General features: G+C 47.8%; 2 protein-coding genes across 2 annotated transcripts in view; both read left to right on the top strand.

The window, feature by feature from the left end:
* Positions 1 to 8,813: 8,813 nt before the first annotated feature.
* LOC119821679 (poliovirus receptor-like) lies at positions 8,814 to 38,238 on the top strand. The gene is made up of 9 exons (XM_038340824.1): positions 8,814 to 8,907; positions 22,501 to 22,674; positions 24,276 to 24,629; positions 26,685 to 26,990; positions 28,851 to 28,968; positions 32,493 to 32,647; positions 34,048 to 34,140; positions 36,364 to 36,410; positions 37,339 to 38,238. The coding sequence occupies exons 2-9, from the start codon at positions 22,581 to 22,583 to the stop codon at positions 37,420 to 37,422; spliced, it is 1,251 nt and encodes a 416-aa protein (XP_038196752.1). The 5' UTR covers positions 8,814 to 8,907; positions 22,501 to 22,580; the 3' UTR covers positions 37,423 to 38,238.
* Positions 38,239 to 47,769: 9,531 nt separating this feature from the next.
* The window catches only part of Ceacam19 (CEA cell adhesion molecule 19), a 7,595-nt gene continuing 3,592 nt past the window's right edge, over positions 47,770 to 51,772 (top strand). Inside the window, exons 1-2 of the mRNA XM_038341084.1 lie at positions 47,770 to 47,824; positions 48,598 to 48,966. Of these exons, the coding sequence (XP_038197012.1) occupies positions 47,770 to 47,824; positions 48,598 to 48,966 (424 nt within the window). The remainder of the gene's footprint in view (positions 47,825 to 48,597; positions 48,967 to 51,772) is intronic.

Raw genomic sequence — 51,772 nt, 5'->3', positions numbered from 1 at the left:
ATTCCTTTTTATAACTGTCTATATTCTTTTTCTTCTCTCTCCCAAGCCTACATACGCTTTTTAAACACACTATGACCTGTTCAGAGATTTATTTTTGTCAGAATCTGTCTTTATTGCATAGCTGTAATCATTTTCTGACCAGGAGCACCTTTTTTTTTTTTAATGCTAAGTGGGCATGGCTAGGACTAACTCTGGAGACCCTGCTTGTTTGCTCTGCCCCATCCAACATGGTGAAAATATGTTCATCTCCCTTTTGAAGCAAGCTCACCGCCCCATCTCCAGGGATGCAGTGGGTCTGTGTCGCCATTAAGCAACTAGTACCACATTGCTCAAAAACCCCATCTAAGTCAGGACCTCCCAAAAGGGCCAGAGTCAGTCCTGCCAGCAGAACCAAGAAGCTACTTCTTAAAGAAGTCATGCAGTTTTTGCTGAGTCAGGAAAGCTTCTCTTAAAGGAGCTGCACCTCTACTCACCCCCAACAAAAGAGCCTCTCTGAAAAAATGCGGCTACCAAGAAGCTGCACTTGGCTTCAGATTTTGTGGGTCTAGAAGCCCTCTCTTTTTTTTTTAAGTTTTTTTAGGTTGTATGTGGATCTATGCCCCAGACATGGGCACCATTATGCAAATGGAGATTGCACGTTCATTTTGCAGCCACCCAGACCTAAATAATCACACAGAAACTATATTAATTACAATCTTGCAGCACTGACCCACAGAGATGAGGAACATGCAGCCGACGGACTGCTGACCTGTAATCTCCTAAATCCCAGGAAAGGATTCTCAGGACAGGATGGGAACATCTTGGGGACAAATGACCAACAAAGCAGGAGGGAGGAGGGCCCACAGGGAGGGGAAGAGGTGTTTAATGTTAATTAGTGTAGCCTTTAAAGAGGGGCGACTTTAGTACTCTGATAGTTGGACCTTGATAGTCTGCTGTGGAACAATGGTTTGTACCCTGTCAATCGTATTTTAATAAAATGCTGATTGGCCAGTAGCCAGACAGGAAGTATAGGCAGGGCCACCAGGCAGGAAGTAGAGGTGAAGCAACAAGAATTCTAGGAAGAGGGAATTTTTATTTTGCAGTCGCAGAGGAAGCAAGATGTGACTGCTTTGCCAAATAAGGTACCAAGCCACATGGCTAACATAGACAAGAATAATGGGCTAATATAAGTTATAAGAGTTAATAAGAAGCCTGAGCTAATGGGCCAATCAGTTTTATAATTAATGTAGATCTCTGTGTTTCTTTGGGACTGAATGACAGCAAAGGCGGGGTGGGACAGAAACCTCAGTCAACAATAGTCAGCCTCAGGAGGAGGAAGTGACCAAACAAGGGAATGTTCATCTAGGCAAACCTCAACAGGTTGCAAGCCCTCCAGTGGCCCAAGTTCAGAACTAGAACATAACCATTTGCCATTCTTTTGGTAGGAGCAAGTCATGTGACCATTTCGGTTCAAGAGGTGGTGGATTTGGTTCTGCTTTCTCCCAGGTAAGGAGGTACCTGTTATCAATTTCACAATATGAGACCTCCCAAAGCCGGGCAGAGGTGGCACTCTGGAGACAGAGACAAATGAATCTCTGTGACTTCCCTGGAAGTTGAACAACTCAGCCAGCTGACTGACTTTCTTGCAATATGTGACATCTCTGGTTTCCTGCTGGGATGGACACAGGGATGCAGGATGCTGAGGTCCAGGGACTGCAGAAAATGTATTGCTTTGCCTTGTAAGCTGGGCAGAAGACAAAATATGTCTTATGTACAGCTAATTTTTGTTTATTTTCCAAATAATAAAAAAGATTGCCCTTGCATCCAGACAAGGGGAGGTCATGGTGGACCCCAGAAATCAGAGAGGTCTTGTGGATGACACCAGTCATCTTGTACGTGGGGCTCTTTAGGTTTGGCTGGTTTGGGTTTCTGAGACACGGTCTCACCTTGTAGCCCAAGCTGGTGTCTAATTCATAACCAGTATGCCTGGACTATGTGAGACCCAGGCTTAGGAGGAGGAGGAAGGAGAAGGAAGAAGAGAAGGAAAAGAGAAGAAGGAGAAGGAGGAGGAGAAGGAAGAGAAGGAGGAGGAGGAGGAGGAGGAGAAGAGGAAGAAGAAGAAGAAGAAGAAGAAGAAGAAGAAGAAGAAGAAGAAGAAGAAGAAGAAGAAGAAGAAGAAGAAATAATTTTTAAAAATTGAGGATATAGAAATGGCTCAGCCGTTAAGATCACTTTCTGTTCTTTTTTTTTCTTTTTTAGGTTTTTTTTTTTTTGAGACAGGGTTTCTCTGCAGCTTTTTTTAGAGCCCGTCCTGGAACTAGCTCTTGTAGACCAGGCTGGCCTCGAACTCACAGAGATCTGCCTGCCTCTGCCTCCCGAGTGCTGGGATTAAAAGTGTGCGCCACCACTGCCTGGCACTTTCTGTTCTTGAAAACGACCAGAGTTCAGTTCCCACCACTCACATCTGGCAACTCAGACCCTGTAACTGCCATGCCAGGGGACTCCACTCCCTCTGCTCAGATCTGTTGCAGGATATTTGATGACATCATGACACCCCAATAATGAGAAAACCACTTTCAGCCGACAACCTTTAAGAGGCTGGACCAGTTTGGGGCATGATTCATGATTTTTTGGGTACCCAGAGAAAACCACCGGCCCACCCAGCTCTCTCTCTCTCTCTCTCTCTCTCTCTCTCTCTCTCTCTCTCTCTCTCTCTCTCTCTCTCTCTCTGTCTCTCTCGTTCCTACATTACACACCTTGAAGTTGGACTTCTCATTTCTGTTCCATGAGTTTTCCCCTTACAATAAAAAATAATAACTAAAATCTTTTGGAATTAGCATCCTCACCCCTTTTACATGTTCAGCTACACCCTGAGACTGTTAATAAAGTTAACCTTGAATCAGGACCAGAATCAGCAACTAGCTGACTGGAAATAGTCATAGAGATTTTGGAGGACCCAGGAAAAATAGAAGGCACAGGAAGGAGGAGATAGGGGCTTAGAAAAATTCTCAGTCTTTTCAATCTGGGAAGCGTGGAGAGAGTCTTAGGTAGTCTTACCTCCACTGTTTTCTTGATCTATCAGGTTTTTAGCCCAATATCTGGCTCCCAGGTTTTTACTGATAATAGAACAATTTAGATAAACGCATCACAGGTTTGGTCTTTGAGAACAGCCACACATGTGGCATATACTCACACAGACAAGTGCTCATACATGTAAGTAAAACATAGAAAAATAAAAACAAACCTCTGAGTAAATCCCAACACACACACACACACACACACACACACACACGCCAATCAAACAATTCAAAAGTAACTTGCAGAAAAAAATAGTTGCAGCTAGTTTCTCCCTCCTTATAGCTCAGTAAGTTCTGAGTAGCCACTGCTCCAGAAGAGGGCAGTGACATACTGAGCTCCAGACTACCCAGGGCTACCTAGTGAGATGTTGTCTCAAAAATAAATTAATAAATAAACAAATACAGCCAGGCGGTGGTGGCACACACCTTTAATCTCAGCACTCGGGAGGCAGAGGCAGGTGGATCTCTGTGAGTTCAAAGGCCAGCCTGGTCTACAGAGTGAGTTCCAGGAGAGCTGGAGCTACATAGAGAAACTCTGTCCCAAATATAAATAATAAATAAATAAAGTAATTTTTTTCGTATTCCAGCACAACCGGCATTTCCTTGGTCTGCCGTCCTCATTTTCACCCACCCAGAGACCCCCTCCTCAATATCTGTCAAAAGCCCCATTCTTTGAGTGACATCTCCATGATGTCCATCCTGTCTGGTAGGGTCTAAGCTCCCAGGACAGAAGCAGGGTCAGGAGGGAGGCCTCTCAGGGCAAAGGGAAGTGAAACAATAGGATGTTCTAAGGGAGATGACACCCTCCATCCTGTGGGAAACCCAGCTGGACAAGCTTTAGGAAGTCCCCGAAACTGACAAATACCGGAGGCCCCTCCTCCCCAGGCGTATATAGTCAGTAAAGACCTGAGAGTCATTCTCAGACCAGCTGGGCCTGGGAAAGACACTCCCCACCCTGCTGAGCTGCCTCCAGGCTATAGTGTGCTCCAGATTCCCAGCTCAGTGAGCTGTCACTCATGCAGGGGTGGGCTTTAGTGATGAGCTGTCTTTGAGTCATTTCTGCTCCTCACCAATACTCCTGTAAATAACCCCCAATAAAACTCATTGGTTCACCAAGTTGGACTTCAGTGGTGTGGTAGTTTGAATGCAATTGGCCCCCCTAGTCTCATAGGGAGTGGTACTATAAATGACTTTGTTGGGGTGGGTGTGGCCTTGTTGGAGGAAATGTGTCACTCTAAGGGAGGGCTTTGAGGTTTTCTATGCTCAAGATATCACCCAGTGTCTCAGTTGACTCCCTGTTGCCTGCAAGATGTAGCACTCTCAGCTCCAGCATCACCCAGCTCCAGTACCACGGCTGCCTGCATGCCGCCATGCTCCCTCTCATGATCATAGTGGACTGAACCTCTGAAACTGTAATCAGGCCACCCCAATCAAGCGTTTCTGCCTAAGAGTCGCCATGGTCATAGTGTCTCCTCACAGCAATGAAAGCTGTAACTAAGACAGGTGATGTGGGATTCCACTCTGTATGCTGTGAATGTTTCATTATCATTTTTGGTTAATAACAAAGCTGCCTTGGGCCAATGGCAGCACAGAGTAGGGCAAGGTGGAAACTCCAAGCAGGCATAGAGGAAAAAGAAGACAGAGTGAGGGAGACACCATGTAGCCACCAAAGGAGAAAGACGCCCAACTGCCGGAACCTTACCAGTAAACCACGAGCCTCGTAGTAAAATATAAAATAATAGAAATGGGTTAATTTAAGATGTAAGAGTTAGTTTATAAAAAGCCTAAGCTATTGGCCAAGCAATGTTGTAATTAATATAGTTTCTGTGTGATTATTTCAAGTCTGGGCAGTAGGGAAACGAACAAGCTACTTCTGTTTCCAGACAGCTGGTATCCTTACTTTTTAGTCTGTCTTTGGATTCCTAACCAGGGTGAGTGGACATTGAAGGGTCCAAGAATAAGAAAATAAAAATGTAGATTCCAGAAATAGGAATATAGTAAAATAAAATAAAGAAATATAAAGTTGTAAGCCTAGGAGAATGAGAACAGATGTCAGCAGCTTTCTCGGTAGCGTAAGGATTAACTACTAACAGCGGGTTACTCCGCTTTACAACCCATAGCTCTATTCACAAGGCCAAAGCATCTCTCTGCACACTGAGAGCTGGCCTACGTATGAGCTGAGTCAACATTTAGGAAATAGATATATGACCTCTGGGTTACGCATTATCCCTGCTATGTGAAACTGGAAGCATCAAGGGGGAGAGCACAGGGCTTCAGTAAACACCACCTGGAAGTACCAAGGAAAACAATAGATTAAGTCACTAGTTCAACTGAAAGACTTTGTTAATGGAGATTGTAAAGTAAGGCAATTTGTATCTGAGTTTAACCTTGAGATTGTAAAAATTCCTTTGTTCAGACCTAATGCTTGGTGCCTCTATATAAAAAGGTGGGTTCAGAAACCAGCCTTTGCCACAGCCTTACAGAATCCATCTCTGGCTATGGTCTCAGCTAGCTGATGAGCTTTTTGTGCCCCGTGGAGATTTTTATTTTATTTTTATTTTTTTCCTGGATTCTGGTTTCTGGAATAAAGTTTGCTTCTGGTTTATTAGACTTTAGTGATCTATCCTCATCTTTGCACGACCCCACTGGACCCAACAGACATTTATTCATGTCTCCTCAGGAAACAGAGGTCTAAGGGAAGCTGAGGGAATAAAAGAGCCAAGTCTGCCAGGCCTGTCCTGCTGTAACTCCAGCCCACAATCTCTCTCTTCAATCTTATTTTTCACACCTGCTTTGTGCTAGCGGAGACATATTTCTTCTTGGCTACCTTTTCAAAAAGATATTTTATTTTTAATTGTGTGTGTGTATGTGTGTGGTGTGTGTATGTGTGTGGTGTGTGTATGTGTGTGTGGTGTGTATGTGTGTGTGGTATGTGTGTATGTATGTGTATGTGTATGTGTGTATGTGTGTGTGGTGTGTATGTGTGTGGTATGTGTGTGTGGTGTGTGTATGTGTGTGTATGTGTGTGGTATGTGTGTATGTTTGTGTGTATGTGTGTGTGGGGTGTGTGTGTGTGTACACCATGTTCATGCATGTGTCAGAGACATGTTGGATCAATGCTGCTCGAGTTACCGGTTGTGAGCCATCTGATGGGGAACTGGTAACCAAAATTGGGTCCTCTGCAAAAGCAACACAAGCTCTCAACCCCTAAGCTGCCTCCAACACCCGCTACTGTTTCTAGTAGACCAGTGCTCACTGTTTATTAAGATCTCTGGGAACTTATCTGTGCTCCCTGGGGTCTGCCTCTGTGAGGCCCTGACTTTGCAAACTCCATTTTAAAGCAGGGATTCATCTTAAGCCATATAATGGGGCGGGGGGGGGGGGATTCTCAGTTCCAGAGATGCACTGCTATAGCGGAATTTGAACAAATACCCTAAAATGGTCAATTAAGGAGATAGGGAACAGGGCCATAAAATTTAATAAAATCCAAATGTTCTTAGGAGGCATTCTGTCCTTGAAGATACCATGTCTGTTATTAATGGGTCTTTGATATGGTTTTCTCACCCAAAAACTGACCAATGGTTTCAGAAACTTCCTTACCCTCTGCTCTCCTTACCCAATCCCAAATCAACAGGACATGACCTCCCTTGATTAAGGCATTTCAAAGTCCTACCCTTCCCTGGGCTGGGGCTGCACGTCCCTCACCCTCTGCATTGGCGTGTTGGAGGTGTGGTCCAAACTCGAATATTAAGAACCCTCTAGTGCTTTCCATCGGAATCCAGTTCCATGGAGTTCTTTCTAGGGATAACACTTCCTATGCTGGCATCAGGTGGAGTGATATCTGCCACTGTGAATGCCAAAAAAAGCAGTGTTTGCATTGATCATTGATTAGTGATGTCTGCCACTGTGACCACCAAAGAGAGCGCTTGTATTGATTAATGATGTCTTCTGGAAGCGTAAACTAGAAGGCAGGGGCTCTATAATTCTGCTTTTGTTTCCTAATCTGCAGCCACGTGCCATCATTCTCATGTCCCCACAGGGAGATCAGAACTCTCTGGCAAGTTCGGGGCCTGCTCATGATCTGCTGCTGCGGTGACGCTGAAGGATTTCCCAATCTGGATTCATTCCAATAGTGACTCGCCGGGTGCCTAGGTTTCCAGATCCACGCTCCACACCTGTGGCTGTGTGGAGTTTGCACACAGGACTCTCAGAGCCCAGCCCTACCCTGTCTCTCGGTTCTCCCAGCCCCTGCTCTGTCTACGTCCTCAGCCTCTTTCTCACCATCCAATCTCTCTTCTCAAGTCTCTCTCTCTCTCTCTCCCTCCCTCCCCCTCTCCCTCTTCCTCTCCCTCTCTTCCTCCCTCTCTCCCTCCCTCTTTCTCTCTTTCCTCTCTCTCTCTCCCCCTCCCTCACTCCCTCTCTTCATCATGAGAAATTTTTCTTTAAGTTTTAGTCTTCTAAAAAATATGTTAAATCCTATTTTAAATTGTGTGTGTGGGGGGGGGGGGTGGGGGTGTGTGCACTTGAGTGCCTTGCCTCGAAAAGCCAGACATGGGTATCATAGCCTCCTGAAGTTGGAGTTATAGGGGACTTGACTTGGGTGCTGGGAACTGAACTTGTGACCTTTTTTCCTAAGTCAAATTCTTGGGTACCCCCAACCAGCCTTGGACTTGCTACAGAGCCAAGAGTGACCTTGAACTCCTGATGCTCTTGCCTCCACCTTGCAAGTGCTAGGATTGTGAGCAGGATTCACCATCTCTGGGGTGTGTGTGGGGGTGCAGGCTAGGCAAGCACTACAGCAGAGCCACATCCGCAGCCTCTGCATGGAACTACCTTGTTCTCTACTGCTCCAAAGATGCCTTAGATGGAATTACAGTTTGTTAAGGTAAACACAGAGTCACCAAAACCTTTTCCCTGTACATGGAGTTTCTGGAGAGATCCTGAGAATTTCACAGGTTTCCTTGGACTGGCAAACTTCGCCTGCCTTTCCAGCCTGCCTCAGGAAGAGTTAGAATAGGGAGGCTGTTGAAACCCACCAGGGGTCTTGGAAGGCTTCCCAAAGGAAGGGCTCTGACCACTACAAGCAACCACTAACAGAGGTGGAGATTCCCGTGGCCACAGAGGAACACCAGGGAAGGGCAGGCGTGGGCATCACCCATGCCTCAGTATCTAGGGAGGAAACAACGCAACAGCTGGCTGCTGAAAGGCCCTGGTTAGTCATCAAGGGCGTAGTACTTAAAGAGAGTGTTTCATTTCCTCCTCTGGGTTTTCAAAAGAAGGGAAGTGGGGGAACTGTTACTGTCACTGGGAAGGAATGTGGAGGGAGGGAGTGGGTTCTTTGGAGCTGGCTGCCTTTGGGGAGGATGGCCAACAGAGCTGTTCATCTCGCTCTGAATTCTAGAACTTTCCTGCTCAGCTGCAGAAAAGAAGACAAAAGCTTTGTCCTGAATCTGCCACCCCGTTCTCCACCCATCCTCCCGACAGTGTTGAGGAGAGGGACAGGGGATTGTCACAGCTGTGTCCACACTGGAAAAAATGAGAGTTGGCAGCAAGAAGGTCCCTTGCATTGAGTGACTCTCTCCTTCCTTCCTTCCTTCCATTGTTCTATTCTGGGGCTGGTTCTTAAGTAGACAAGGCTAAGGATAGCCTTGAACTCCTGATCCTCCTGCCTCCACTTCCCAAGTGCTGGATTTCCTCACCAAGAGCATGAGGTGCTGCGGATGATATCCAGGGCGTTGTGCACCCTTGGCAAGCACTCTAGGACTGAGCCGCGACCCCAGCCTCCGTGGGACTCTCTGTAGAGCCTACAGAAGCAGATCCTAAAGAGGAATGTCCAGCAAGGTGACCCAGGGTGAGTGACAGTGGGAGCAGGACATGGGTTTTACCCTACCACGCAACCCAGCCCGAGGAATTCCACTAAGGAGAAGCCAGGAGTTTCCTTTCTTTTGTGTGTGTGTGTGTGTGTGTGTGTGTGTGTGTGTGTGTGTGTGTTTTGAGACAGGTCTCACGTAGTCCAGGGTAGTCTTGAACTCTCTTTGTAGCCTATACTACCACACCCAAGTGAAGTAATAAAACTAGATTTTTATTTATTTATTTTAATTGATTGATTGATTGACTTTTTGAGATGGGGTTTCTCTCTGTGTAGCCCTGGCTGTCCTGGAACTCACGCTGTATAGATCAGGCTGGCCTTGAACTCAGAGATTCCTGTGTCTGCCTCCTGAGTGCTTTGCATGTGTACGTTCATATGTATATACATGTTTGCATGTGCATGCACAAATGTACCTGTGCATGTTCCTGGCATGCATGTGGAAGCTCATCATTGACGCTGGAGTCTCCCTTGTTCCCTCCCCACCTTCGTTTTCAAAGCAAGGTCTCTCTTTTAACTCTGAACTCAGCAGCCCTACTAGACTCCGTAGCCAGCTTGCTCTGGGGATCTGCCTTCTGAATGCTGGGATTACAGGTCCTCCCCCACCGGTAGGTTCTGGGGGTCCAAAGTCCAATCCCTGTACCATCTTGCTGGCTCTAGAAAAGATTTCTAACATATTTAACATGGGCATTAAGAGAGAGAGAACCACTCAGGAAAAAGATCATACATGCCCAAGGTAGAGGAGCAGGCACAAGAGAAAGGGTTGAGTGAGGGGCTCAACATTTGTATGACGTCTAAAACACTTTTATTATTTACTATATGTTTGTGCACATGTGTGCAGGTGCCTTGCAGTGGCCAGAGGGGTCAGGTCCTCTGGAGCTGGAGTTATAGGCTGTTGTGGGTCATCTGACGTGGGTGTTAGGAGCCCAGTTGTGGGGTCCTCTGGAAGAGCAGGAGGTTCTTAACTGTAGGGCCACGGCGCCAACCCCCATATATATATATGTGTGTGTGTGTGTGTGTGTGTGTGTGTGTGTGTGTGTGTGTGATATATGTGTGTGTATGTATATATATGTATGTGTGTGTGTATATATATATGTATATATATATATATATATATATATATATATATATATACATGGTTAAGGTGGCTTCTGAAATTACATGGTTTAAAAGGCATTTTGGTTTGGGTTAGGTTTAGGTTTTTAAATTACAATTGTGTGTGTGTGTGTGTGTATGTGTGTGTGTGTGTGTGTGCATGCATGCATGTGCTTGTGTGTGCGCGCACGCTTGCCTGCCTGCTGCCTGTGGATGTAAAGCCCTCAGCTCCTGCTCCAGTCCCTTGCCTGTCTGCTCCCACCATGATGACCGTGAGCTCACCCTCTAAAGCTGCAAGCGAGCCCCGTATTAAATGCTTTCTCTTGTACCAGCTGCCTTGTGCCTCGTCATGGTGTCTCTGCTCAGACTAAGACACACACCTTGAATCCCTCCCCATCCTGAGTGCCAGGGTCATAAACCTCCACTGCCAGCCTCCAAACTTGGAGGTTGCTTTTTGGTCTTTTTGTTTTGTTTTATTTTTGGTGTGTGAGATCACAGGATTGTTCTGTGTAGAGCGGGTTAGGAAGGATGACTCATGAGAAACAACCCTGAGTCATAATGGTCAAAATAATGGTTCCCAACCTAGGCTGTGGTTTCCTGACTTATCAGTTGCTGATAAGCTCTTATCTGGTTTGTGAGATTCTGGGGATCTTACAGTTTCAAGGAGCAAAGATGGAGAGACAGTTCAGCTCAGAGGTCAGGAGCAGGTCCTGGGCCTGCACACACCTTGGGCTTGGTTCCCAGCACTCACACTGGGTGGCTCATTGTCACCTGTACTCCAGCTACAGGGGGTCAGATAGCTTCTTTTGGCCTTTTTGGGCCACTGAACACAAATGCATGCACACACACACGCACACGCACACACACACACACACGCATGCACACACACACATATTTGAATAAGTAAACTTTTGAAAAAAATTAAAACAAGGGTCTTACATACTTGCGTGTTGTGGAATATTATCTTAAAATGTGTTACATTTGTTTATGGTGTAGAATATTTGATGATGCAAAGATGTGGTCCATTCTTTTATGTGACATCTGTTCAACTCTGTGAAGTTGTCTTACTTTGCCTGTCTAAAACACCTGGTGGTTGTTATGCCCAAATCCGTGGGGTCCCCACAAAAGCCAACAAAGGAGACCAAGTCCCATATGTAAAAGCAAAGAGCCTTTATTTTAATCAAGTTTGCAAACTCAGTCCCTCCTTATGTCTAACATATTGGAATAACTGGAGAGCCCCAAGCTCAATTAGAATTGGGTTTTTATAGTAGTAAAGGTGGGGGTGAGGGGTCTCTGAGGTTCAGGACCCCAGATTGGCTGACATTTGTCTAAGGGTGCCCTGATGAAGTGCTGGCAGAAATCTCCTTTGAATGGTCTGCTCTTGGGTGGTGGTCGGGTAATCTCAGCCTTCCAGGCATTGTCTCAGGGTAAACTATTGAGACTCTAGACTCCATTTAAATTTATCGATGGCCAGAGTCCCAGGTGATAATGCTTGGAGGAAGTAAAGAACTTCCTTTCTGCCCAGACTTAGATTATCATGGCTGGCCCTCACAATGGTCTGATAACAGCAAGGCAGGAGAAAGAATAGGTGGGACTGGCAGGCAGAGAGAATAAATAGGAGGAAAAATCTGGGAAGAGGGGAATCAAGGAATGAGAAAAGAAGGAGAGAGAATGCCACGGGCCAGCCACTCAGTTACACAGCAAGTCACAAGTAAGAAGTAAAGAAAGGTACATATAATATAGAATAGATAAAGATAAAAGTCCAGAGGCAAAAAGTAGACAGGGTAATTTAAGAAAAGCAGGCTAGAAGCAAGCCAAGCTAAGGCCAGGCATTATAAAAACAAACCTAGATGTGATTTATTTGAGAACGGGGTGGCGGGCCACTCAAAGAGCTAAGTGCAAAGAACCGAAGAGTAAAACAACCAACACTTTGGTTTTCAAGCACTGCCCTCTATTTCCATGTAGGGCCTGAGAAAATGGCGGGGGGGGGGGGCGGTGAGAAAGGTCAAGGCTCCTTTAAGAGGCTCTGCTGTTCAGCCAGCAGCCTGTGGCAGCTCAGATACTGGCATTCCATAGCTGGATAGGTTATGTGCAGTTCCTGGTCATGCTCCTCAGAGCTTTAGGCTTGGCAATGACAGCCCAAGAAGCAGGCAGAGCCAGCACCAGAGCCTCAAGGAAGACCCAGCTGAAGCGTGACAGTTTAAAGTTTGCTCACATGGTCAAAAAGGCTAAAATAAGCACAATAAAAGAGGGCCAGACAGAAAAAACTCTAAGTGGATTTCAGTGTGTTTTACAATGTGCATAGGCCTAAGGAAAGAATACATGTATACAGTCATAGAAGAAAATAACAAAAAATAATCAAGTCTTTAAAGAGACAGTAAAAGTAATATAAAAGACAAAAGCCATGTAAGATGGGAAATACACAGGGAGTCCGGATCCTAGGTTTACTGTGTTGATTTTTGATCTTTTTAGTTTGCTGGTAAGCAAACAACAGCTGCTAAGAAGACCCAGAACTGAGAGAGGGACTGAGGAAATAAAGCAGCCTAGAGACTTAACTTTCAAATAGATGTGCTACTTTTGTCCCAATCACCTGGTCACAAATAAACACACAGAAGCTTACATTAATAACAAAAGTTCAGCTGGTAGCTCAGGCTTATTATTAACTAGCTCTTACATTCAAATTAATCCACTTTTGTTAATCTATATGTTATCGTGTGGCTTCCCCCGACAGCTGGCTGTCATCATCTCTCCCAACTCCGCCCTTCTTCATTTTGATTGTCCCGTCTAACTGTATCCTGTTCAGCAATGGTCCAAATAGCTTTTTTATTAACCAATGAGAGCAATACAAATTCAGAGCGTACAAAAGGATCATCTCATAGTAACATGTTGCATACTTTTATGTTGCATTTGCTTAACTCTGTGAAGCTGTTACTTGTCTGCCTGAAACATCTGATTAGCCTACTAAAGATCTGAATGGACAATAGCAAAGCTGGTGTGGGAAGCCCTTCTGTCTATGTGTTGCGTTTATTGGTTAATGAATAAAGAAACTGTCTTGGGCCTGCGCAGGGAATAGAGGTAGGCGGGGAAAACTAAACTGAATGCTGAGAGAAAGAGGGGCAGTGTCAGAGAGAAGTGATGTAGCCCCTCCATGCCCCCCCCTGCCAGAGACAGACGCCAAAACTTTAGCCAGTAAGCCACAGCCACGTGGCGATACACAGATTACTAGAAATGGGTTAAATTAATATGTAAGAGTTAGCCAATAAGAAGCTAGAGTTAATGGGACAAGCAGTGATTTAATTAATACAGTTTCTGTGCAGTTATTTAGGAGCTGAGCAGCCGGGAACCAACAAGCAACCTTCTCCAACACAAGGCAAGAGAAAGGGTAGGCGGGGCTGGCAGGCAGAGAGAATAAACTGGAGGAGAAATCTGGGAAGAGGAGTATGAGGAGCAAGAACAGGAGAGAGGACTCCAGGGGCCAGTCACCCAGCTACCCAGCCAGCCTTGGAGTAAGAAGAAAGGTATTTAGAATAGAGAAAGATAAAAGCCCAGAGGCAAAAGGTAGATGGGATAATTTAAGATAAGGAAAGCAGGCGAGAAACAAGCCAATATAAGGCCCGGCTTTTTATTTATTTATTTGGCGGGTCCCTCTAAAGAGCTAAGAGCAAAGAGCCAAAGAGAACAACCAACAACACTTGGGTCTTAAGCAGGCTTTATTGTTGTTTTATTTTATTTCTCTTCCCTTTTAAAATTCACTTCTTGTAGTTTCTGAGGCAGGGTCTCCTGTAACTCAGGCTGGGCTCACACTTGCTGTGCACACTAAGGGTGACCTTGAACTCTTGACCCTCTGCCTTCAGCTTCCATAGAGCTGAGCTGAGTCAGGACTCTGGGTTACCATACCCTTTCCTTGTTACACTGTGTAGCCCTGGCTGTCTTGGAACTTACTCTGTAGACCAGGCTGGCCTCCGACTCACAGAGATGCACTTGTCTGTCTCCTGAGTGCAGGGATTAAATATGTGTGCCACCACCCAGCTCTTAGCTTGCTATTTTACATTCTTGTTTGGAATGTGGGCAAGTCCTGTCTCTATGTAGGCATTCTGCAGCATTTCTTGTTTTAGTTTAGTCAAACATTTCCACTCTCAGGTGTCCAGACTTCAACCACACTCTGGGGTGAGGGCTTCTTTCCAGTCACAGCCCTTCAGCTCTTCCCTGCCCCAAGACTCCGTGAGTATCCAGTATTACCGCCTGATAAGCAGCTATGTAAGGGAAATTTTTTTTACACTTTAAAGTGTGTGTGTCTGTATGTGTATATGTGTATTGTGTGTGTGTGTGTGAGAGAGAGAGAGAGAGAGAGAGCACGTGTGTAGATCAGAAAATAGCCTTTGCTGTCCTTGCCTCCCTCCTGGTTTTGAGGCAGTCTCCTGTTTCCATTTCCTCTCTGTGCCAGCCTTGCTGACTCATCTGTCTCCACTTTCATCTGATCTCGGTAGTGCTGGGATCACAGACATGCTCCCTGTCCAGTAAATACTGAACCCATTGAGTCACCGCGCCACCCTGCTTTTGCTAAATAACCTCAACACTGGGCATTACCACCCCCTAGTTTATGGATGGAGGGGTGTGGCTGGTTTGATTTCAGAGTTTTAGAACCTAGCTTTCATCTTTTCTGACTGCTACCTTTTGTCTCTGGTACCTTCTGTTTGAAGTATGTAAATCTGATCTGAGTGTTTCCTAAAGGTTCAAAGCCTATGCAGAACCTGGTTACAGGAGGACTCAGCAAACTGAAACGTCCTGTGATTTGGGGAATTTGCATTGGCACTGTCCTGAATAAGAAGTGTGGGAAGACGGAAATTGACTTGCTAAAAGTGTGAACTGCGTAACAATTTGAAAAAGCCCTTTGCAAAGCAGCGACGAGTAGGTTCAACGGAGGCTGACCCCCTGCAGCTGGAAAGGCTACAAATTCTTCCAAGAGAGCCCCTGTCTTCTTCCAATGGACTGGGATGAATCCAGACCCGATACAACAGGGGTGGGCAGCAAGAAAACTGATCCCAGTTGCCCAGCACCATCAGCTATTGAAGGGTAGAGGCAGAATTTGACAGAGAGAAGTACACCGTATTTCTTCTGCTCTCTCTCTCTCTCTCTCTCTCTCTCTCTCTCTCTCTCTCTCTCTCTCTCTCTCTCCCTCCCTCCCTCCCTCCCTCCCTTCCTCTCCCTCCCTCCCTCCCTCCCTCTTTCCTTCCCTCCCTCCCTCCCTCTTTCCTTCCCTCCCTCCCTCCCTCCTTCCCTCCCTCCCTCCCTTCCTCCCTCCTTCCCTCTTTCCTTCCCTCTTGCCACCCTGCAATCGAGGAATGTCAGTGTTGTGTTCCAGGCTCAGAGACAGGTGGGGTCCAACCTCAGTGAACTCAAACAGCTGTGCAAAGCTTATTTATTTATGGTCGCACAAAAGCTGCTTTTGGGAACAAGTTCCTCATACCAAAGCCTTGATCTAATCTGTTTCCTGAAGGAAAATGTCACGCACACCCCCACCCCACAACCTCAGTCCTCAGGGGCATTGTTTGCAGTACCCAATAATGCAAGAGTTCCTGGTGTGCCAGGACCATCTGGTGACTAAAACCATGCCACGGCTGTGCAGCGCCTTCAGGAAAACAGCTCCATAAATCACAGAACAATCGCCATTTTCTGCCATGCTCTTTAAGGTCTAACTACTTCTAGAAAAACACTTATTTTATTCTGATGTTTACCCGAGATACGACTCTTCAGAATTCCACTACACAGGACACTCCTGGCTCAGCCCCAAGTGCTAGGATCCAAGCAGTGAGTTCCCACTCAGAGCCAACTCACTGGCCCACGTGTCTGAACTTTTTAAGAAAAGCCTTTCATGCCAGCTTTGAGCACCTGACTTTGCCAGCACAGGCTGCTCCTGTCAGCAACTCGGCAACATCTTCTAAAGCCACAAACTCGCACGCCCTTTCACCCATTCAGGAAGCCACAGGGCGGATAGCGGCACATCTGTAGGAAGTAGGTGTATTGTCTCCCGGGCCAGCACATTTTACCACTTTTCTTGGTTTTATCTGGGTGTTGGGGTGCAAACCCAGGCTGTCATGTTTGCATACAGAGCAAGCACTTTTCCAGCTGAATCGTCTCCCTAGCCCTGAACACAGGCTTGAGAGAGGCACACAGAAGCGAGCACACATACTGTATGGGTCAGCATTAAGGGACTATAACAAAATACCTAGGTCACTAGCCTACCCATCACACACAGAAAAGGTTTCTGTGGCTCATGTGTAATGATTCAGGTTAGTGATTCTTTTCTCTTTCTTTTGAGACTGGATCTCTCGATATTGCCCTGGAACTCACTCTGTAGACCAGGCTGGCCTCAAACTCCCAGAGATCCTCCTGCCTCTGCCTCCTAAGTGCTGGAATTGAAACCATACCCAGCCTTGGAGTGGTTTTTCAAAGCCAAGTTCAAGACAGAGGAACCCCCTTGGGCCAGTGGTGAGTGGCAGATGGGCCATGATGTGACTGAACTCTCGCTGTGTAGAAGAGCTTGTGTCACAGAGGACCCAGCCACAGTCCCCAGGGAAGTACAGAACTCCCAGCTAGGGAGGTCAGAATGGCCCAGTGGGCCCAGGGGCTTGCCTCTAAGCCTGTGGCCCTGAGTTGGATTCCTAGAGCCCACATGGTCAAAGGCAAGAACTCATTCCCACACGCTGTCCTCTGACACAGGGCACACACAAATGAATGCTATACGACAGTATAGGGCTGGGAATGGGAGTCAGTGGAGAGACTGTTTAGCACACAGGAAGTGCTGGGTTCCATCCCCCATCTGATGGCGATGCCTGCCTGCTGTCTCAGCACTGGGAAAGAGGTAACAAAGGTTCAAGGTGTTTCCTCAGCTACATAAGGCGTCTGGGACCAGCCTGGGCTACAAAAGAATAAGACCGGAAACTGTTGTTGTTTGCTTGTTTTTACTCTTTAGTCTTTGGGGGCCCAGCACCCAGATAAATCACACACGCGGAGGTGTGTTATTTCCTATGAATGCTCAGTCTTAGCTGGGCTTGTTTCTAGCCAGCTTTCCTTAACTTAAATGACAGCATCTATCTTTGGCCTCTGGACTTTTACCTTTCTCTATTTCTGTAGATCTTCCTTTCTTTCTCTAGCTGGGAGGTTGGCCCCTGAGGTTCTCCTCTCTTCCTTTTCTCGTTTCTTGATTTTCTCCGCTCAGATTTCTCCTCCTATTTATTCTCTCTTCCTGGAAGCCCCTCCTATCTTTCTCATGCCTGGCTATTGGCCGTTCAGTGCTTCACTAGACCACCAGTCTAGTGAACAGTCTAATAGACAGGCAAAGTAACACAGCCTCACAGAGTTAAACAAATGCAGCATAAACAATGAAACACATCTTTGTAGCATTGAACAAATATTCCACCGCATGAACGAATGTAACACATCTTAAAATAATATTCCACAGCACAAACATTCTTACCGATCTTCGAAATGGACACTGAGAGCCAGCCACCAAGCCATATGTATGGCTACTGTGGAAATGTTCAAACACAGCTCTTGGGGCTGGAGAGATGGCTCAGAGGTTAAGAGCATTGACTGCTCTTCCAGAGGTCCTGAGTTCAATTCCCAGCAACCACATGGTGGCTCACAACCATCTGTAATGAGATCTGGTGCCCTCTTCTGGCGTGCAAGCATACAGGGGAGGAATGTTGTATACATAATAAATAAATAAATCTTTAAAAAAAAAAAAAAAAAAAAAAAAAAAAAAAAAAAAAAAAAAAAAAAACCATAGCTCTTCTTGGAAACCCATAGCCAAACTCCCAGGAATACTTTGTTTTCCCGACAGCGTTTTCACCCCACTTAAAACAATTTTAAGGGCAAGAGAGATCTCCCTCCTGAAATTGTACTGAGGACTGACATTCCCCAACGCCAAAAGGCCACACCTACGTGAAGATTCTACAGTCATGACTACTTCATATTGTAGGGAGTTAGAATGTGACAGATCCTGTGTCAAATCATCACGAACCACCTGGAGCCCCATAATAGCAGCCATTCCTGGCCCAAATCTCTGTCTATTCTAATTTCCTTTTGGCCATCACAGGGAACCTCTGGGTACACATTATCTTTACAAATAAACCATTTGCACCAACTTCGAAGCTAACGATGCCACCAGACAGCATCGGAGATCTGTCTCGGGGCTCTCCCTTGTTTGGTCATCCTTGTCTGCTTCATGCTGCAGTGATAAAACACCACGATCGAAAGCAGCCTGGGAAGGAAAGGGTTTATTTCTGCTGACCGGTCATAGTCCATTACTGAGGGAAACAAAAGCAGGAACTCAAGAGCTTGGATCTGAAGCCATAGAGAAATTCTACTTACCGGCTTGTTCCCTGGCTCATGCTCACGCCTAAGGGACAGCGCCGCCCACAGTGGACTGTTCACACCTAAGGGACAGCGCCGCCCACAGTGGACTGTTCACACCTAAGGGATAGCGCTGCCCACAGTGGACTGGGTTTCCCCTACATCCATTAGCAATCAAGAAAATGCCTCCCAGACATGGCTACAGGCCAATCTAATGAAGGCAATTTCTTAAGTGAGGTTCCCTTTACCAAGGTTTATCATATTGACAAGCAAGATTAGCGGTCACTCATGCCTACCTGATGTTTCCACTACCATGGAGCCCTGGTTGGCCTGATATTCACTGCATAGACCAGGCTGGCCTGGGACTCACAGAGATCCACCTGTCTCTGCCTCCTGAGTGCTGGGATTAACAGCATGCACCACCTTTAGTTATAGCAGTTGAGCTGGCCAACATGAATGTGGGAACTGGAGTCCTCTGGAAGAGCAAGAGGTGCTCGTTACCCCCTCACCATCTCTCCAGTCCCTGGCTTCCTAGATTGTTCAAAAATACTTATGTTCTTGCTACTATTTGGCCTTTTCTTCCTCCTGGATCTGTTTCTCCTCCACATCCTCTGTTTACTGTGGCCTCGCCCCAGCTTTGAGACTCAGAGCAATCCACTCATAGAGACTGACGCGGCTAAGAGGCACTTTCTGGCTGGAGCGATGGCTCAGCTGGGGGGTGGGGGTGTCACTTGCAACCAAGCCTGATGACCTGGGTTCGATCCCCAGGCCCCATGTAGTGGAAGGGATGGATCAACACTGGCAAATTAACTATCAGAAGAAATTCCTTTTTCCATATTCTGACAGACAAAAGCCAACATTCCCTTGGGGACTTGGGAAGCTGCTTCCCACTTGCTAATAGAAGTCATTCTCCCTGTCTTGTGGAAAAGGGACATATGGCTCTTCCATTAATACGTTACTATCAACACATCTGATCCAGGCTAGCCTCCAAGCCCCCACCCCAGCTAAAAGGCTCCCTTCCTCCCAGGTTCTGACTCCCTAAGAACCCAGAAGAATCCCCTACCCTTTCACTTCTCCCAGCTTCCCTTGGGGCAGACAACCTTGGCAGTTTGGAATAAATTTTTTTCCTTTTCACTCAGGAAGCAGGTATTTCTGTATCAGTTTCTTTACTGTGCCCTTCACACTCACGGACTTCTGACCTCCAGCTGTTCACTGTATCCACACTCAAATCGAACACACATACAATAGATAAAATGCAATATAGATTTCATTGATTTTTTTTTTCCGAAGAAGCACTTTCACCCTCCCCAGCAGGCTGGACACGTCAGGGGGATTAACATAGGGCTGGCAATAGATTTATAAAGAAGTCCCAAGTCAGGCGGAGGTGGCACACGCCTTTAATCCCAGCACTTGTGAGACAGAGGCAGGCAGATCTCTGTGAGTTCGAGGCCAGCCTGGTCTACAGAGTGAGGTTCAGGACAGGCACCAATGTTACAGAGAAACCCTGTCTCAAACCCTGCCCCACCCCCAAAAAAGTCTTATCATTGGGTTGGATGGATCTGTGATGAGCTCAACCAGAAAAACACAGGGTAGTACTGATCCCTCGGTCTCCTGACTCCTCTCACGGAATGGGAAGAGCAGAGCTTTGAGTGATAGCCTGGACAAAGGCTGCCATCAGTGGCAGATACCTAACCAAACCCAGACTCTCTCTTGCCAGCTTAGAGAAAAAGGCTGTCATGGCTCGGGAGTCAAAAGAGACGGAGATTCATAAGAGGAAATGGGAGAGAGACAAAAAAAAAGACATTTGTTACCTCAGACGGTTTTAGGTTTCATAGTGACGTTATTTTAATTAAGATGTATTTGAGGGAAATGCAAAAATCAAAAAAAAAAATACCCTGGCTTTCCGTTTCCCTCCAGCAGAGTCAGCATTGCCAAGCTTGGTTTGATTTCTCCATTTGCATGCACCCACCCTTTGACGGCTCCCACTCCTGCTTGGCCAAGCCCACCTAGACCTAGGCATCAGCTGAAGAGACAATGGCAGCCTCTCAATGCCGTATCACCAGTGAGAGGGTATCTAAGGAAGAAACGGTGGAAAACGTTCATTTAGAATAAAACAATTCAAATTGGAAAAGCAGGCATCGCGGTGTCTCAGGCACTTCCTTCGCGAGCTTCATGACTGGACTCGTATTGCCCACATGGTGGAGGGAGAGAACAGATGCCTGAGGGTTGTGCCAAGGCATGCATGGGTGCCCCCCACACACACTTCATTTATACACATTATACATACATCCATACAGTCATACATACATACATATACACTCAGGAACACTCAAGCACTTCATTCATACACACTACATATCCATACACACACACACACACACACACACGACATACACACATACAATAAACACACAGTCAAGTACACACAATGCACACATACATTGAAAAGGAGTTTTAGGGGACTGGAAAGGATGATTCAGTGGTTAATAGCACTGACTGCTCTTCCAGAGGACCAGGGTTCAATTCCCAGCACCCACATGGCAGCTCACAACTATCTGTAACTCCATTTCCAGGGGACCTGACACCCTCATACAGATATACATGAAGGCAAAACACCAATGCACATAAAATAAAAATAAATTATTAAAAAAGAAAAGCAGTTTTAGAGTATATCAAATTTGGAAACAAATGCTAAGGAACAGCAAAAAAAAAACATAATAAAAATGTAAAGGTTGGTGTCAGCGAACTGACTTTCCATCTCTTCTTTCACTTCAGTGAGCTCAAAAACTGTGAGGCTGGCCAGAAAGAAAGACAAAGGGCCAGAGACCCAGTGGCAGAGCAGCCTTTGTGTGAGAAAGGACTAGAAGAAATGCTTATGTTTGCTTACAGGGGAGGGGTACTGGGGGAACTTTTCCCTTTGGCCGGGAGGGCAGTTTCCCAGACCGGTTTCTTAGTGTAGCCCTGGCTGTCCCGGAACTAGCTAAGTAGATGAGGCTGGGCTGCCTGTCTCTGCCATAGCAATGGGGAGACCCGGAGGAAGGGGAACCCCATTGTCATGACAGCATGGTCAAAGGAGGAACACAGGGGCCACAGAATCTTAGTGTGGAAATACCACAGAAGAACTCAAAAAAAATCCAGAGATTTCCAGATTCCATTCAGAAATTAACCCAGAGCGGGCTTTGTGCGCACCTCCCCCCCCCCCCCCCCGTCATTCCTGCACTGCGGGTGGGGGGCGTTGCCACCCCTTTGGGAGTCGTATATCAGATCTTGCTTATCAGATATTTACATTGCAATTCATAGAGTAGAAAAATTACAGTTATGAAGTACCAATGAAAATAATTTTGTGGTTAGGGATCACCACAACATGAGGAACTCTATTAAAGGGGTCTCAGCATTAGGAAGGTTGGGAATGACTGACCTAAAATTCAGTTTGAGGCCAACATGCCCAACATGAGAGACCCTATTTCTTTCAGACACAGGGTTTCACTAAGTAGTCCTGCCTGGCCTGGAATTCTCTATGTGGACCAAGCCGGCAGCTCTACCTGCCTCTGCCTCCAGAGCTCTGGAATTTTAGATGCTTTTTTTCCCTATCAAATTAAATTTATTTTTATTTATATTTATTTTATTAAGTTTTGTTTTTAAAATAAATTAATTTATCCTATTTAATTTAAAAAAATTTAGGATGATCTCATATGGCCCAGTTTGGTCTCAAACTCGCTACGTAGTTCAAAATGGCTTGAATTTCTGATCCTCCTGCCTGCGTCCCCAAAACGCTGAGATAACGGGTTTACATAGAACTCTAGGTGTCTGAGTCAAGCTTATTCCACAGCAGGCTCCCAGCCCGGGTTTCCTTTTGCTCCCCCGCCCCCTCCCCCTCCCGCCCCCCCCCCCCCATCCTTTTTTTTTAAACTGTTGGTTGAGACAAGGTCTCTCTTTAGCTCAGACACACGTAACGTAGCCCGGGCTGGGCCTCAGACTCACAGCGGTCCTAGCCGCTCCTTTCTAAGAGCCTGCTCCCCTCCCCCGAGCTGGGGCGAGTTTACTGCGCCTGCGCAGAGGTTTTTTCCAGCCAGAATTCCTTGGCATTCTTTAGCGGGCACCGGTTCTGACGGACGTGCCCTGCTTCAGCGCGACTAGGTGAGATCCCGGAGTCTCAACATTCGCCGTCCGTGTAGACCAAGGAGGAGCTGAATCGGCTCCCGAACTCCATGAATCGACACACCCCTCTCGCCTGGTCGCCACGGCTGCTGCTACCGGGCCTGCTGCTGCTGCTGCTGCTGCTGCCGGGCCGCGCGAAAGCCGGTGAGTAACCCCCGGGCCTGTTCGATCCCGGTCCCGTGTGTACCTGTCCTCCCCCAGGCCATCTGATCTGATCCCTTCTGGATTCCGGGGCACAGATTCCAGAAAGATTGGGCATGATGGATCACACCGGCCACCCTAGGACCTGGGAGGATGAAGCAGGAGGATTACCCTGAATTCCAAGCCACCCTAGGCTCCAGCATAAGGCCTCCGATCTCCCTTCCCACCCTCAACACAACCTTCACTTGCGGCCACACCCTATGCATGAGGAACGTGTGGAGTGAAGGCTCCCCGCAGCCCCGTGACTTTCATTCATTTTTTAGTTGTGTTGGAGACTGAAACCAGTCCCTCACTCGGAGATTCTGGTGAAGAGCTCTACCCCTCAGGACATCTGGGTGTTGGGGTTAAATAGAACCTTGGTCCCCACACACAGCAAACTGGAGCTCAGCTCTGGACCTGCCCCATTCTTTCGGAGGGTGGAGGGTGACCGGGCAGTTCGCCAATGCCCCGAGTGAGACAACTCACCCAGAGGGCAGCAACTCAGAGATATTAGTCAGGAGGCGGTGGTCCACGCGCTTAATCCCAGCATAGCAAGGGCTACTTTGAAACCATGTGCCGAAAAGAGAAAGAAAAGGAAGAATAGAAAGACTTCTGTATAGGTCCACCTCTGTTTTGTTTTTGTTTTTTCCAGATAAGATTTCTTTGTGTAGCTTTAGCTGTCCTGGAACTCACTCTGTAGACCAGGCTGGGCTCGTATTCACAGAGATCCATTTCCTTCTGCCTCCTGCGTGCTGGGATTAAAGGTGTTCGCTACCACCACCCGTCAAGGTGCACTGCTTAAAGGGTTTAAACCTTTGCACGGGTGGACCATTGGAGGTCATTTACATCTAAATTAGAGAGTCCATTTTCCAGATGCAGAAACTGATGCCGCAAGAGCAACCCTGTGCAGAGGAGCCCACGGCTCGTCATGGCAGTGCTTGAATTCCCAGAATATAACTCTGAAGTCATTATCCTTGTCACCCAGAGTGCCTGATAATGTTTTCAACTAATGTTGAGAGCCAACTGTGTGTTGGTCTAACGACAGAAAGAGTGTCACAGAGAGCCTACTGGAATGACTATGAATGCACCTTGTCATCTTATGCCTGTGTGATACCCTAGCAAAACCTTCTGTGCCTCCATTTCCCTGTTCATAAGTGGCACCTCTAGCCCAGGTTAGTGATTTACACTTTTAATCCCAGCATTTAGGAGGCAGAGTTACAGGTGAGCAGGTCTCTGAGTTCCAGGCCAGCCTGGTCTATATACTGAGACGCTCTCTCAAATAATAATAATTATTATTATAAATAAGAATGTAAACTAAGTAGCTGGAGAGATGACTCGGCTGTTAAGAGCACTAGCTGGTCTTGCAGAGGACCTGGGTTCCGTTCTCAGCTCTCACATGGAAACACACAACCCTCTGTAACACACGTTTAGGGAGGGAAATCTGCTGCCCCCTTCTGGCCTCCATGGGCACTGCCCACATCTGGTACATATGCATACATGCTAGCAAATTAACATACAAATAAACCATGAAATGAACTGAACTAATAAGGCCTCTGGTTTCACAGCTTCCGGTGTAGCCGTGCAGGTGCTCACTAACGTGACTGGCTTCTTGAATGAGTCTACCGCCTTGTTATGTAGTCTGATGTCTACTGAGAATGTGACAGTCACCCAAGTAACCTGGATGAAGAAGAACCCAGATGGCTCCCGCTCTACCGTGGCTGTCTTCCACCCCACCAAGGGACCCAACATCCCAGACTCAGATAGGATGACGTTCTGGGCCCCCAAGCTGGATGGGCATCCTTGGAATGCATCTCTGGCCATTTCCCACGTGCGAGCCGAAGATGAAGGCAGCTATGAATGTCAATTTGCCACATTCCCCACGGGCAGCAGGAGCAACAGTGTCCATCTGCGGGTGCTTGGTAAGTGTTAGGGTGAGGAGAAGAAACCCTGGGGCTAGAGGAGCAGGGAGCTAGTCAAAAGCAAGGAGGCTTGGGTGACACCCTTAGGACATGACATATCGTCTAAGTCAAAAGATCCAGGCAGGATCCATGTAGCCCAGGCTAGCCTGTAGTTAAGGATGACCTTGACCTCCTGACCTTCCAGTCTCTGCTCCTGAGCACTGGAATTACAGGCATTGCACCCCAGCCCCCCAAACCCTTGTTAAGATGTGGTCTCAATATGTAGCCCTAGCTGACCTGAAGCTTGCTATTAGGTAGACCAGGCTGGCCTCAAACTCACAGAGATTCTCCTGCCTCTGCCTCCTGAGTGCATGGGATTAAAGGTGTGTGCCACCATCACTCAGCTGAGCATTCCTTTTTAATGTATTTAAATGTACCAGGCTTTATCTTTTTGGGCCACCAACCAGCTCCCAAATCAGGACACAGTAACCTATTAGTGTTGAGTGTTCAATCTGGCTTAGGCTCATTTCTGGCTCTTTTAATTTAAATTAGCCTGTTTCTCTTTATCTAAGCTTTGCCTCGGGGCTTTTTACTTTTCTTTCCTTCTGTATATCTTACTTTCTTGCTTCTCATGTCTGTCTGTTTGGCGACTGCCTGGCTTCTTGCCCCAGGTATGTCCCCCATTTTCTCCTCATTTTCTTTCTTTTCTCGAGCCTACATTCTCCTATTTATTCTCTTCCCACCAGCCCCACCTATCCTTTCTCCTGACTAGCTATTGGCCACTCAGCTTTTTATTAGGCCAATCAGGTGCATTAGGCAGGCAAGGTGAAACAACAACAGATCTTTACATAATTAAACATACATCCTTACATCGTTAAACAAATGCAGCATAAACAAATGTAACATATCTTTACATAGTTAAACATTTCACAACATATATATATAATATAGGTAGATGTATACAGTGATATATATATATATGATATATATATATATATTACATGAGTGTTTTCCTGCATATATATCTTTGCACCACCCGTGTGCCTAATGTGGAGGAAGTCAGAAGGGGTGTTGAATCCTTGGTGTTAGTTATGAGTACCATGTTGGTGCTGGAAATTGAACCCCAATCCTCTGGAAGAGCAGCCAGTGCTCTTAACTATTGAGGCATCTCTCCAGCTCCCTCCCAGAGATCATTCTGACAGCTTGACCTGTGTATTCTTTTTTATTGTTGTTATTTGGTTGGTTGGCTTTTCGAGGTGGGGTTTCTCGTTGTAACAAGCTGACTTAATTAGGGTTTCTATTGCTGTGAGAGAGACCACAGCAACTCTTATAAGGAAACATTTAATTGGGATGACTCACTTACAGGTTCAGAGATTCAGTCCATTATCATCACGACAGGGAGCATGGCGACATGCAGGCAGATGTGGTGCTGGAGCTAAAAGTGCTTTCAAACCACAACAGCCCTGGCTGTCCTGCACCTCATTCTGTAGATCAGGCTGGCCTCGAACTCACAGATCTGCCTGCCCCTGCCTCCCAAGCGCTGGGATTAAAGGTGTGCACCACACAGGCCAATGACCTGTATGTTCTTTTTATCTCCCTTAGACAGATAGACGTGTCTACATCTATCTGGCTCTTCAGGAGCAGGGTTGAGGTTGTTTTTTTCATTATATTTTATTTATTTGTGTGCCTATGCATAAGTGTGGTGATGTACCTGAGGCTGTCAGGGAACAAGGTGCAGGAGTTGTCCTACCACATGGACAACTGGGGTCCTGGGGATTGAACTCAGGCTGTCCTTATCTGCCGAACCATCTTGCCAGCCCAGAGCTAGGATTTCAAATTGACCAGCCCATACCCTGTAAACTGTCCCTTCAACACCAAGCAAAGTGGCAGGAACCTGTATTCCTGCCACCAAGGAGTTTGAAGCTAAAGGCTCGTGAGCCCAACCAGGGCTACACAGTGAGATCTTGTCTCAAAAGAAAAGAAAAGAAAAAAAGAAAAAAAATCAAGGTTAAGGGGCTTGCTTCCTCCTGCTACTGAGCAGCAAGTAAAATGATGCGTCTTCAATGGTTCTTGCAGCCCGACCTACAAACACTGCAGAGGCCCTGGAGCCTTCTCCTACCTTGAAGCTGCAGGACTTAGCTAAGTGCACCTCCACTGGCGGTCGCCCTCCACCGCAAATTAGCTGGCTCTCGAACCTAAATGGAAGCGAACCCCATGTTCGTGAAACTACGGAGCAAGGGCCCCAGCCGGGCACCTTCACAGTCACCAGCTTCTTTTCCTCGATGCCCTCGAGCTATGCCGATGGCAAGAACATCACCTGCAGCGTGGAACATGGAAGCGCCCAGGAACCAGAGCTGCTATCTGTGACTCTTTCTGTGCCCTGTGAGTATGTCTGCGCATGCGCACAAGCCCCGGGCTGCCTCCATCTCTCCGAGCTCTATACTAATTCATCCACCATTTGCTCCCATGCCTTAGACGACCGGCTTGGAGAGCTGGCATTATCCCTGCTACATGGACCCGCTTACCTTTTCTAAGACACCCACTGCTTACCCAGCGTGGCCCCCTTGCCCCATCGTCTGTGCCGATCTGCCCGTTCATATTCCACTATCCCAACCACGTAGACTGCCTATGTTGACACCGCCCACAGTTTAACCCTGAGTCCCTGGTCAGTGTTCACATGGTCCTCCAGGGTACTCTACACTGCCTGGCTCTGTCCACACTGGCTCGTCTCTGGGCCGTCTGCGTTCTCTCCACATGTAGGTAGCTGTGATTTATGGATGGAGCCTCACACTCTGTGCCCAGGGTCACCTCCCTTGCCTAGCCTTGTCGACATCGCCACCTGCAGACTTATCCACAGAGAGTCCAGCCAGGCTCACCCACACAGAAGTAGCCTCAGGAAACCTTGACTCTTTCAGATTTTCTAATCACCGTCTTGGCTCAGCGCCTTAGAAGATGCCCGGGGATCTGGCTCAGTTGGTAGACTGCTTCTCTAGTGTGCACAAAGTCGTGGGTTTGAACCCCAGCACCCAGGAAGCAGAGGTCAGATGTCCAAGGTCATCCTAGGGCTTGATGGAAGCACATTCAAGTCCAGCCTGGGCTGCATGAGACCCTGTAAGTCTGGTGTGATGGTGCACACGTAGAATCCCAACACTCGGGAGGCTGAACTCAGAGCATTCGAATTTGAGTCCAGCCTGGGCTATGATACACTCAGAAACAAACCCAAACTCAGTTAACACTCGTAATGGATTTTTCCAAGAGATTGATTTTTTTTATTATTTGTGTGTGTATGTATGTATTTACGTGTCTAAGGGAGGTACACTGTGCATGTGTGGAAATCAGCCCCTCACTTCTCACCTTCCACCGTGGAAGAATTGAGACTTGACATCAGGTCACGGGCCTGGTAACGGGCACCCACTGAGCCGTCTCACTGGTCCAAGGCCATCACTTTGACGTGTAAATGATTTTGTAGACAGTCTTGGTGAGACTTTGTACATTCTTCTTGCCAGACCAAATCTTCACAGTTGTGTGTCTTAGACCAGGCCTGAAGCCCTGGGAGTCTGTGTGGCTGGTGGTTACCATATTGGACTGTGGGAATTTATCTACACACATGCCCACGCATGCATACATGCACACTATCTATCTATCTATCTATCTATCTATCTATCTTCCTAGCTTTACCTTAATATTGCCCCCTAATCTTTGGCCCTGGTTCCTACAAATGAGCTATGAGCTATGCATCTACTCAATAGTTTACCATCCCATATTCTGTCTCTACCAAGCCCATCAGCAATATCAATGCAAGATCACTTTTCAAGGGATGAATTGAATGAGATAGGATCTCCCAATATAGGCCAGGCTGCCCTTGAACTCATGATCTCCTGCCTCAGCCTCCCAAGTGCTGCGATTAATACCTGGCTCCCATACAAGGTCTTGAGACATCCTACACACATTCCTTCCCATCATTGCCTACCCTGGGCTCTCTCTTCCAGGATTTCTCGGAGCCTTGAATGTGCTCCTGGGTGTTTGGAGTGTCCAAAAAAGTCTTTACGCACAGGACACCCAGGATGAGCCAGGGGATGTTCCGGGAAACGTGCTTAAAGGAAGGATCTGTGGGAAGTCCCCTTCGTGTCCCCCTGACTAACGATGCCCTGGGCTAATCCCCAAAGTGCCAAGCTGCCTCCTGCTCAGGAGAAAGCCCTCAGACACCGTCCCGATCTCAGCCTTCGTGTCCGTTCCCTCCAGATCCACCTGAAGTGTCCATCTCTGGCAATGACGAAGAATGGCATGAGGGTAATACTGATGTGGCCCTGTTCTGCGACGCTCGAAGCAAACCAGAGCCCACTGACTATGAATGGAGCACGTAAGTGAGGGGACCTAGGGCTGGCTGTGCGGGAGGAGGGCTGGGCTCAGACCCCACCAGCTATAGATGGAGCACTGAGTGAGAGGACCTGGGGTTGGCTGTGCCGGAGGAGGGCTGGGCTCAGAAGCCACAGGTCTGAGAGTGGGGAGAATACAGGAGCAATAAAAATAGAGTTGGGCATGGTGGTGGTGCACACCTTCAATCCCAGCACTCGGGTGGCAAGGGCAGGTGGATCTTTGTGAGTTTGAGGCCAGCCTGGTCTACAGAATGAGTTCCAGGACAGCCAGGGCTACATAGTGAGACCCTATCTCAAAAATAAGTGAATAGTGGCAGGAGAGATGGCTCAGAGGTTAAGAGCATTGGCTGCTCTCCGGGTTCAATTCCCAGCACCCACATGGCAGCTCACAACTCCAGTTCCAGGGGATCTGATACCCTCACATAGACATACATATAGGTAAAAAAAAAACAATGAACATAAAATATAAATAAATTTTTAAAAATATCAAAACAGGTAGAATCATTCTATATTCCCAGTAAAAAAATTCTTCTTGTGACTGGGGATTTTCTGAGGTGAGCTGATCCAGGCCATGGCCACCAGCTCTCCTGGGATTTTTTTATACCACACCCCTAGGGATTCCCCATCTCTGTGCAGGTTGAAGGTCACAAAGTGCTGGGACAATGGCTTAATACTGGTAAGTCCCCGGGTGAGCCCTCACAGGGCAGAAGCAAATCAAAGATGTCTGACTTATCCCCACACATGGGTTCCTGACTGCCCCGCCCCTGAAGCCGGCCAGTCATCCCAGTGCGCAGATGAGGAAGTTAGCCCCAGAGCTGTGAAAGCTCCGGATTCGTTTGGAGGTTGAGGGTGTTGGAGATGGCTCGCTCGGTCAAGAAAGTGCTTGCTGTACACGCATGAGGGCCTGAAACTGATGCCAGCACCCACATGAGTAAAGACCTCATCTCTGTTTATAACACGCTCACATGAACATCCATGCAGGCTGCTCTCACATGAACATCCATGCAGGCTACGCTCACATGAACATCCATGCATGCTGTTCTCACATGAACATCCATGCACGCTGCTCTCATATGAACATCCATGCAGGCTATGCTCACATGAACACCCATGCAGGCTGCTCTCACATGAACATCCATGCAGGCTGCTCTCATATGAACATACATGCAGGCTACTCTCATATGAACATACATGCAAGAAAAGGGTGATTTTCTTTTCTTCAGTGGAGGCTGGAATCCAGGGTCATACACACTAGGAAAATACTTTACTACTGAGCCACACCCCACCCCATCCCTCACTGGGGGATTCTAGCAAGCTCTCTGCCACCTGCCCAAATATATAAATAACATATTTTTATTAGGGTTCTTTTTTAAAAAAATAATTTGGCTGAACCATTCTAGAACTTTCAAACAGTTCCATTAGAAGCAAAAACAGTGTGTGTACCCAGGTACAGCCACCCATGTCCTAAAACAGCTTCTACTGTGTTTGGTTAGTCACACACACATACACACATACACACACACACACACACACACACACACACATGCCTGCCCCTGCCCTTGTCTTTTGCTCTGGTTCCCAACAGCTGTAATTTTTCCCCGAGGGGCAATTTCCACACATTTTCGTCCATCTTAAAAATATTTTTTAAAAAAGCTCTTAGTTTCACAACCCTGTTTCCTCCAACATCTTGGTAGAGAAATTTTCAAATATACAGTCATAGGAATTTTCCAAATGAGTGCTCAAAAAACCCAAAATCCAACCTCAGGTATTCTCCTGCTAATATTTCACTTCTCCTAATTTGATGTTTTGGGACATTACTACATTTATTCATTTATTTTACTGAGAGTAGCCCCCAGTGCCACAGTGCACATGTGGAGTATCCCCCAGTGCCACACTGCACATGTGGAGGAGTATCCTCCAGTGCCACAGTGCACATGTGGAGGTCTGAGGATAACTCGCAGGAGCCGGTTCTCTCTTTCCAACGTGTGTGTCCTGGGGCTCGACCTCGGGTCATCAGGCCCCACTTTTGGCTTTTTGAGACAGTCTCTATGCAGACCTCAACATGGCTGGCCTTGAACTTGCTGCAGCCCTCCTGCTCCCTGTCCCCAAGGTCTGGAGCTATAGGTGTGATCCAGAACCTGAAGATCCTTTTGCCTCAGCCTCCTGCTTGCTAGGATTCCTGGGGTCACCACCAGACCCTGTCCATAGTTGATGGCATTAGAGTCTCTTCTGTATATGTCATCAGTTACTTAAGCAGTCCTTAGGGCCAGGTGTGGTGGCGCACGGCACTCCACAGGCAGAGAGACAAGTGGGTCTCTGAGTTCAAGGCCAGCCCAGCCTACAAAGCAAATTCTAGGCCAGCCTAGGTGGGAGTCTTTATAAAAATAAAACAAGCCAGTCCGTATTGTGGGATAAGGTGACTATTTTTATATGTTAACCATGTGGTCATGCCATGGTGGTTGGTGACCAGGCCACATTAGCTGGTCTCTGGGTACCAGTTTCCAGCGGAAGGAACTGACATCAAAGATTTGGCATCATTAGAACTGGAAACTTGACAGATGGGGAGAGCACCTGCCTAGAATCCCCCAGTGAGGGGCTGGGAGTTCGGCTCCATGATTAGTGGTTATTTAGTATGGGTTCTAGCCTCAGTACAAAAGAAAAAAAGGTGGGTGGGGCACAGAGCATAGAGGTGCCTCGGTGCTTGAGTGGCTGAGGCAGGAGGATTTCCCAAACGCCACAGCCGAGGCTGTCAGACCAGATGAGTGGTTATGCTTCCTCCTCGCTTCGGTAGAGGGTTCAGAACTCCACACTTCCACGCCCTCCCCTCCCTGCTGGGATGTGTTCTCAGGACTTGGGCCCATCCTTCAACCCTATGCGGTGCCTTATGTTGGCCAAAGTCCATGCTCTCCATAAGGTTGGCCAAAGTCTAAGCTCTCGGCCTTACCAAGCAAGATAGAGTTATAAAGAAAGTCTGAGAAATGTCTGGTATAGATAAAACAAGGGTGGGGATTAGGGAAAGGGGGTTGCTTCGCAGGAGAAACAGTGGGGCCAGACCACAGGAGTGGATCAGGCAGAGCTCTCTGCACCTGGAGAAATGACATTGTGTGTAGAGAGAACGACATTTACAAATGCATTTCTGTCCATCAGCTGTTGCTTCTGGAAAGGCCTAAGTGGGGTGTTGGTGCGTGGGGCAGGAGGCCCATGTGACTGTGCACAGGGAGGCGAAGGAGAGAGTGCTGAGGGCACTAGTGAAGAGGGGCGCATCACGTGGAGCCTGGGGTTTGCGCTGGTTCTGGGAAGTGGAATTGGGTGCATGCGCGCCCTCTTGTGGCCTTATGGGGAACAGCCACAGGCGAAGAGGAAACCAGAGCCTGGGAGCATGAAGATGGGAGGAGTGCGGGCTTGCAGTCTGTGGGCCTGTATGTGACTAGACCTGGTCTGTGTCCCTACCACACTGTGGATGCCCCCATCAGCAGAGGCTGCCTGCTTACCATCTTGTCTCCTCCAGGACTACGGGTCCTCTGCCCAGCAACACTGAGGCCCAGGGCAATCGGCTCCTAATTCACAAGGTGAACAAGACCACTATCAATAACGTGACCTTCATCTGCAATGTCACCAATGCCCTAGGATCCGGACAGAACCAAATAACCGTCCATGTTAAAGGTGAGCTGTCCTCAGACCAGGAGGGAAGGGTACAGCAGGATGGCCCCCAGGGATGGGAGCAGGGTGTGCGTGTGGCTGAATGACGGTGGGTCATAAGTCACAGATTTCACCAGCCCGGGCTAGGGCAGGTGTGACCTAAGGACTCGGAAAGCCCTCTTTCTACCGGCTACAAAGACTTTAGTCTGGTCGCACAGGGATGACTCAGTGGCCAAAGGTGCCTGTGCCAAGCCTGACCTGGGCTCAGTCCTTGGCACACTTGGTGGAAAGAGACACCCAACTTCCACAGCTTTCTTCTGCCCTTCACTGATACCCACCATGGCCGGCACGTGTGCACACATATGCAACACACACACATAAACAATCGTAATTTTTAATTGGAAAAAAATAATTTGTTGAAAACACAGCTTCAGTTCTGGTTAGATCCAGGTGCTAGACCCACGTCACTCAGGAATTCTCTTACATCTTTCTCTTTTTTAATTTATTTTATTATTATCAATACAGTGTTCTGCCTGCATGGCACAAGATCAGATCTCATTACAGATGGTTGTGAGCTACCACGTGGTGCTGGGAATTGAACTCATGACCTCTGGAAGAGCAGTCAATGTTCTTAAGCTCTGAGCCATCTCTCCAGCCCCTTCTTTATATCTCTTATCTCTGCTGCCAGGTGTGGGGGTGCACACCAATAATCACAGTACTCAGAAGGCTGAAGCAGTGAGAAAGGCAGTTTGGGGCCAGCCTGGGCCAATTGCCTAATTCTGCCTTTTTTATGCTGGGTTAAATATCAGGCAGGGTCTTACCAGGCTAGACAGGGAGAGTGGGATGTCCCAATTGACCAGGCTAGACAGGGAGAATGGGATGCCATGATTGACCAGGCTAGACAGGGAGAATGGAATGTCCCGATTGACCAGGCTAGACAGGAAGAATGGGATGTCCTGATTGACCAGGCTAGACAGGGAGAATGGGATGTCCTGATTGACCTGGCTAGAAAGGGAGACTGGGATGTCCCGATTGATCAGGCTAGCATGAAAAAAGGAAAAGGAAATCCCAGTTGCTTGCATAGCATTCAGGAGGTCCTGGGTTCAAGCTGCAGTACCCCATCTACCTGGTTCACTCCTGGTTGTGGTGTACACCTGTAATCACAGTGCATGGGAGAGAGAGTGGGAGGAGAAATGGGCACATGGGGTTATCCTTGGCTACAGAGCAAGTATGAGTCCAGCCTATGCTACAGGAGCTCCCATCTCAAACATCCCCCTGTAGGAATCGTAAAATGTGGCCAACACCTGGACACTGTAGACTGAGGAAGATGGAGTTCCCCACAAAAAACAAGAGGTTGTTTCAAAGATGCAGGTGTAACTTGAAAGCTGGGTAACTTCTCACCTGCTCACCCATTTATTTTCCAGAGTCTGTGCCATCAGACAGGGCCACCATCATCGGCATCACCATCGGCATCTTTGCACTTCTCATAGTTATAGGACTCCTGTGTTGTTGTTATGGTGAGTCTCTTCTTCCTTGGTACATTCCCCCACCCGCTTGCCAAGGCCACTGCAAAGTAGTCCCCGCTATGTGTGGGGGATTCTAGGCAGGGGCTCTACCACTGAGCCACACCCCAGCCCCTCACTGGGGGATTCTAGGCAGGGGCTCTACCACTGAGCCACGCCCTCAACCCCTCGTTTTTCTAAGCACTAGCTCTGAATGCCGCTGAAATCTGCACAGGATCCTGTGTTGTATACAGGAAGGGACTGCTGACACTGACCGTCCTTTGCAGCCACAGAGCTGCAGAGTGGCCCATCAGTCATAGAAGGCCCTGCTTCATGACTGACTTTCTCCCTCAGTCATGAAACAACCCTGCCGCCTTCAGTTTTACTCAGGCCAGCCTTGCTCAGTCCTTGTGATCACTGTGGAGACATGAGTCTTTCTTCTAGTGGACTGTGAGCACAGAGGGCTAGGCTGGGTCTGTCAGGGTCAAGGATAGCCTCAGGTACATAGGTCAGCCTGTGCTACGGGAACAGAAAAACAAAACAAACAAAACAACAACAAGGAAAGGCTAGGGAAGAGAATGAATATATCAGGGTCCCAATAATTCCTTCAGGGTCACACTCCAGTGACCTACCTTCCTCCTGGTAGGCTCTGCCCCCTGCAGTTCACCACCTCCTGACACCTTGAATCTAGACCTTTAACACATGGGCTTTCAAAAGCCATACTCTAAGATGGGTGTGGTGATGGGGGCCTCTGTCATCCCGGCACTTGGGAGGTAGAGGCAGGAAGATTGTGAATTGGAAGCCAGCCTGGGCTACATGGCAGAACCTACTCCTCCAAGACAGACCTGCACTATAGCCCCTGTTTTAGTGCAACAAACAGCACCCAGCGTGGGGAACTGCGTCCACATAAAGCCTGAGAGAGCTTGGGAAGTATTCTAGACAGAAAAGAATAGAGGAAAGCATGGCTTCTTGATAGCAGCACTTTCTCGGGTGGGCTCTGCTTTCTAGAGGCAAGCACTCTCATTTAAGAGAGTCTTCCTGACTCAGTTTTAGCTGCAAAATCTTGCAGCTCTTTTAAGAGGTCCTGCCACGAAATACTTAAATGGTGTTGATGAAAAGCTGACCGCATGCTTTTTGGTGGGGGGGGGCCCTCATTATGTTAGGGGTCGAGAGGGTGACTTCATCTCTGTGACTCAGTTTCCCCATCTGTAAAAAGGGTGGAATGACACATGCCATAGCACGGCACTTGCTGTATGGGAGCCACGCACTGGGAATACATTAGCTACAATGATTATCGTCACCATCATTAATGCCCCAGAGAGGCCAGGCTGTCTGTGTTATTCTCAGCTATATTCCTGGTATCTTCAATTCCCTTATCACAAAGAAGGTTTTTTTCCTTTTAACCCCTACTAGATAGCTGAGGGAACTGAGACATCAAGAAGTTAAGTCACTCTGCCCAAGGTCACACCAGCCCTAAAGAACAGAGATGGAATTTGGGCCATTGAGTAAATAATTTTGTTTTTGAGACAAGAGTCTCAGTCTGTAGCCCCAGCTGACCCGGAATCCAGTACATAGATCAGGGTACTCTGAACTCACAGAGATCCCCCTGCCTCTATGTCCTAAGTGCTGGGACTGAAGATGTGCACCACCATGCCTAGCTTTATGTTTTCTTTTGTCAGCTTGCATGGGTGTTTTCTGTCTGCATGTACGTCTGCGCAGCACATTCATGCCGTTTCCACAGCCAGAAGAAGGCGTCAGGTCCCCTGGAGCTAGAGTTACAGATGATGGTTCTGAGCTGACATGTGGGTGCTGGGAATTGAATCCAGGTCCCAGAGGAGCCAGTGTGCTTAATCACTGAGCCATTTTTTTGGCCTCTTATGTTTTGTTTTGTTGAGACTGGGTCTCATGTAAATTTAGGTTGACCTCAAATTTTTTATGTAGCCTGAGATGACCCTGAATTACTGCTCTACCTCTAAAGTGTGTGCTACCTCCCTGGCTCCATCAATGCAGAGGCGGAAGAGGACTGGCTATTCTCAAATCCTCTTCCCACGATTCCCAGCCTACACGCCCTTTCCCCACGATTCCCAGTTTCCCCTCTTCCCACGATTCCCAGAGTCCTAGACGCCTCTTCCATGATTCCCAGCCTAGATGCCTCTTCCCGCAATTCCCAGTCTAGACGCCCCCTTCCCACGATTCCCAGAATCTCTTTCTCTCTGACAAGTTCTCTCGTTTCTCCAGTTCGATCTCGGCGGTCCAGGTCCGATTCCAGGCCCTCAACGCAGGTGGTGAGTACAGAGGCACAAGGGAGGAATACAGGGGTCTGGGTGGACCACGGGCCTGTTTGTTTTCTGGGACTCTCTCAAGGAGGGGGCAGATAGCTGCAGCATGGTATCGCGGAGCAGGGGTTTTCCAGGTGCCCAGCTTGTGCACCACTGGGAGGGAGTGGAGACTTCGGGCGATGGGTTCTGGTGGGAGGGGCCTGGGTTGTGCCGAGTGTGTCTCCGGAGGGGATACTGGGACCATGCACACACAACCTGCTTAGGTTTTTATTGTTGTTTTCTACTTTCTGCACTTTTTAGGCTTGGGGGTGAGGTTGAGGCAGTTTCTCATGTTCTCCTGGCTGTCCTGTGACTTGCTCTGTAAACTGGACTGGCCTCGAATTCACAGAGATCTGCCTGCTTCTGCCTCCTGAGTGCTGGGATTCTTTGGGGGGGGGGGTTATTTATTTATTATGTACACAGCATTCTGTCTGCATGTATGCCTGCAGGCCAGAAGAGGGCACTATATTTCATTATAGATGATTGTGGGCCACTATGTGGTTGCTGGGAATTGAAATCAGGACCTCTAGAAGATCAGCCAGTGCTCTTAACCTCTGGGCCATCTCTCCAGCCCCTGCTTTTTAGATCTGGCCAAGGCTGGCCTCAGCTTCTCAGCCTACCCGTCTCTATCTCTGCAATGGTGGGATCACAGGCATGCCCCGTTGCACCCAGCTCACTTAATTTTTTTGAGATATCTCACTGTGTAGCCTAGGATAGCCTCTAACTCATGATCCTCCTGCCTCAGACTCCAGAGTGCTAAGGTCATGAGACATGCCTATCTCCTAAGCCTGCCCGTGGCCACTGCTTAGGGGCCCAAGTGCTCTTTGAACACTTCACTGGGAAAATTGTTTATCTGAGAGAGGCCCCGACTGATGTTTGATGTCCCCCTTCACAGGTGTATTCACCTGTGAACAACAACATCAACTCTACCCAGGACATAGAGATGAACAGCATTAATTCCCATAACCAAAGAACTTGAAGCTTCAACAACTGGAACCCCACAGACAGATGAAGAAGCCTCCAGAGAGACTGACTGCCCAGTGTGGTGATCGCCAAATGTCCAGGGGTCTCCCAGGACCCTAGTAAATTCCACATTGTCAGAAAGCGCTCATGGAGCCCAGTGTGGTGGCCCACACCGTCATTCCAGCAGGAGGACAAATGCAAGCCTGAGTCTAGCCTGGGCTACAGAGTGAAGCCCGTGTATACACAGACAAGCAAACACACAGGCTGGAGGGATTGAGAAACTGGGACAAAAGCCGAAGTCTTTCCGTGGGAAAGATAAATCCTCTACCTCATGTTGGACCGTGTAGAATGGTCAAGGAGCTGAAAGACTTTGGCCACCGAGATTCAACTTCAGGATCTCCTTAGCAACTGAGTCATTCCGGGCTCTCTACTCTCTTGCCAAGGTCTCACTATATAGCCAAGGTTAGGCTCAAACTCACAGAGATCTGTCTGCCTCTACCTCCCAAATGCTGGGGTTGAAGGTGTGAGCCACCACACCCTGCTCAGTCTCCCTTTTCATAAAGTGAAGAATATATATTTATTTTAAAAAGCTATATAGTTTTGTATGTATTTTTGAGACAGAGTTTTATATAGCCCAGGCTAACCTCAAGCTTACTATGTAAGCAAGAATGATCTTACTAATTTATTCTAACTTATTTGTTTTCAAGCGTAAACATACCCCACCCCCATTCCCTCACCTCTTCTCTCAATCCGTTAGTCTCCTTAATTCTGATTTATTTTTTAATTGCAGACATTGTTTTATTTAACCATATAAAAATCTGTGAACCACAAATGAAAGAAAATGTGTTTGTCTTTCTGAGGCTAACTCAATTTATTTAATATGATTCTTTTTCCACTTGTATCCATTTTCCTGCAAATGATGGAACCTTGTTTTCCCTTGTGGGGGGAAAAATTCCCAGTGTGTGTACCACCTTTTCTTTGCACACTCCTCTGTGGGCGCACACCCAGGATGGTTCCGTGTCTGAGTTATTGTGCGCAGGCTACAGTAAACGCCAGCATGCAAGTGTCTCTGTGATCTAGCGACCTGGAATTTTGCAGACAAATCCCCAGGAATGGCATAGCCGCGTCATGTCTGCATCCACACAGTGATGTGTAAAGGTTCCATTTGTCTGCGTCCTTGACAGTGTTTGCTGTTCTCTTGATGGCTGCCATTCTGACTGGGATGGGATAGAATCTCTGTGTGTGTGTGTGTGTGTGTGTGTGTGTGTGTGTGTGTGTGTGTGTGTGTAAGGCTGGGATTAAAGGCATACTTTTAACCTGCATTTTCCTGATAGCTAATGAGGTCGGACATGGTGGTAGTTTGAATGAAAATGTCCCCTGCAGGCTCATAGGCGTGGCACTGTTAGGAAATGTGAACTTGTTGGTTTTGTGGAATATTATTTTAAGATGTGTTACATTTGTTTATGCTGTGGAGTGTTTCTTTAATGATGCAAAGATGTGTTGCGTTCTTTTCTGTTGCATTTGTTTAACTCTGTGAAACTGTGTTACTGTGCCTGTCTAAAACTTAACCTGATGGTCTAATAAAGAGCTGAACAGCCAATAGCAAGGCAGGAGCAAGGATAGGCGGGGCTGGCAGGCAGAGAGAATAAATAGGAGGAGAAATCTGGGGAGAGAGAATCGAGGAGCAAGAAGAAGGTGAGAGGCTACCCAGTCATCCACCCGCTACCCAGCCATCCACGGAGTAAGAATGAAGGAACAGTATACAGAAGGAGGAAAAGGAAAAAGCCCAGAGGCAAAAGGTAGATGGGATAATTGAACTTAAGCAAAGCTGACTGGAAATAAGCCAAGCTAAGCCTGGGCATTTATAATTAATAAGTCTTCATGTGTATTTATTTGGGAGTTGGATGGTGGGCCCCAAAAGACCAAAGTAAAGAGTAATAAACAACCAACAACAGCTGGAGTGGGTGCGTCACCGTCACCGCAGATGGGCTCTGAGGTTCAAATGCTCTAGGTCAACCCAGTGTCACCACATCTGCCTACACGCCACCATGCTTCCTGCCATGATGATAATGCACCAAACATCTGAAACAGTAAGCCAGTTCCAGTGTTTCCTCATAAGACCTGTCTTGGTCATGGTGTCTCTTGACAGCAGTAGAATCCCTAAACTAAGACAGACATTTTTTTCATATCTGTATCACCATTGTTTGCCATCTTTGGAGAACTGTGTATTCGTTTTGTGAGCCCATTTATTGACTGCGTTGTTGTTTTTCTTGTTTAGTTTTTTTTCTTTGAAACAGCGTCTCAGTGTAGGTCTGGTGTCCAGAACTCACAGAAATCCCGTCTCTGCCTGGTGAGTACCACCGCACACTGTGCCTAGATCTTACAATGTTTTCCGTGCAGTCTCCTCAGCAGCCCCCATCCCACACTTACATTAAGGTCTATGGTGCATTTGGATTTGGTTTCTGCTCAGGGTGAGATAAAAGGACTGAGTTTAGTTCTTCTCCGTGGTGGACACTGTTTCCCCAGCACCATTTGTTGAAAGAGCTGTTTTTTTTCCAATGTTTATTTTTTTTAACATCTTTATTTAAAACACACACACAAGAAATCATTAGCCAGTCCTGGTGGCATACACCTTTAGTCCTAGCTCTCTTGTGAGGCAGGGGCAGGCAGATCTCTGCGAGTTCGAGGCCAGCCTGGTCTACAGGGCGAGTTCCAGGAAAGCTAGAACTATGCAGGTAAACCCTTTCACAGAAAGGAAAGAAAGAGAGAAGGAAGGAAGGAGGAAAAGAACAGAAACCAGCTGGCTATAGTTGCGTGAATTGTAGCCCAGGTTGTCCTTGAAGTCACTGTATAGCTGAGGCTAGCCTTGAACCCTAGTCCCACCTCCACCTTCCAAGTGCCAGATTTCCAGGTGTACAGACTGGAACAGTGGAGGACTGTCAGCTCCGGCAACCTTTTGCCAAACCCTGTGTCCCGAGAGGGGTCCTGCTGGAGTGGCTGAGACAGGCAGGTTTTTAACTCACCTGTGAAAGATGCTGGGGCCCCTGCAGCCATGCCGCACCAGGGGGCACAATAGCTCAAATGTGGCTGTAGTGATGCTTTAAAAGACCTCTGGGCGTGAGGACCTGATTCAGGTCCCAGCGCACATGTAAAAAGTACACTCTCACAAATATATGTGCCTGCACTACACACACACACACACACACACACACAAGTATGCCACACTCATATGGGGGTCTCAGCAAACCGCAGGGCAGGCAGAGTAAGAACCCAGAGAGGCAGGAAGGAAATCGGCTCAGCAAGACTCAGTAACTGGTGTTGGTTCCAACTTCTAGAGTCTGAACATAGGGTAATGGTTTATTTTAGGCAGATTTATATACAGTAAAATTTGGGAAAATGTTTCCTGGTGTAGCATAATTCCGTGTGCACAAGGAGACATAATTCGATCAAAACTTCGCAAAGCACATGTCACTTCTTCCATGAAGATGGGTTCTGCAGATAGGCTACATGTGTTATCTTAAGGGCCAAGGGGAAGGTCTGGTGTGGTCTTGGTCATACAGATAGTGTAGAGATCCTCTGAACTATTAGCCACCTCTGATCATGGTTGAGGAGCATGGGGGAGCCCCTGGCCGGACAGAAGGGAAGGATAATTGATATGGAAGTAAGGGATTAACCTATGCGCTACCGCTCTGGGGTCTGTAAATTTACTAACACCCGCCTGGCTTCAATTGTCATCCTTAGAGCCCTTAGCTGAGAATCTCCAGAAAGCAACCTGGAGGGCGGAGCCAAACCCTCAATAGTGATGGGTGGATAAGACCTTGCCCAACTGATGTGGCCCAAAATGTTAAATTTTGCTCTTTTAGTTAATTTCTCGTGAAAGTTAAGCACTCATTTAGGTGTTGATCAGATGAGCAGAAGAGGATGATGCCATCCATGCAATGAATGATGAAAGTTCATCACTTAATAAGGAAGTTAGCCTCGGGACAGCACTCGGGCGCGCTAGGTCCCAGCTGCCATTGTTCTGAACGAGCGGCCACATCCGTTTAATTTTTCCCCATGAAGGGACCATTGAACAATCTATATGGGTTGATTCCACTGTGGGGGTGTAAGGTGTTCCGTGTTGCTCGGGATAATCAAAGAAAAACAAAGAGGGTCACTCCAAGGTGTCATTCAGGCTCGGTGGCATCCGGGAGGAACAGTTTCTGTGAGCTGAACCTCCACCAGCCATGACTGTGACACCAAGCTTTCTTTTTGTGAGAAACGGATTCCTCATTCCAAAGCCCCTGATCTAATCTATAGGTTTCTGAAGAAAAACACACACACACACCCCGAAACCTTATTGTGTACTGTTCGCAGCACCCAATGATTCCCGATATCCAGGTGTGCCAGGATCGTCATGCAAAGGCTGTGCCTCTCTTTCAGAAAGGAACGTCATAGATAACAGAGAACCACTGTTTTCAACAATGGTTTCTTCAAGGTCTAAGTCCTTCTAGGAAACGACTGTTCATTCCACGTCTGTCGTGGAATGATCTTTTTGAATGCTGTGAAGATGTGTCTCTCTGATTGGTTTAATAAAAAGCCAACAGCCAATAGCTTGGCAGGATTTCCAGGCACAGAGAATGCTGGGAAGAAAAAAGGCGCAGTCACCAGCCTGATAAGAGAACAAGGAAGACCTGAGGAGGAGATGTAACAGGCTCAAGCTATGTAGCAGCACATAAAGAAATGATTAATTTAAAGAATTATAAGAGCTAGTTAGAAACAGGCCTAAGCTATCCCCTAAGCTTTCATAGTTAATAATCTCCATGTTATCCCTGGGAACCCTGCAGATGTTACCCTAGACTCAGCGAAAACAGCTGTTACATTCTACTGTTTAACCTCGATACAATGATTCTACTACAGTTCCTCTTAAAAGGAGGGGAAGGGGGAACAAGGTAACAAAAAGCCAAGCCCTACAGCTGTGGAGCCCTAGCTCCCGCTGAGGTGGCAGACTCTACCAGCCCACCCTTGAAACTCTAATATAGGTGTAGCTCCCTGGGAGGAGGAGCCCCGAGCTCCAGGGACTTAGTGACCGCTAAGGCTTGGGGACCTGTTATAAAGGCTACAGTGTTATCTTAAGGGCCTAAGGGGAGGATTTTGTGTCACCTTGGTCTTACAGATAGTGCAGAGGTTATCTTGACTACTAGCCACCTCCAGTTCTGCTTGGAGCCTCTGGCCATTCAGATAGTGCAAGAGTCACCTAGGCTATGAGCCACCTCCATTCCCAGCCTTCTGGGCAGAAAACAGGTTACACACTTCTGCTGTTGAAGAGACAACCCTGCACATTTAACATTCCTGCTTTCCCAAGTGCTTATCTGTGAGCCCAAGGGCCTTCGTGCTTCCCACAGGCTCACAAACAAAAGGCCCAGGGCTGGGTTCCACTGCCAACACCACAAAACCTCGTGTAAGATTCATTTAATTTTATATGCTTGTCCTGCATGAATGTGTGTGCACCACATGTATGCTGGTGCCCGTGGTGGTCAGAAGAGGGCACTGGCTCCTCTAAAACTGGGATTAAATATGGTTGTGAGCTGCCATGTGGGTGCTGGGAGCCAAACTCCTCCTGAAGAGCAGCTGAGCCATCATCTCTAGCCCCTCCATGAAACATCTGTAAAAGGCTTGTGATCGCAGATCCAGCAGGCTCTCGCTACCCAGAGAGAGCTGAGACTACAAAACAGCAAGTGGGAAGGGAAGGGGAGGGTGAGGAAGCTGGGGGGACCCCACAGTGTGGAAGAAGGGACATCGGTAGCTCTAGTGAGTGAGTGGCTCCCAGCACTTTATCAACTGCTACAACTTTCTTTGCAAGCTGGGCAGTGGTGGAGCACGCCTTTAATCCCAGCACTCTGGAGGCAGAGGCAGGGGATCTCTGTGTTTGAGGTCAGCCTGATCTACAGTTCCAGGACAGCCAGGGCTACAAAGAAACCTTGTCTCAAAAAATAAAATCAAAAAAATAAAGAAAGGAAGGAAGGAAGGAAGGAAGGAAGGAAGGAAGGAAGGAAGGATTCCGGCCTGCCAATAGGCCAAGCAAACCCATCAAACCCCTCATAGAGACTTCAGTGGCGGTGGCAGCAGTGGGGGTGGGGGATTCTGGGAAGAAAAGCATATGATTTTAAAGTGAAGTCACCACGGCAGGGGCAAAAGCCACCATGGCAGGGACAGTCCCCTAGCCAAGTCCCTACCTGCCACACTGGATTAATCCTTAAGGGTAGACAGAGTTCAGGTTACATCTCCACCTGGAGGTAGGTTCCAGTCTTTACACATGTCTCAAAAATAAGTGTCAGAATTAAAATGGAATTGTGGCTTTAAAAGAGAAAAGCCTTGGCAGAAAAATTATCTTCCCTGTTGTTTGCTACTGTCACAAGATTCAGAAGTGGTTCAAATTGCAAAGTGAAAGACTTGGTTTTGTTTTTCAAGACAGGGTTTCTCTGTGTAGGCCTGGCTGTCCTGGAACTCACTCTGTAGATCAGGCTGGCCTCCAACTCAGAGATCTGCCTTCCTCTTCCTCCCTAGTGCTAGGATTAAAGACATGCACCACCACTGCCCACCTCGAAAGACCACTTTATATAAGACGTCATGTTGGGATCCAGCAAGATGGCTCAGCAGGTACAGATAGTTGCCACAAAACATGAGGACCCGAGTTCAATTCCTGGGATCCAAATGATGAAAGGAGAGACCCCCCACAAGTTGTCCTCTGACTGCCACATACAAGGTACAGCAAGTATGGGTACTCACAAAATAAAAAAAAATGTTTAAAAAAAAGAAGAAGAAGAAGAAGAAGAAGAAGAAGAAGAAGAAGAAGAAGAAGAAGAAGAAGAAGAAGAAGAAGAAAAGGAAGAAAAGGAATGTGGTTCTCGGGTGCCTCAATCACCCAGAACTGAAAGCGTGGTGACCCGCAGCCTGGGGCTGACAGGATCTGGGCTATCTGGTTCAGCTGCGGCACCACACGTGGCTCAACCTGTCTTCTCTTTATCTCCCCTCCACACACTGGTGTGCACCTCAGATTGACACCAAGATAGTTGTTGCGTCCCAGCCATCAGGATTCAGACCGGGCGAAGAAGCCAAGCCTTTCTTCTGTCAGCCTTAGACTCCGGCAGCATCCACCCACTGATCTCATTGGTTTGCCTCCTATTCTGTTTTCATGATCTAAATGTTTATAATGAAAGCTGGTGTCCTTTCATTTATCTGTGTATTTATTTATTTATATTTATTTTTGAGGCAGTGTCTCCCTACTTAGCCCTGGCTGTCCTGTAACTCAGAGATGGGCCTGCCTCTGCATCCAGAGTGCAGGATTAAAGGTGTGCATGACCGCAGCTGGCTATCTGCCTTTATTATTTATATTGCTTTACGGGGCCGCTTACTGGCCTGTAGCTTACAATTCAGCTAGGCTGACTAGCCATCCAGTCCCAAGGATCCTCCTGTCCCCACCTCCCTCGTGCAGGGTCTAGAAGCGCACATTATAGCCTATGGCTTTTTATGTGGGTGCTGGGGCTTGAACTCAGGTCCTGAAGCTTGCAAAAGAAGCACTTTACCTCCCCTCAGTCTGACTGTGTGTGCAATGTATGTGCACATGTGTGTGCAAGCCCATGCAGGTGAATGCAGTTCCCATGGAAGCCTCAAGAGGGCGCCAGATCCCCTGGAAATGGCGTTAGTAACAACTATGAGCTGCTGTGTGGTTGCTCAGAACCGTAGCAGAGTCTTCTGGACTAGACCTGGGTCTTCTCAAAGGGCAGCCAGGACTCTTAGGAGCTGAGCCATCTTTCCAGTTCCTCTAGAAACAGCCTCTAGATGGACAGTTCTCAATCCGGGCTTGCGACCCCTTTAAGAGTCCCGTGACCCTTTCACAGTGGTTGCGTATTGATACCCTGTATATTAGATATTTACATTATGGTTAATAACAGTAGCAAAATTACAGTTATGAAGTAGCAAGGAAAATCATTTTATGATTGGGGGTCACCATCACAGGAGGAACTGTACTAGGAAGGCTGAGAACCACTGCTCTAGATTGACAACATTGTTTCACTATCTACAGCCACTCCACGGCAGACAGAAACTGACAGGACCTGCTGCAAGAAGGATTGCAGGGGGGCATCCTAAGGACCACCTCCAAGCCCTCCATATAGAGAAGATGGGGGGGGGGGTCTGCAGCACTTTTGCAGGGCTGGGCATAGGCGGCAGGAGGGTCCAAATGAGTCCAATGATAAAATTAAAATCAGTGACTGCAGGTCACTGGCTCCTCAGCTACAGCTCTGGCGCTACTCCAGGCATGAACAGGAGGCAGCGATGTGCAATCACGTTTCTCAGAGGAGTGGGGGGCGGGGCCACTTGCGTCAAGTGCCAGCAGCCAGGTAGGTAAGCAGAGGTGCTGAGGGCTCCTGGTATGGTTGCCCACCTCGCCTGTGGGGTGTGGTGACTCTCATCTGTAACCCGGCATAAAAAGGCACAATTCCTGACTGTCCCACCTAGGGACTGAATGATGCCGTCCATCATCTCCCGCCACCTCGCGACAGGCGTCCCGGAGACACACAAGCCCACTGTCCCCCCATCTGTTTTTTTTTGTTTTGTTTTTTGTTTTTTGTTTTTTGTTTTTTTTGTTTTTTGTTTTTTTTTTGTTTTTTCGAGACAGGGTTTCCCTGTAGTTTCTAGAGCCTGTCCTGGAACTAGCTCTTGTAGACCAGGCTGGCCTCGAACACAGAGATCCGCCTGCCTCTGCCTCCCTAGTGCTGGGATTAAAGGCGTGAGCCACCACCGCCCGGCTTGTCCCCCCATCTGAAAGACCAGAAATCTCACTAAGGCTCCCGCCTTCCTCCTGTCTTTATATCACCTCCTTTTAATAGAACCTTCTGAAAATATTATATTTATGTTGTCCAATGTGATTGTGTGTGGCTAGCGAGTGCTTGAAGTGGCTGGCTTAAGAATCTAAATCTAATTTTTCTTTGTTTGAGACAGGGTCTCTCTATGAGGCCTGGCTCTTGTGGAACTCCCTCTGTAGACCAGGCTGGCCTGGAAATCACGGAGATCCGCCTGCCTCTGCCTCCACCCACAGCATGTATACGGAGGTCAGGGGACAACTTGTGTGACCTGGCTCTCCTCTTCCACCATGTGTGTCCTGAGGACATAGCTCAGGTCGTCAGGCATGGTGGCAAGCGCCTTTAGCTGCTGAACCACCTCACTGGCCTGACACACATTTCGATCTCATTGACCTTTCATGCCCTCCTGTCCTCCGTCTCCCACCATTTAAACTGTTTAGGTTATTTCTAGTTTTTCAGTCAATGTGGCTTACTGTTTCAGAATCCAGACGGTCCCGAAGCTTCCACCCCAAACTCAGTCCAGGCAGAGCTCAAAACCTTGCAGAACTGGAGAGCCTGCCTCGCCCACCTACTGGCCTTACTCCCTCATGCAGCCATCCCAGGGCCTCGCCTACCCCGATTTCGCAGTTCCCACGGCGCACCTGGGCGGCCAGCTCAGCCTCAGTCCCTTGCTGAGCAGCCGGGGTCGCCCGGCCCCTCCATTATTTCTCTCCTCATTCCAGATAGCCCCCTTCAGGAGCTCTCGCTTCCCCTTAGGATAGGCGGAGGCATCCCCCACACCCTTGGTTTTCATCTCTCCTGCCGGGGCCGGGGAGGGGGAGGGCGGTGATACACTTAGAGGACTGAAGGCGGGGAGGACCCATCTTAGTCCACATTAGGTCACAGGCTGAGCATGGAGAGTGGACGCTGGGTTGAGTGGATGAATACTTTTGAGAAAAACGAAACAAGAAAATCACGGGCTGACAAGGTGGCTCAGAGGATGAAGGTACTTGCCGCCAGCCTGATGACCCGAGTTCGATACCTGAAATCCACATGGTGGAGGAGTGAACCTCCCCAGCACCCTCCCACACACCAAATGTTAAAAGAAAAATTAAATAGGGTGAAACACACCACAGATAAAACATCTCGGCTACTCACTGACTCCCTAGTTCCCTGAACTTCAGTTTCCGGGTCCAGGCTTCTGCGGGAGGGAAGGTCGTGGGAGGAGGGATTGCTCAACCAGAGGCAACATTGCAGTTTCAGGTAGCCAGCCATGCTGAGAATGGAGGGGCTAGGGAGGAGGCCTGGGAAGTCCTCTGTCACCCGGGAAGACAGGTCCAGCCAGTGTGAGCGCGTCTTCCCGGGGGGAATGGGCGGAGACTCGGAGCCTGGGAGACAGACTGTGGAAGGAGATGCTGGGGCTCTGGGACCTCGCAGCCTGACTGTGTCCTGAGGCTGCCTCCGGATGCCCAACTGGACTTCAAGCTCCAGAGAGCCAGCCTGTGGCTCTCACTGACTTTGACCTCTCTACAGAAAGCAAGATGGAGATTAATATCCGGACCACAGGCAGCTTCTCAAAGGGCTTCCTATTCTCAGGTAAGAAGGGAAAAACCTCATAGGACCAAGGGACAAGAATGAACAGGATAGTAGAATCCCATTTCCACCTAGATTTCATCTATGGGCTGTGGGGGTAGGAAATTGTGTTTGCTTCCCTACTGGGTTCTAGGGAGAGAGGTGGGGGACTAGAGACAAGCCGGATTGGTGGTGAGTCAGTCTCACCTAGGATCCCAATGTTTGGAAGGTAGACCATCCTGAACTACACAGCCAGTTCAAGGCTAGCCTGGTATACTTGGAGACCGTTTCCCAAACCAAAATCTAGGGAAGAGCCAGGCATGGTAGTGTATATATATGTAATGGCAGCAATTTGGAGCCTGAGAAATAAGGGTCACAACTTGGAGCTGGACTAAATAGTGACTTCCAGGCTAACCTAGGCTATATAGTGCAAACTTGACTCAAAAAAGAAAACCAAACCAAACAAACTAAAACCTAGGGAATTTTAGGCATGAAATTTTATGGTTGAATGAGTGAATTCAGAGGGTCCAAGTGTTTAGAGACAGACCACATAGCATCTCAGGGGAAAAAACAAAAACAAAGCAAAACAAAAAAACCTCTTCTGCCAGTGGGGTGGCAGATCTGTGGCATCTGTGCCTGTATTCCTATTCCTACACCCAGGGCAGACATCACTAATCAATTTCATCATTGAGTCCAGTGGGAAGCCCTCTGAATCTTTGCTTCCAGTTGAGAGTCTATAGTGAGGAGGGTTTTGTTATCTGTGCCCGAACTCAGGCCTCCTCTGTACCTCCCTACAGCCTTGATCCTGTCTCTCTGGCTGCCCCAAGGCTCCCAGGCAGCCCTCCACATCCTAAAGACCCCAGAGAAGCCCCAAAAGAACCAGGACCTTCTCCTGTCCCTTCGTGGTGTCCCTGGCACCATCCAGGACTTTATCTGGTACCTGGGGGAGGAGACAAATGGCGGCACAAGGCTGTTCTCTTACATCCCTGGACTACAGCGGCCCCAGAGGGATGGCTACGCCATGGGACAGCGAGACATTGTTGGCTTCCCCAATGGTTCCATGTTGCTGCGAGGTGCCCAACCTTCAGACAGTGGCACCTACCAAGTGGCCATCACCGTCAACCCTGCCTGGACATTGAAGGCCAAGACTGAGGTCCAGGTGGCTGGTGAGTGCTTGCTCCAGATGGCTGTGGCGGGAGGAAAGCCATGTGCAAACACCATTTCATTGACTTCCTCATTAATATGCACAATGTGCATTGATTGAGCGCCTACTGTGTACCAGACCACGGATCTCCCCGGCCCTAAGGAACACCCCATTTCATTAGTTCTTCCCATATATTGATTATTCCCATATTTATTGAGCACCTTTAAAAAAAAAAAACCTGGCTCAATTTTCAAGCCAAGTGTTGATGTTGAGGCTCCAAGTGAAGGGCTAGGGGACAGGGCAGGGGACAATACTGGCATCTACCTCTTCTAGGGAACCTTACCGGACCAAGTATGATAGTAAATACTTCCACAAATCAGGCTATTAGGTCTGGCGTCTCAGAGACGTCAGACAGCCGCTCTGGTCTCACTACTGCTCGCCACTCGTAGGACCACAGACGGTGGCAGAACCAGAGCCACCCCTGCCTGAGGACCACTACAATACAGTAACTTTCCCACTTAAAGAGGCTTCCTGGGGCGTCACCACTGCTGTATTATTTTACAGAAGGGAGAAACTGAGGCACAGTGAGGCTATGATTTGCCTGCTCTGAAAATTAAACAGGCTGACATGACACAGGAAGGGGGGGGTCATTAGAGCGGTCTCTAAGATGACCCTTAGTTAGGTGTCACCCAACACTGGGGAGGCTGAGGCAGTGAGGGTAGAAGAGATTCTGAGCCAGCCTGGGCTACATAATGAGTTTCAGTCAAACTGAGCAACCTAGCAGGACCATGCCTCAAAAATGTCAACAGAATAAGCAAGATGGCTCAAGTGGTAAAGGCACTTGGTGCCAAGCCCGACAGACTGATTCTGATCCCCAGGACCCACGGTAAAAGGAGAGCGCCAACTCCCAAAGTTCCTCTTTAACCTCCACCCGCAAGTGCACGCAGACACATGAATAGATAAATAAACTAATGAAACAGGAAAGATAGGCATGCTTGGGTTTGATGGTTCACAGAAGGACCATATGATCTTGGTGCTCCACAACTGAGCCACACCCCAGCCCCTCACTGGGGGATTCTAGGCAGGGGCTCTACCACTGAGCCATATCCTAGCTCCCTCAGATGCTGCTAACTCTATCCATGCATAGACACAGTGTCACTGATGTGGCATTGTTTTGATAACAAGCCAGTCAGTGTTCCATATTCAAAAAAGAGCTCTAAACCAGGCAGTGGTGGCCCACACCTTTAATCCCAGCACTCAAGAGGCAGAGGCAAGTGGATCTCTGTGAGTTCAAGGCCAGCCTGGTCTACAGTGTGGGTTCCAGGACAGCCAAGAATACACAGAAAAACCCTGTCTCAAAAACAAAACAAACAAGAAAACCAAACAAACAAAAGAAAACGAGAAGTTTTAGACCCTCCAGCTTCTCAGAATAACTAATCCTAACACAGAAAAGGTAGGAGTAGAAGACACTGTTTCCATCTAGACTTTGGAAATTAAAATGTTTCACAGTCTCAGCTGCTAAACTAACTATGGACAAGAAAAGTAGCAATTTGTCAGAGGGAGACAATTCACCCGGAGGAGTATGCTCCTGTCTGATGGACAGGAAGAGCTAGGGAAGGGAACACCTTAAACATCAACCCAGGACCTTAATCCCTGCCTGGGTTGAGATGTGAGGTTAGCCTGATAACTGATGCAGGAGGATGGAAAGTCCAAAATCAGTCTGAACAACTTATTGAAATTCTGCCTCGAAAGTGCAGAAAAGGGGAAGGGAAGGAAGAGAGGAAAAAATAATTGATTTATTTTTCAAGACAGAGTTTCTCTGTGTAGCCCTGGCTATCCTGGAACTCACTTTGTAGACCAGGCTGGCCTCGAACTCAAGAGATTCCCCTGCCTCTGCCCCCCAAGTACTAGGATTAAAAGTGAGGGCCTCCAAGCCCAGCAAAATGATTGATTTTTTAAAAAGATGATTTACAGAACTCTCGGACAGACGGCTCACAGACAAGAGCACTGACTGCTCCCCCAGAGGACCCAGCTTTGGTTCCCAGCACCCAGTGGCACCTTACAATCAGCTAGAGCTCCAGTTCTAGGGCATCCAATGCGGTCTCTGGCCTCTGCAGGCACAGGGCAGGTACATGGTAAGCAGGCATACATGAAGGCAAAACACTCATACACATGCAGTAAAAATTTTAAAAATCAATTATCATAGGCTGCAAATGTGGCTCGGTTAGCAGAATGTCCCCAGCGCACACGAAGCCCTGGGTTAAAGACCCAACAACATATAAACTGCATGTGGGGGCTGGAGAGATTGCTCAGTGGTTAAGAGCACTGGCTGCTCTTCCAGAGGAACTGGGTTCAATTCCCAGCATCCACATGGTGGCTCACACCTGTCTGTAACTCCATTTCCAGGGTATCTGACACCTTCACACCAATGCATGTAAAATGAATTTAAGCAAACTATTTTTTAAAAAAGAGAAACTGCACACAGTAGTGCACACCTGTAATCCTGGAAATAGGCAACTCCTGGAGGCAGAAGGATCCCTGGGGTTTGCTGGCCAGCCAGCTTAGCCGGGGGTGAACTCCAGGCTGAGTAGGAGACACCATCCCAAAAAACAAGGTAAAAATTGATTGAGGAAGACACTTGACATCAACTTCTGGTCTTCAACTGCATGTACCCACAGGTAAACACATGCACACAAACACACACACACACACGTGTGTGTGTGCATGGACAAACACAAAGAAGGTCAAGATCATCCTTAGCTATATAGTAAAGTTGAAGACAGCCTGGACTATATGAGACCCTGTCTCAAAATAATAACCTTGAAAAA

The sequence above is a fragment of the Arvicola amphibius genome, chromosome 8, assembly GCF_903992535.2.
Source record: "Arvicola amphibius chromosome 8, mArvAmp1.2, whole genome shotgun sequence".
Taxonomy (NCBI): Eukaryota; Metazoa; Chordata; class Mammalia; order Rodentia; family Cricetidae; genus Arvicola; species Arvicola amphibius.
This window is presented reverse-complemented; position numbering and strand designations above follow the sequence as displayed.

Coding starts and splice junctions, on each gene's coding strand:
- LOC119821679 (XM_038340824.1), top strand. CDS start 22,581: ATGAATCGACACACCCCTCTCGCCTGGTCGCCACGGCTGCTGCTACCG. Junction 24,630..26,684: donor TGTCCATCTGCGGGTGCTTG/GTAAGTGTTAGG, acceptor TGGTTCTTGCAG/CCCGACCTACAAACACTGCA. Junction 34,141..36,363: donor ACTCCTGTGTTGTTGTTATG/GTGAGTCTCTTC, acceptor TCGTTTCTCCAG/TTCGATCTCGGCGGTCCAGG.